Source organism: Schistocerca cancellata, chromosome 5, assembly GCF_023864275.1.
Source record: "Schistocerca cancellata isolate TAMUIC-IGC-003103 chromosome 5, iqSchCanc2.1, whole genome shotgun sequence".
Taxonomy (NCBI): domain Eukaryota; kingdom Metazoa; phylum Arthropoda; class Insecta; order Orthoptera; family Acrididae; genus Schistocerca; species Schistocerca cancellata.
The window spans coordinates 402,267,487-402,339,575 of record NC_064630.1 but is presented as its reverse complement, the minus strand read 5'-3'; positions in this window follow the sequence as shown (position 1 = coordinate 402,339,575).

Sequence of the window (72,089 nt, the reverse complement as noted above, 5' to 3'; positions counted from 1 at the left end):
ACTTTGATATCGAGCCTGATTGGAAGCAGAGGTGTGTGCAGGTGTGGGGCCCTAAATTCGGAATGCTGTTGTTGTATCTCGGAATATGTTTCGCGTGTGCTGTCTTTGCAGAAAGTGGGATGTTGCATCTAGAGATCCTTCTTGGTCTTGCATGGTGAATTTTCGCAATTCGCTTTGTTTGACCATTTGATATTGTTCTTCCAGCTCCTCGTAAATGTATGAACTTAGGAAAGAGAGACATGACTCTTTATCTCTTTTTATTTTTAGATACTGAATGTAAATCTTGCTTCAAGAATAGATCTTCACCAAAATTTTATCTAAAAATTAACGTTACAATGTTAATGTTTATATTTCCAGATTTCAACTACTTCTTAATAACAATGTTCAATGATAATGATGTCGGTACATTCATATCATCTAACTTATGCTAACGAATATAGACTTGAAGTGCTGGTAACCTTCAAATCACTCGACAATGAGCCTCCACTTTCCACTTGCTATCTTAAAGTTATGAAACAAAATACTTCGGACTCGCATTGCAGATCTGACTAACAATGTATCCAGCTACTGCGGAACACATGGATTTGCACATGGGCGGATTTATTTAAGTAATAGTGAAGTAGCGTGATTTATTTCAGCTTGTAGTTGTGGAATTCAATTACAAAGCGTAGCTCTGCTATCCGTTTTCGCCCATGTAGGCCAAAGTGATTTTTACGGTAAAAAGTAAATAGTGTTTTGTGGACTTAGGAAACAATGGTTGTCTTTCCAGATTACATTCAGAAACTAAAATTGGTTGGTCATACAGTCTGGTACTATTTAGTCCTAAATAAGAAGATTATTTACATGTGATAGATGAGTTGAGTCCATAGGGAATGAATGTAATGTACCACGGTACGTAGTTACTTTAAATACAGAAGTTTCATATGCAGTACAAGTAATGGCTACATACAGCAACTAGTAAGAAAAAAGTCACATCATGTACACATTCAGGTTAAAGTTTGAAAATTTCACTGAGAAGCAATAGTAATAACACTCGTTTTGAAATGTTGCACTTAGACATTCATTGACATGGAACTTTAAATACAACGCTTAAACAGTGATCTCACCGAATTTGTCTACCATGAAGATGCCTCTTACTAATTTACTTCACATAACACTCTCAAGTGCCAGATACATTATGTTTTTGAATTTTAGCTTGATTTGGTCGATGCTGGCGTAGTTAGTATGGACTGAAAGGGGACTGCATCTTAGGAAGGCGTCAAAAGACTATTAGTCTGTTTTCTTTACGTAAACATATTTCGGGTTAATTTTTGGTGCATTTATATCTTACGGTATTCAGTCTTGTGTCCACTAAATTCTGTATCTTTCATGACAAAATTTGTTCAAAATAATTTGTCACTAAGAGGTCTAGTGCGCTCTGGAAACAGTTACTCAAAATTATTTTTGGTGAAAATATATTTTATAAGTCCTGAGAGCTGTTTTAACAACTCCTGAGAGCAGTTTTGGACGGAAAATGTAAAAGCGCGAGTTAACTTTGCCCTGGTCTCTCTGGAGCAGCTGTTCATCGGTGTAGTCTACTCTAGGGGGTGGATGGCCCAGAGCGAGCGCGCTAGGCGGACCCCCGAGTGTCACACACGCGCCTGGTCGCCACGTGTCAACCCGGCGGCTACATTAATCTCTGTTTGCGTCAGGGCGCAACTAGGCTCAAACTCTGTACGGCGGGCTCAAACTTGTGGGTCGGTGCAGAACGCCCCACGCGACCGCTAGCTGCCTCGTACGGCGTCACTTGTTGCTTCTGGCAGTAATTTAGAATGATAGCCTAGAGTTAGGGACACATTACTTTTGCCTAGCTGTGCACCACTATCGTCCTTGTTAGGTGTGATATTCTGAATAGTTTGTATGGGCAATTCCGTGTTTGATAGTAACTAAGGTAACTGTACTGCTGATTGCTAACAGCTTGTCATACCTGTTTTACTTCGGGGGTTTCGTTATTCTTTTTGTTTTCTTATCACGATATTTGAATGCGTAGGGGAATGTAGCACCTTGCTACGGTTTTCGCACTTTTGCCTCTTGCCAGTCCTGTAACAAAAGTTTAATAAATTTTCTTACTTCATCAAATGATGGCGATCTACATCTACATCTACATCTACATGGATACTCTGCAAATCACATTTAAGTGCCTAGCAGAGGGTTCATTGAACCTTCTCCACAATAACTCATTATTATTCCAATCTCGTACAGCGCGCAAAAAAATTAACGCCTATAACTTTCTGTGCGAGCTCTGATTTCCCTTAGTTTATTATCATGATCATTTCTCGCTAAATCAACAAAATATTTTCGTATTCGGAGGAGAAAATTTGTGACTCAATTTCGTGACAAGATTTTGCCGCAACCAAAAACGGCTTTCTTTTAATGATGTCCACCCCAAATCCTGTTTCATGCCAATGGCATTCTCTCCCCTATTTCGCTATAATACAAAACGTGTTGCCTTTCTCTGAACTTTCTCGAGGTACACCTTCAATCATATCTGGTAAGGGCCCCACACAGAGCAGCAGTTTTCTAAAAGAGGACGGACAAGCGTAGTGTAGGCAGTCTCCTTAGTAGATCTGTTACATTTTCTAAGTGTCCTGCCAATAAAACGCTGTGTTTGGTTAGCCTTCTCCACAACATTGTCTGAGCGTTCCTTACAGTTTAAATTGTTCGTAATTGTCATTCCCAGATATTTAGTTGAATTTACGGTCTTTAGATTTGACTGATTTATTGCGTAACCGTAGTTTAACGGATTCCTTTTAGCATTATTAGGATAACATCACTTTTCGTTATTTAGGGTCAACTGCTACTTTCTGCATCGTAGAGGTATATTTTTTTGAATCGTTTTGCGATTTGTTTTGATCTTCTGATGACTATGTTAGTCGATAGACGGCAGCATCATCAGCAAACAACTAAGACGGCTGCTCAGATTGTATCCTAAATCGATTATATAGGTAAGGAGAAACAAAACTGCGGTTCTACGGATCGGAGATGGGAATGTCAGGTTCCTTAATCGGGCAGGAAGGTTAGAAAATTTAAAGAAGGGAAATGGATAGGTTAAAGTCATAGTGGTAATTAATGAAGATCGGTGGCAGGAGGATGAAGACTTCTGCTCAGGTGAATACAGAGTTATAAATACAAAATCAAATAGATATAATGAATAAGAAAATAGGAGCTCAGATAAGCCACTACGAACAGCATAATGAACGCATTGTTGTAGCGAAGATAGACACGAAGCCCACGCTTACCATAGCAGTACAAGTTTACATGTCAACTTGCTCCGCAAACGACGAAGAGATTGAAGAAATGTCTGATGACATAAAAGAAATTATTCAGATAGTGAAAGGAGACGGTAACTTAATAGTCATGGGGGACTGAAATTCGTTTGTAGGAATAGGAGGAGACAGAAAAGTATTAGGTGAATATGGAATGGGGATAAAGAATGAAAGAGGAAGCCGTCTGGTAGAATTTTGCGCAGAGGATAAGTTAATCATTGCTAACACTTGGTTTAAGAATCAAGAAAGAAGGTTATATACGTGGAAGGCGCCTGGAGACTCTGGAAGATAAGACATAGATTTGGGAACCAGGTTTTAAATTGAAAGTCATTTCCAGGGGCAGATGTGGATTCTGACCAAAATCTATTGCATACGAACTGTAGATTAAAACTGAAGAAACTGCAAAAAGGTAGAAATTTAAGGAGATGGGACCTGGGTAAACTGAAAGGACCAAAAGTTGTACAGAGTTTCAGAGAGAGCATTACGGAACGATTGGCAAGCACAGGGGAAAGAAATACAGTAGAAGAAGAAAGGGTAGCTTTGAGAGATGAAATAGTGAAGATAGATGAGGATCAAGTAGGTAAAAAGACGAGCTCTAGTAGAAATCCTTGGGTAACAGAATACATATTGAATTTAATTGATGAAAGGAGAAAATATAAAAATGCAGTAAAAAGAATCAAGCAAAAAGGATTACAAACGTCCAAAAAAATGAGATTGACAGGAAGTGCAAAATGGCTAAGCAGGGATGGATAGAGCACAAATGTAAGGATGTAGAGGCATATATCATTAGATGTATGACAGATACTGGCTACAGGAAAATTAAAGAGACCTTTGGAGAAAAGAGAACCAATTTTGATATTAATACAATTGGTTCTCTTTTCTGACTGAATAGATTCAGGTTGACTTACTTGGTATAGCTTCGCGACAGATGCCTGCAAACAGCAGTTGAAATTTCAAAGCTACCACTGCACCCCACTCAGGCGTGGCGTCGGCTCTCTTGCAATTGGTCTTTTCAGATCCAGGCACCAAGTATCTTCTCGTTCAAATTTTAGACGTTGAAACACTGGAAAATCCTCTGACTGGAGGAGTTGTGAGGCACAATTAAAAATTCGTGTTACTGATTGTTCAGCTGCTCCCTCCAAGTTTTTCCCTCCCTGCATTCGGAGGCGAGGCAGACTGGTTTTAGAGGTTACCGGCTCGGTTAGGAGTCAAGAAGTAGCAGAGTCGCTGTGGTGTCGGTTAGTATGTTATGTGTGCTCCTGTGCACATTTACACGAGTTTGGACGGGAGCTAGCTCAGACTTTTAGATTTAGGAACACTTTCTTACTGTAACGTCATTTGTCAGAACCGCTATGAGTCTCTCGCGTGTGTTAATTTTTCCATCATGTCACTAAATTCAGATGAGGCAGAGCTTGGTTTTTACCCAGTCACGATTCACCTCACGGACTGTGATCCTGATTATGTACGTATTTCCGTTCCATTGCGAGGCAAAAGCCGTGTGAGTGTGTGTGCGTCCATATTCCGCTCCTGACCCATCGAAATCAGTGCCGAATAATTATTATGAGTACATGTAAAAAAATGTGTGTGAAATCCTATGGGATTTAACTGCTAAGGTCATCAGTCCCTAAGCTTACACACTACTTAACCTGAATTATCCTAAGGACAAACACACACACTCACGCCCAAGGGAGGACTCGAACCTCCGCTGGGACCAGCCGCACAGTCCATGACTGCAGTGCCGCAGACCGCTCGGCTAATCCCTCGCGGCTATTATTAATACAGTTTGTCCTTCTGTAAGCGTAGTGTTAGAATTTTTAAACATGGTCCATGTACAAGTTCAGGAGTACACCCCCTTTTGTACATAAATGCGTTGTATTTGTTGTGTTAAGGAAATTACTTCGTTAACCATCTTCTCAACGTACATATCCGCACACCGCCCCTCTTTCTGTGATCACTAACATTACGCATCCTGTAACAAAAATTTACTAGGAAACAGCTAATGAAATTCAGTCTCTTATCTATTGATCTGAAATGCGATAGTCAGAATTTCGTTACGCGTTTTTTTGCGTGGTAGAAAGTAGGGCTGGCACTTCAGACGACTTGGCACTCATAGAGAGGCGGGAAATGTTGGGCACTGTACGAGCAGCATTGAATATATAAAATAACACTTTTTTTCTCAAAGCAGGTTGGTTTTATTCAGGATTCCAATACACCATATTATTCGCCACTATTTTGACTACAAAACTCTATTTCTCAACATAATCTCCGTTTAATGCTACGGTCTTACGCCACCGTACTGGGCGGGCCTCTATGCCCGTGCAGTACCACTCCAATCGTTAACGTCGGTGACAACGTCTTACTGTATCAGTAACCTCCCAATCATCCATGTACTGCTTCCCGCGGATTGCATCCTCCCTTAAGCCAAACAGATGGAATTCGGAAGGCTGCAAAGGAGGAACTTAGCTGACACACAACTTCGAGAATCCCAACTGATGGACGAGTGTGTCAGCACCGCTAACAAAGATGTCCAGGTGTTCAGCGAGGTGCCTGGTCGTGATCCGTCTATCGCCTAGAACGTTCCAACACTGCGGGCACTTTTATTAACAATTCAACCTTAAATTATTGTTATTTTGAAAAGTATTATTCTTTGTAAATGTTGTAGATAAAACAAAAGAAAACTGTAAAAAGGTGAAAAGTGAAAATTGTAAGATGTACGACCTGTTTTAAAACGTCAGGTAACAGGTGTATAATTTAGAAATAAATAAATAAATAAAAGATAAATATTCATAAGTCGTAGTGGCTGACGAGTGGTGGTGAGTCTGTCTCGGCAACACACGACTATGCGTTCTCAACGGGTGACATCTGGAGAATACGATGGCCAACGCAGGAGTCGTACATCTGCAACATCTACATAGATTATGAAGGCATGGACACCATGTGATGGTGCGTTATCACATTAGAAAATTTCGCACAGATAGCTGAGTGGTCAGCACGACGGACTGTCATGCGAAGGGTCCCGGGTTCGATTCCCGGCTGGGTCGGAGGTTTTCTCCGCTCAGGGACTGGTCGTTGTGTTTTCTTCATTATCATATCATCCCCCCTGACACACAAGTAGCCAACGTGGCGTCAACTCAAAAGACATGCACCAGGGGACACGTCTAGCCGACTGGAGGCCTTAGCCACACAACATTTCCATTTCCATGTCAGAAGATAACGTCACGGGATATCGAATATAGGGCACAGCTATCGACGTTAAGATAAAGTAAAATTACCGAATATGATGGCGAGGAGTGTAATTTGGCAGAATTCCTTTTCCTTGGAGCCTCCTGCTGTAGGCAGTATCGGAAGTCATCTAGGAGGGTGATGCGCTGTTATCGTTGGGCGCGCCAATGTCGGGGCGACTCTCGCTGCACTGACCTCGTGCTCCAGACGTCGTCATCATTTCCACGAGAATAACTGCCTTGTTGATAATAAGCCTACTTCGTGACTTAAGGCACGTGACGAATCTGCACGACCATGTACAGCCAAGTGAACAATATGCCGGTTCCCTAGGACGCTAGGCATTCTTGGCCACCGAGCGAGGGGGCGCAGTGGTTATCACACTGGACTCGCATTTGGGAGTACGACGGTTCAATCCCACGTCCTACCATCCTGATGTAGGTTTTCCGTGATTTCCCTAAAATCGCTCCAGGCAAATGCCGGTTCCTTCGAAATGGCACGGCCGACTTCCCTCCCCATCCTTCCCTAATCCTATGAGACCGATGACCCCGTCGTTTGGTCTCCACCCCCAAACAACCCAAATTCAACCCATCCTTGGCCATAGAGATTCTGACTCTCCTGAACCCATCTATTCCATATTCGTATGACAGTCTTGAGATCCCAACCAACGCGAGGAGCACTACAGTAAAATGGTAAACCACAGCCTCCACGGGCCGCGATTCTGCCTTGGTCAGAACCCGATACGTGCTGGAATACGACTCTTATTCTCAAGTGAGGCGTAACACGATCTAACAAACAAACACCTTTGAATTGCAATTCAGGAATGAAAAAACCGCTGAATAATTTTTCCTACAAGCAGTATGAGGATATCTTTGTGTGGTTGCATTGAAATGGTGATCATCTGGATATCAAAGCAAGTAAAGCAATACACTGATGTCAAATGGACATTAGCTGCAAGCTGCCTTCAAGGTGATACAGTTTTAATCGCCAGCAGTTCATATCATGAGAGGTGTGGATTATTTTGGGATTACTAATCACATCATAGTAGCAGTAACAGTTGTGAATGTACGTAAGTGAAATGATATACAGAAGAAGTATTAGTAGGATTGATGATCGTAGTAGTAATAGTATCATTGACCGTTTCTGCAACTATAGCTGCCCTGTTATTGTAACGATTGGTAATGTCTACGTACTGTAACGTTCCGGTCTATTCTGGGTAGTTACATATCAGGACGGTTAGGGAGAGGGCACATTTACGCCGGGGTGTACAGACGTTTATTCAAGCAGCCTTATACAGCTCTTTGGTCATTATCGCATCTGCACTGTGTGTTGTCAAACGTAACCGATCGCGGGATCCGCTGATGTCCGAATCGTGCGGTGATATCTGTTGTCCTGGATCATGGCTGGCCAGCCTGAGTAGCCGAGTGGTTTTAGGCGCTTCAGTCTGGAACCGCGCGACCGCTACCGTCGCAGGTTTGAATCCTGCCTGGGGCATGGATGTGTGTGATGTACTTAGGCTCCTTAGGTTTAAGTAGTTCTAAGTTCCAGGTGACTGATGACCTCAGAAGTTAAGTCCCATAGGGCTCAGAGCAATTACAACCATTTTATTTTATCATGGCCGGCAGATATCGCGAATCGGAGCAGCCAACCAGCGAAGGACGAGTGTCTACCCCGTGCTTACCCGTCGTGCCCATGTTGTAAGCTTGGTAGCAGTAGCCGACGCTAGATATCCGTTGCCTACCACATATGCCTCGGTCACCCCAAAGGGATCGACGAAGACGATGGCCGATAACGGCTGGGTTGCTAAGAGGCCTTGAGGGAACGCCGCCCTGAGACGGAGCGTCGACAGCTTGCAGTCCGGCGTCATGACTGAAAGCTTTGAGCCCCTAAGCTCGATTATTTATACCCTTACAGCTACGCTTATGACGTAGTCCTACTGGAGAGGGACGAATAAATTTGATTCTTATCACTGGTCCTCTCAAATTTTCGTAGCTCGCTCGGCCCTGAGCACAGGTTGCTCAGCCTGGTTAAATTTGCAATGTGTGGGTTTCCCGATTGTACACAAGTGCTCGAGTTACAAAATATTCAGTGAACTGTGTGAGCTGTTCCATGTGCTTGACCATTGACATGTTTTGCCGTCATGTCAACAATAGCGTCCAGTGGGTTATTTGAATAGCACATGGGCCGGGATGGCCTCTACTATCTGGCCGTGTAAGGAATAAAACTTTAAAAATTCACTGTTCGCGCGCATAACTTCTCCGGGGCACAGAAGTATAATCGTAGTGCTAAAACAATGTTTGGCGTAGAAAACAAATCCATAGGTTACAATGTAGAACAATCAAATAGTGTTTCTTTCCTTCTACTATACTGTTAACCTCCCTGTTCAGCAATGTACGTTCATGACAGATGACTGTAAACTGTGACACTTTCTCCAGTCGAGAGGAACTATCATCTCATTCTGTCAGGCCTAGTGGTGTAGCGATAAAGCGCTTTTCAAGAAATCGAGAGGTCATGGGATCGAATCCCAGACGGAGAACTGTTTTTCAAATCTACAATTTAACGACACCTTAATTTCTCAGAGGTAAGAGGAGTAGCCCGAAATTGTTCTTTGGTGCATTATGTATTCCCACTTCTCACCATACTAGAGTACGTCGAGAACGACTAGTCAGACTGAATCTGGTCACATACGGAAGGAACACACACCTCCTCTTCTCGGTGATCCAGTCCGTATGCTCTTGGCTTCATCGCAAATGCTGCCGCGATCGTGCGGTTGTTAACGGAACACAGTGTATTGGTCGTCGAGGAAAGACACCACCCCCATGTAGTCGCCATGCCGCTGTCGAAAGTGAGTTTGCGTGCCTTGCATTCCTGTTAAAAGTGTTTGCAATTGCACCCGCTGCATGACATGGGTCACTTGTAGCCTACTGCGCAATGTAACGGTCATCTGCTGCTGTAGTTGAACGTGGTCGACTGCTTCCTTTCCTTGGGGCAGCAGTGCCTGTGGTTCGGAACTCCCCCGACGCATGTGAAACAACGCTGTGAACAGTATTAAATTCCTGGAATACACTTATCACACTTCGTCATCCTAATTTTCTGACGATTCCTCCGAGTATGAAATCATCCAAGTACTGTCTCCGGACCATTTGTAATGAAAGACACCAGCGCAGTGCACCGAAACTACTCGCTGACACTGACTTCCCTCGTTTCTTCAAATGCCTGTGTTGCAGGGCCAGTCCCACTCGGCGCTAAAGTCATGCTGACCTCACGTCACGTAACGTTCAGTTTTCTGTGCATGACTGAGAGGTCTCTCGCAACATGCTCTCGCCGTTTATTCATTTCCGATTGGTTATTACTACGCTATTTTACTTTACTTCTCTTGTCCTTAAGTTTGGAAGAGCAATGTATTATAGCTATTTGGAAGACATTGTTGATTCTTGAGCAATGTTCCATGTATTTTTAAAACTCTTCGTGGACAATTAACCATCTTATACCTTGAAACGGAAGGAGATTTGCTGCGATGGAACATGCGAAGTTACCAAATTAACTGAATTCCTTTAATGTTTTAACAACTGTACCTCTATTAAACAGGAACGTTTTGTTAGATGGGACTAACCTCTGTTTAAAACATTTTTGTCATGTAAAGGGTTTTTGCAATATTTCTACGTGTTTCGGTTTCACTTACAGACTATTGATTTAGTAGAGTATTATTGAAACAGATGGATTATTAAATACAGTATGAGGAGTTTTTCGACACTGCAACGTCTTCAAATTTAAAAAGAATATTTGTTACTAGGTACATGGCCATGTTGGTCGTAGTAAATATTTTAACCTATGGAAGAACGTTACTTTCCCGAAGTAATTTTTGTACTATCGGAAAAAGACTGCATCCCACAAAAAGTGAATTGCAGCATTTAAAAATGCATTGACAAAGAGTTGGTAGCACACCGCTGTCCGTGGTGTCTCCAGGTACGTCCTCGCTGGTCATTGGGGTTCAGTTCGAAGTGGGACTCATCAATGCGACTATTCTGCTGCAGTCAATGAGATTCCAGGCGGAAGACGTGTCTGGAGAGTCCCCGGACACCAGTGGTATGCCAACCCGACTGTCGGTTGCCATATGTTTTTATGGGGCGCCATTTCTTTTCACAGAAGGACCTCTTTGCTTGTCATCAAGTGGCACCCATACAGCAAAGCGATGCGTCAACGATATTGCTCTCCCCGTTTCGTTGCCCTACATGACAAGTCATCGAGGACTTCCATTTCACGAACATAATGACCGATCGCACGTGGCGATAATTTCTACTATTTGTCTCTGTGCTTGCCAAACCCTACATTGGTCAGCAAGGTGGCCGAATCTCTCCCAAACTGAACGTTTGGAGCACTGTCGGGAGGGCCCTCGAACCATCTCGGGATTTCGACGATCAGACACATCAATTCCACAATATTTGGCACAATATCCCTCAAAAGGACATCCAAGAACACATTGATGGTTGGAGCGACAACATTGCGGGTACAGAGAAAACCAGTAGATATGTATGGATGAGGTCACTACTCTCGGCATCATCTAATGCCTGAAGGTGACGCTGAAGCACCGACGCTGGTAGCCATACAATAAATGATATCATGAGGACGCATGGAGGTATTTCATTTTCTTACATGAAGTGAATGGCCGACGTCCCCCAGACATCCAATCACGGATGGACTTACAGAAATTCTAAGAACTCTGTCAATGAATGCCAAGCTCAATAACTACTTGCATAAGAGCGAAGGGTGAACCAATGCGCTATTGAGTTGTTTAATTTGTGAAGCACTTTTTTTTGTAATCGTTTACTTGTCTGCACATGTACATTACATGTACCGATTTCCGTCCCATTAGGATTATTCGTTCGTGATGTAGCACGCTTTTTTTCACTTTTTGTCTTGCCGTGAATGTTAAAAGTCTCTTACAGGGCTGTCCAGAGTCGAACCTATGAATAGGGCTGCAAAGTACAGCACTCCCTCCTACTCGTATGTATCTTGTATTTCCAGTGTTTTTGTCAATGATCTTTCGTAGATTCTCTACTATTCACATCGTCGGAATGTCCACGACTTGGTCTTCATTTTGTCACAACTCCTAATGCTGTTTCACCATCAGCAGTGGTCGCTAGAATATGTTGTTCTGTACTACCTAATAAATTGTTCAGACTGAGCTATGGTTTATCCTTTTATCTGCTCGTTTCTCCTAGTGACGCTAACTTTTTATTTTCTCTCACGAAGTGTCCAATGCACTCCACGCTGTAGTCGGTGTCCCACCATCAGCGGTATCGCTAACAAAGGCAGTGAACGAGCCTTTGACCGGACAGCAGGAGATAGGCCGCAGAGCCTGCTGCGGGACGGGACAACGGGAGTGTCGCCGCCGGCCGGCGGTGTGGCTGCGGCTCGGCCCGGCCCTTCTTCGAAGCCTGCGCATGATGTACAGTGGGGTGGGTGGAGGAGGGAAGAGAAGAGAAGACCGGGGCACTGGTTCTGGCGCCGCTGCTGGCGGCGGCCATTACCGTAACTCGGGCTGCCCGCCGCAGCTCTTGCGGCCGGCCGGGGTTCCGCGGACCACTGCGCAGGCCGGCGCCGCACCGCCGCCGTGTCAACACAGGCACAGTGCTGGCCGCCCCAGCTGGGTGGGGGGGGGGGGGGGGCTCTCACAGTTGTGCGGCATCGCACCGTCTTTGCATGGTACGACGCCAGGACGATCAGCCATTTTCCTGCCAATGCCTTGATACTTGTTGCTTAAAAGGGCTTTTTAACCCATGCGGTACCAAGAAAGAGGGGGGGGGGAGGGGAGGAAGCAGTACCTTGTACTCACCTTCCGAAAATATTGTAATCAAGTGAGTTACCTTATATTTTAAAATATTGTAAAAAATATTTATCGGACATTATGAATTCTTCTACCTCCTACCATATATGATTTAAATTTTTCAGTTAAGCAAAAAATTTAAGTTTCAGTTGTAGATGTCATTTTCCCCAATGACATTCAATATTTACGGTTTCAGGCTCTTATTAACACATCAGTATCTCTTTGAAAAGTATATTGTGGGTCAAACTCAGCTGTTAATGAAATTTGCATTGTCAAATTTTTAAATTTTTTCTTATGGTGCCCATTTTGGTTCTACCTGATACTCCCAGTTGGTAGTAGACGTTGCTGAAAATGCGTTTCGACTGGGGTGGACCCTACTAACAAAACAGTACCAGATCAAATTTCAACACTGTGCATTATGCAGCGCAAGCAAAAAGCAAAGGCACGCAGATAGTACAAAAGGGCCAGACATTAACAAGTAAATGGAAATAAAAATTTCAACACCATTCGCAGGCCGGCCGCACTGGCCGAGCGGTTCTAGATGCTTCAGTCTGGAACCGCGTGACCGCCACGGTCGCAGGTTCGAATCCTGCTTCGGGCATGGATGTGTGTGATGTCCTTAGGTTAGTTATTTTTAAGAAGTTCTAAGGGACTGATGACCTCAGATGTTGAGTCCCATAGTGCTCGGAGCCATTTGAATCATTCGCAATTAAATTACAAAGGTCAATAAACAGTTGTTTTACAGGATTAGTTCATACGTCAACTGTTTAAATCTTGATTGTAAATCAGTCCTCAAAAGTTCAAAAATAGCGTTTTGAACAAGAATCTTTAGATAGGCGACTTTGGTGACAGTTACAGTCCGGCGGGCCCGGTCGCCGTGACAGGAACATCCACTACGATCCACAGACATGGGTAAAGGGGCAGTTACAATGAAATTATTGCAACAAACTAAAGACTAAAGCAGCATTTCAAATATAGAGAGAGCACCACCAAATTCCTTTTTTCGAACCAAAGCTAAAAGACCTTAAAAATCTGGCACTGTAGAAATATGACGTACATTAAAAAAGTTTGGATACTGAGCTCAGCTGAATGTGAACTGCCACAAATAATTTAAACCTCGAAATATTTAGTCTCTTTACGGAAATTCCGATATATAAGTCCTATGGTTTAAACGGTAATGATCATAAGAAATTTATTATAATTTATTAAAATGGGAAAACTTAAAAGCAACAGTGTTGACGTTTAACATAGAAATTTCAGGGCAGCAACGTCCAGGTGCGCAGAAAAAATTAAATTTATTTGGTTAACTACAATGAAATATAAAACAAACCTGCATATCAGCTTCAGCCGTTTCCAAATTAAAATACTTTAAGAAACAATGCACTGTGACTCCGAAATGTCAGAGTACGCAGCAGCCTTACACCATTAGAAGTACAAGGTATTTCAAAAAGGACTTTACAGCTTTGAAAATTCATATAAATTCATAGTACCTACAGAGGCGCTTGTAGTATCAATTTTTAGGGAAATACGTCACGTTTTGTCTCCCGTAGTTTGCTAGTGCCTAATCGCACCGTACGGAGCGCTAAAGATGGCTGCCTTCACTGGACTCGAGCATGCTAGCTGTGTATTTTTATTTCAAGAATCGAAATCGACAACTGCTCAGCGTAAATTCGGTACCATATACGCTGAAGATCCTCCTAGTAGACCTACAATTTATGAGTGGCATAAATGTTTTTTGTTCATGGAGGAAGAACAAAGTGTAAGGGCCCTTTTTTCTGTGAGGGCACCATCAACGGGATAGTGTAACTGGATATGTACAACAATTTTAGATAGCACAAATCGATGAGGATGACCAAGAACGATATATTTATTTCATGCAAGATGGTGAACTACACCACTACCTGGGTGACGTTCGGGATTTTCTCAGTGACCGCTTTCCATGTCAATGGATTGGCCGTGATGCGACAATTGCATGGCCCCCACATTCCCCGAACCTGACACAACTTGATTTTTTTAATGGGGTTTTATGAAGGATATCCTGTTTGTACCTCCAGTGCCGGCTTCTCTACCTGAACTTAGAGCAAGAATTTACGCATCACTGAGCCAACGTAAGCCACATACAACATCTTTAGCTTAAGGTAAAAAAACTTGAAACGTTTCCTTACGAAATAACACTAACCCCAGCTCTATATCTTCTTTCAATAAATTTATATGGATTTTTAAATTTGTAAAATCCTTTTTGAAACATCCTGTACACAAGCTTTTCTAGGTAACAAAGTGTCCTAGTCAATTTTCTCAATACGAGGAAGCTGTATAATACTTAAAAGAAAAATTGTCAGAAATTGAAAGACCTTGGTTCTCCAAAATGGTAAAGGAAACATGTTTTACTTGGTTTTATGAAGCGAAATCAAACCTGAAGGCGAACACTACGAACGTTCGCCCAGCAGCTTGGCCTCAGGTCACGCTGAAAACGTTAATTAGGAAATACCAAGCACACAAAGACTACCTCGCATGTGCTTTGTATTGCAGTCACTTAAACTGACAACTTTTGCCTGACCCAGATATCAGTGGAATCAGTCACCATTTAAATGCAACAGACGACCCTGCTACTGCAGGTTTCACAGTGAAACTAAAGTGGAGTCACATGCTGGCAACAACATAAGAACTGTACGAATGCATGCTTTCACGACGATATCCATTAATAAAACATTCTCGAGTTTCAAGCCGCGCCAAGTGGTGTACTGCCCACAAGCGTTCGGCAGAGATCTCCTCTGCTATTGTCAAGTGAATGACTGTCAATTGGTTGTCATTCCCGAGCTTATATAGACGTACCGTCGCTCGTGACGTCACTGGTGCTCGGTCCCGCAACATATATGGTAATGTTTTGTCCGCGCGAACACCGGGCCCGCTTCAACTCCCTCAGCACCGGATCCCACGCTGTACTCAGCTGCAATCCACCGTCTCTACTGAAGGTGTTTTCAGAAATTCTAATCTATATGCCCTCGTTTATCACGCTATCAAACATCAAATGGTTCAAATGTCTCTGAGCACTATGGGACTCAACATCGCAAGTCATCAGTCCCCTAGACTTAGAACTGCTTATACCTAACTAAACTAAGTACATCACACACATCCATGCCCGAGGCAGGATTCGAACCTGCGACAGTAGCAGTCGCGCGGTTCCGGACTGCGCGCCTAGAACCGCTAGACCACCCCGGCCGGCGAGCGTATTATAGATTTAGTCAATGAACTCCAGTGATGGACGTTACGAGAGAGGCGCTATGTGTCATGGAGAGGTTAATTGTTGAAATTCCGAGAGCGTAAATCCTCTGAACGGTCGGACAACGTATTATTTTCTCCTATTGGCGTTTCAGGAAATGGTGTCAACTAGAAAGTCAGAGAAACTAGAAGGTTTACCGACAATCGTTCTTCCCTCATGATATTCGCTAATGAAACACGAAAGGAGGAAAAGTGAGTGGTACCAATTAGCATGCTTTTGTGATGTACGCCCTTGCCCAAAAGTTTTGAGTACCCTAGGTAACTTTGAGTCTTGTGAAAAATAATAAAATTAAATAAACATGAACAATTTGTTCGTATTTATAATGTTTATTAGTCACACAAAATCAATATTTCGTGGTCCCACTTTTTGCCCTTATTACAGCATAAATTATTTTTGGTAGATAGTACACTACCTTTTTACAGTCTTCGGCGCTTATGGCGCTCCACTCAAGGTTCAGTCAGTCTTTTAATTCTGCTTTTGATTTAATTGTGTGTCATATGACTTTGAACTTCAATCAACCCCATAAATGCTCTATGGGATTCAGGCCCGGTGACTGGGCAGTCCAGTCCAGATGCTCAATGTCATTTTCCCGAAGCCAAGTCATTGTCCGGATAGGTTTATGGCAGGTTGCGTTATGGTGTTGGAATTTAATGCTGTTCGTGTTTGTATCGCCAAAAGGGGTAGTAAAAGCGGGCAGTAAAGCAGGTTCTAGGACATTGTGCACTTTGCAGAAACCATGCGGTCTTCATATGTGACCATTTCTCCCACTCCTGCAGCGTTCATGCAGCCCCAGATCATGATGCTCCCTCCGCCGTGTTTTGCGGCCATGGATATATTCCCCTCCCATCCGGCGAAAGACATATGTCATCCCCGCTGTACCAAAAATCTCAATTGTGAATAAATATTATATAGAATTCATTCATGGGTTTTTATATTAATACATTTACTTTTCAACTCAAACTGGTTGGTGTTGTTAGAGCATGAAGTTGACAAACCTTCGTGAATGTTTCCTACTCAGACCACACGATATTGGACAAATCTTGTTCGGTGAAAGTTTGGTGTTTTAAGAGTCCACTGCTAGCTTGCCTTTCTATTCTTGTCAGACAGCCACGGCTCCAGAATAAAATTTTCACTCTGCAGTGGAGTGTGCGCAATTATGAAACTTCCTGGCAAATTAAAACTGTGTGCCGAACCGAGACTCGAAATCGGGAACTTTGCCTTTCACGAGCAAGTGCTCTACCATCTGAGCTACCCAAGCAGGACCCACGCCCCGTCCTCAGAGCTTCACTTCTGCCAGTACCTCGCCTCCTACCTTCCAAACTTTACAGAAGCTCTCCTGCGAAACGTGCAGAACTATCACTCCTGAAAGAAAAGATATAGCGGAGACATGGCTTAGCCACAACCGAGGGTATGATTCCAGAATGAGATTTTCACTCTGCAGCGGAGTGTGCGCCACGGCTTCTTCTTGATTTTACAGCCTTTTAGATAAGCTTCTTTAAGTCGTCTGCGAATGATGCGAGCAAATACCGTTTTGCTAAAACTTGCAGACAACTCAGCAGTGAGGTCTAAAGAGATTATCTTCCTATTTTTTAACGACTCTATCATTCAGTCCTCACAGCCTGTTGTGATTCGCTTGTACACGGTTCTGGGCTCATTAACATGCAACGCTGTCATGGCGAATCGCTCAATAGCATATCTTGCAGATCGGCGTGAACATTACAGTTTTCGAAATCTCCGCCTGCAATTTTGCTTGCTCATGCAAAAGCTTTATCTGCACTCGTTTTTCTAAACCAAGTTCGTTTCTTTCATCCACAATGCGGCAGTATCACTGACGTCACAGATCTAAACAGGAAAAGAGCACTAGATTAGTGATGCGTGTCCACAGCGAACGACTGTAGCGAAATGGTTAGTAAACAAAAAAAAAAAAAAAAAAACATTCAATTGACAAATTTTATTACACCAAATGTTTAATTGATGGCTTTGCGGAGGATCATTGTTTTTGGCCGTTTTCGATGCAAACAAACTACTTTTTAAACCATAGGGTTTATTTATTGTTATATAAATCGAAAAAGTGAAATATATCTAGGGTTCTCAAGAGTGTAATACCTGAGAATGGCCACAGTACATTTTCCCAGCAAACATCAGACTCACGAACATTTCAATGTGCTCTGTCCACTTGGCTTACGCACGCATGGAGTGCAGCGTATGGGACGTGGATGGCGCGGTCAGCGGGGGTGGTAACGAGGTTGGTGGCAGCAATTAGGAGCGGCTCCCAACAAAGTAGGCACCGCCACAGGCGAGCCCGGCACACAGGACGCCCCGACGTAATTATCGACTCGAGTGGAGGCGGCAAGTTGCGTGGAGCGACTGGACACTCTGCCAAATTGGACGACCCGCAGAAGCCTAGGTGCGCGCCGGCGCCGGTACAGCCACGCCAAGAGCAACTAACTCGACGAGTACCACTGGCAGCGGAAGGTCTTGCGAATGCTCCAGGATTGAGTTTTGTTGATATCAGCATCATACACCATTTTCGCTCTTATTAGAAATCCGTTGAGCGTGGCAGGGATGTGGAGAAACCGGTAGTGTTTCTCTGGAGTGACACTCCTCGCAGTGGAAGAAACGTATTGCAACTTACTGAAATTGTTTAAACCACTTGACAAGACAACTTCATTTATGGTAAATCTTCTCAAGGATACTGTGGTTTCGTTCTTGTGTGATCCGATATGGTGCTGTAGCGCTCGCGGTAGTTGTAATACAAGACTACGATAAATCAGTTTACTTTTATGAACACAGGGTAGCCTAAGAAGAACAAGAGTAGGATCCAGAAATGAAACCGCAGCAGGTGTGGCGAGGTACGCCATCGGGTGACGACATACAAGGTGTTACAAAAAGGAACGGCCAAACTTTCAGGGAACATTCATCACACACAAATAAAGAAAAGATGTTATGTGGACTTGTGTCCGGAAACGCTTAATTTCCATGTTAGAGCTCATTTTACTTTCGTCAGTATGTACTGTACTTCCTTGATTCACCGCCAGTTGGCCCAATTGAAGGAAGGTAATGTTGACTTCAGTGCTTGTGTTGATATGCGACTCATTGCTCTACAGTACTAGCATCAAGCACATCAGTACGTAGCATCAACAGGTTAGTGTTCATCACGAACGTGGTTTTGCAGTCAGTGCAATTTTTACAAATGCGGAATTGGCAGATGCCCATTTGATGTATGGATTGGCACGGGGCAATAGCCGTGATGCGGTACGTTTGTATCGAGACAGATTTCCAGAACGAAGGTGCCCCGACAGGAAGACGTTGGAAGCAATTGATCGGCGTCTTAGGGAGCACGGAACATTCCAGCCTATGACTCGCGACTGGGGAAGACCTAGAACAACGAGGACACCTGCAATGGACGAGGCAATTCTTCGTGCAGTTGACGATAACCCTAATTTCAGCGTCAGAGAAGTTGCTGCTGTACAAGGTAACGTTGACCACGTCACTGTATGGAGAGTGCTACAGGAGAACCAGTTGTTTCCGTACCATGTATAGCGTGTTCAGGCACTATCAGCAGCTGATTGGCCTCCGCGGGTACACTTCTGCGATGGTTCATCCAACGATGTGTTAATCCTCATTTCAGTGCAAATGTTCTCTTTACGGATGAGGCTTCATTCCAACGTGATCAAATTGTAAATTTTCACAATCAACATGTGTGGGCTGACGAGAATCCGCACGCAATTGTGCAATCACGTCATCAACACAGATTTTCTGTGAACGTTTGGGCAGGCATTGTTGGTGATGTCTTGATTGGGCCCCATGTTCTTCCACCTACGCTCAATGGAGCACGTTTTCATGATTTCATACGGGATACTCTACCTGTGCTCCTAGAACATGTGCCTTTACAAGTACGACACAACATTTGGTTCTTGCACGATGGAGCTTCTGCACATTTCAGTCGAAGTGTTCGTACGCTTCTCAACAACAGATTCGGTGACCGATGGATTGGTAGAGGCGGACCAATTCCATGGCCTCCACGCTCTCCTGACCTCAACCCTCTTGACTTTCATTTATGGGGGCATTTGAAAGCTCTTGTCTAAGCAATCCCGGTACCAAATGTAGAGACTCTTCGTGGACGGCTGTGATACAATACGCCATTCTCCAGGGCTGCACCAGCGGATCAGGGATTCCATGCGACGGAGGGTGGATGCATGTATCCTCGCTAACGGAGGACATTTTGAACATTTCCTGTAACAAAGTGTTTGAAGTCACGCTGGTACGTTCTGTTGCTGTGTGTTTCCATTCCATGATTAATGTGATTTGAAGAGAAGTAATAAAATGAGCTCTAACATGGAAAGTAAGCGTTTCCGGACACATGTCCACATAACATATTTTCTTTCTTCGTGTGTGAGGAATGTTTTCTGAAAGTTTGGCCGTACCTTTTTGTAACACCCTGTATGTTCAACACTTGGCATCCACTTGTGGGGGATTTCCCCAACATTTCCGGTCCCAAGTGTCTAAATTAAATGACTTGTCACGGCCTCACCTACGTCACTGGGAGTTTTTGAACGTTAGTAAGTATCATCCAGTATAGCATCGCATCACAGAAGCTCAGTGTAAGAGACGGCAGTTTCACTGGAGATTCCTCTAGTTTGACATTTGTTTCACCCTGTTACCATCAAAATAGAAACTTTTCTGGTCATTAAAATAGCAATAGCATGCAATAATCATCAAATTTTCATGAATCCCTTGATTATGCAAGTAAGCAGCATTTTAGCGAGACTGTACACAATACGTATTGACAACACTATCTATTTTCTGTATAAAGGACGGTCAGAAACAGTCCGAAAAACTTGTAAGGGCGTTTCAGGATAGTCTGTACTGAGAAATAATCGTTAAGAAAAAAATTCGGTATGTTCCGTTCTTTTCGAGTTAACAACCTTTGAAGTTAGCCTATGAGGCTGTTGCGCTCTGATTGAAGTGGACCTCCAGTGACGACGTCGCAGAACGTGTTCTTCGTTTAGTTTCCTGAAACCGAGTAGGGAAGTGATAAAAAGAATTGGGCATGGAGCGTTAGTGAAGATCGAACGTGAGCTAAAGGCTGAGCTGCCTTGGGTGCTACCATCTAAGCTATGCGAGCAACTGACACTAATTGTACCTGCCAGGCCGCTTCAGTCTGCACGCGCAAAAGCCTGATTGACTAACTTCAATGATTATTGAGTCGGAAAGGGCGCAATGTATCGAATTTCTTTCTTAAGAATTATCTCTCAGCAAAAGCTCCCTTACAACATCCCTTACGAGCTTTTCAGACTGTTTCTGATGATCCTGTATAAGGAAAGAAAACCCAGGGGATTTCTCATTTGGGTGCGCATTTCAATTCTGGCTGTTCGCGAGAATATCGTGTTAAATCTCGTTTGGGGAAAAGACATGTCTACCACTATATGTCAGAATTCGACTTTAGTAGGGTTGTGAACTGCCCAGTCTGTGGTTTATTGTTCCGCTAGGTTGCTCTTCGTGTAGTTTGTAATGCCACGAGCTAATTTGAATGTGGAATCTGTGGGTTTAGGAGGGCCATATTCAACGCCATGTGGAGTTTCAACGGCCCCAAGCGACAGATATAATGTTCTCTCGACGGAGAAACGTCGTACAACTACCCACAAAAAATGCTCAAATGTGTTAAATGTTATGGGACTTAACTGCTAAGGTCATCAGTCCCTAAGCTTACACACTACTTAACCTAAATTATCCTAGGGACAAGCACACACACCCATGCCCAAGGGAGGATTCGAGCGTCCACCGGTACCAGCCTCACAGTCCATGACTGCAGCGCCTTAGACAACTACCCACATGGTCTGTATGATGTTGTCTGCAGCATCACAGACTGTCCAAATGGCAAAGTTGTTGCGGAGTCAATTGACGCGATTGCAGAGAGACGCGTGTGGACAATGCTGCCCCAAACGCCAAAACTGGGCACAATATTGGCATCAAGTCGTCTTTTCGGACGAGCCACGGTTCTGTGGACAGCATCACGATGGACGAATACGAATGTGCAGCCTCCGAGGAGAACGAATCATCATGGGTTGCTGAGACACTGGCACACCAGCGCTCGCAAGCCACTACGAATGATGAACTCCGATAGAGATGAAGAGGCTTGGGATGGTGTACCTGTACCTGTCATCAAATTTTAATTGGTCTCGATTCCCAGCTGGGTTGGAGTCATTCCTGCCGCCAGAAATGGCAGCTCTGTGTACTAAATTCAGCAGCCCGTACACCACCATATCAAGCATTCTTCGCACTACATATTTCTACGAACACTAAGTAAAATTTTGCTATTGGCCACCCTTCTTTCAGTTGCAGTTATAATATCTCGAAAAACAGGCATCGTTGAAAAGAATGTTCCAGAAGCAAAGGGGACATATGTGGGTGCTAAAACTGGTTACCCAGTAATCCCCAAACCCCACCCTCCCAAGAGGGTTATCAACCTTTTATTTTCATATGGGAACCCACTTCTTTAATGAAGATTCCGATTCTACGCTAAAAAATTCCAAAGGTTTGTCTGGAAGAACTTTTTCCATCCACGGTAGATGGTGCGATAGTTACGGCGGTCAGATTAACATACCGAATTTAATCACCCTGAAGGTGAGATTCTACATATCTCACCAAAATCAAGAATCCCGACGGTGTGGGACTCAACGAAATCAACATCGAAGTGAAAAGAAAACTACATTACGTTGAGCAGTAGCTTATTTGCCAGACTTTGGAATGACTAAATGCTAAATTTTTACTGTACGATTAAATTATCGAAATCCAATTAAAATTTTAACAACATTTTAACAACAATAACAACATCTGGGTAAAGAAATCTATATTTTTATCAAAATGTTATGTTGAGCCGAATGAGTAAGTTCTTACCTGGAAATAGCGTAGAAAATGGATTTTGTCTATTACAGCGCCATCCATCACGAATGGAATAAAGCGTCTGTGCTATCTTTCAGGTGTTTTCTGGCGTAGAACCGGAATCTGCAATAAGAATGGGTTTGAAGATAAAATGTTGACCGGCCCATGAGGTAGGGGGAGGGAGGGGGGCATTACGGGGAGGCCACTTCTAGCACAGAGAAATGTCCCCCTTGCAAATATTGACTTTTATCTAGAACCATTTTTTCGTACGATACATATTTTTCGAGATATTTAGTTGTTCCAAGTTAAAACAAACAGTCTGTGCAGTAGTTGACAAGAAAATTTGTTCCTTACAAATAGGGTACAGAACTTATGAACAGTTGCCATTCCAAATTTATAAATGATTTGCAAGAAAGGTGAACGAGATTAGTAGACAAATTCTGTGACGATGATCAGGTTATTACGTACAACATATTCTTGGATTATAACATATTGTATGAACAAATCCGCTTCGGGGAACCAGTGACAGAGGAGCGATTGTCCTGGATACACGTATCTGAGTCCGCTGATATTATGGCACATTAAAGATAAGTACAGTAAGTAATTAGATATTATATCAAGCTTTAATTTCATTCCATACTTGTGTTTCACTAGAGGGATTGGCGACATTTCTCATCAAATGCCGTCGTACTGCATTGTAGGCAGAAGGCGCCCTGCCGCAACAGGCGTAAGGCCTGATCCCTGAATGATGTTTACATAAATTTCACAATGTATACATTGAAAAAGATCACTGATACAGTTTATTTTTAATTTGCGAAACAACAGGCACTGTATACTACAAGCATAGCCACAGTCACTACATACACAACGTTACATACAACGATAATAAGTATATAAATTTCCGGCAGACCAATTTTATGTGTACACTATATAAAAAAAACAGCTGTTAGAAACTTTACTTAGCCCATAATGCTCATTGAGAATTACTATATAAATACGTATAACACTGTTACTTGTCTGTTGTAAAATTGGCCTAACATTACGTTCGCTGCTGTTTTAGGTCGAATAAAGTGTTAGAAATTCTATGACAAAGTACAAGTTAGTAAAGCAATGAAAAGACTGATAGATAACATTCTATGCTGCCCGAAAGGAAAACAGCTGCACAAGAATGGTCGACTCTAATTAAGTGTTTGCATAGCAAAAATTAGGAACAATGATGAACCATGGAAGAAGCGAAGCAGAACTATGAAAGCAATTTACTACTTGAAACTTCCAGGCAGATTAAAACTGTGTGCCGGACCGAGACTCGAACTCGGGACCTTTGCCTCTCGCGAGCAAGCGCTCTACCGACTGAGCTACCCAACCACGACTCACGCCCCGTCCTCACAGCTTTACTTCTGCCAGTACCTCATCTCCTACCTTCCAAACTTTACTGAAGCTCTCCTGCGAAACTCGCAGAACTAGCACTCCTGAAAGAAAGGATATTGCGGAGACATGGCTTAGCCTCGGCCTGGGGGATGTTTCCAGAATGAAATTTTCACTCTGCAGCGGAATGTGCGCTGATATGAAACTTCCTGGCAGATTAAAACTGTGTGCTGGACCGAGACTCGAACTCGGGACCTTTGTCTTTCGCGGGCAACCGCTCTACCGACTGAGCTCCCCAAGCACGACTCACGCCCCGTCCACACAGCTTCATATCAGCGCACACTCCGCTGTAGAGTGAAAATTTCATTCTAGAAATATCCCCCAGGCTGTGGCTAAGCCATGTCTCCGCAATATCCTTTCTTTCAGGAGTGCTAGTTCTGCAAGGTTCGCAGGAGAGCTTCTGTGAAGTTTGGAAGGTAGGAGACGAGCTACTGGCAGAAGTAAAGCTGTGAGGACGAGGCGTGAGTCGTGCTTGGGTAGCTCAGTCGGTAGAGCGCTTTCCCGCGAAAGGCAAAGGTCCTGAGTTCGTGTCTCGATCCGGCACACAGTTTAAATCTGCCAGAAAGTTTCATATCAGAGCACACTCCGCTGTAGAGTGAAAATTTCATTCTAATAATTTACTGCTTGTTGATGGTGTACGCTTGAAGGAAAACATTGAACCTTCAACATAAGCGGCATAAAGTGTACGAGAGTGGTGACATTTTACCGACTTGTTCATCGTGGTATATCAGTGCCCGACATTGGACGTACACGGTGAAAAGTTTCATCAATATCTATCATCTCAGTAATAGTGAACTACTCATTTATCGTAAATGTTTTCGTATGCTCCTCCTAGAAGTACAACAAAGGGTCATCTCGCAAGCAGCCTCACGGACCAAGACATGCAGAAATGTTTAGAGCATTGGAAAGATGAAATGTAGACGTCTGTGGACTCAATTGGGTCTTAGTTTGAAGGTAACCCCGATTAACTGAACCGATTTGATATTTACGCTAATTTACAACCACACTCTTGTTTCTTACACATCGTACACTATATTTTACAGTACCAGAAAATTAATAAGAGAGACTAAAACCAATTGACGGTGACGTGGACGCACATCTCAGGAAGATATGGCTGTAAGAGAAATGACCACGTAATATTGCTATTCTTATTCGTATTTTATAGTGATCGGTTTCAGAGATTCCAGCACAACATTTCTGATGATGAAAGCTTGATCTTCGAAACGCGTGAATTGTAGAGTTTTTTGATCAGTAAATAGATGGTAGGGCTGACATTTTGACAATAGTTTTAACAACCACTGCCTCATATCCATTGTAGATAAAGGCAGAGCTGATGTTGTCTTCAAATGTTTAACGAATTCATCTGTACAGAGTCAGACATCTGAACCTAGTATAAGCCATGAATTAGTGCGAACGTTTTCAAATGCCTGCGAGTCGTGTAACTGAGGTAGGACGTGGGGACCAGCCCGGTATTCACCTAGTGAGGTGAGGAAAACCGCCTAAAAACCACATCCAAGCTGGCCAGCACACCGACCCTCGTCGGTAATCTTCAGGGTGGATTCGATCTGGGGCCGGCGTGGCTACCCGAGTCCAGGAAGCAGCGCATTAGCGCTCTCGGCTAATCTGGTGGATCCAAACAAATAAAACTGTAGTTTTCAAAACACACTGTGTTCAACATTTTAACTATCGCAGTCAATCTTAAAGAACAGAGAACACGAAAATAAGCAATAAATACATTGACGAGGTCAGATGAGAAGTTTCGTAAACGAAGATTCAGTAACCATTTTTAAAAAGTTAGCTATGCGTTCCTCCGCTTTGAGGAGTATCTGTGCGTCATTTTTGCTGAGTTTTCGTTGATACCTAACACGAATTTCTCATCTGTATACTCTGTGAGATTTTTAATTTTCGATATTCCACTAACGTTATTGTAAACTGAAACTAAAAAAAGGTGAATAATTCTGTAAATGGCCTGAATTTAATTATGAGACTGATGGCTTTCCTATTCATGTCAATTATATAATGAGCTATACTTATTTAGGGGATCTACATTGATGATGATGATGATGATGATGAAGTCCCATATTCTTTGACAGAGCGTAGGGGACGATGCGGGAGACCCGCACTGCTGTACTTTAACAGTTTGAGATGTAATGTGTTATGCGTATTTGATGTCAAAGTTATCTCTTAGAGCACGATACATTCTCTGACTTAAAGAATCACTTACAAAAGGTGCGGTTTTATAATCTTGTACCCTCTAGGATAAATGTCTCTGGATATCCACGAATCCCAAATTTTCGATAGAGTAGCTGAATACCCATCGGCCGGTGACCACACGTTGAATGTGATTTTCTTTCGAAGGGAAAAGTTGGGATAACTTTTTCTCCAATCAATAGAGTACTTAATCATGAGATGAGGGCCTCTCTATTCTCAAGAGAAAAATCAAACATCTCCGTGAAGATTGATACTAAGATATCTGCGAGATTCTGCCCATGCTGAAACCTTCCCTGCCTATCGTTTTTACTCTTATTATATTTATCGTAACTGTGACACGCCCCGTGTGACGTAAATTACCAGTAACTAGCCATACAGCAGTCACACATATCCATGTAGGGAGCTGTTTACATGTGGTTAATCCTCATATTGCACTGTGCGCTGCCTCAATCACAAGGCCAACAGCACGCAACTGTTAGCTGCCAAAGCAGATCCTTGCACCACGTAGAGGCCACTCCTTTGCCTTCACTGGATTTATGTGTGTTGAAATCGTTCCACCAGTTTGTTGTCTACATGCCAGCCCCACCTGTGTTGATCATCGTCTCACCCGGCGACATCTACATGCTCACCAGCTTTTCTCAGGGCCCTTGCTCTCGCTCCTTCGTGTCACTCCAGAAACTGACCACGTGACCATCCATCCTCGCCTTCAGGCCCGCCACAGCAGCGCTGGTGGCAGTCATGCGCGCTCTAACGGCGCCAGAGTCACATACCGCTCACAGTGGTCTCTGTTGGCGAGGAAATAGCCGTGCCGCTCGACATGACATTCTTTTCCTGACCACCTGAAGAAGGAAAGAAACATGATACTGTAATACAACAAAATAATAACTAACAAATGGAAAAACCGAAGCCACCCATAAAGAATAACAATTATTTCTCATAGGCTTGTTTGAGGTGAGAGATGTGTGCCCTGAATTCTTTCATTGTTCACGCATACTTAATTAACACAATACAAATGTCAGAAATCGCACAATCTTGTAAGGCCTCTTAAAGCAGAGCAGGAGCTTTCCCATTAACCTGACCTCTGCCCTGCTCAGCTTACCTAAGTTTCTAAGATATACCCAATACCCAACCTTAAATGGATTCGAGCGACTCCCCTTATTGTAGACTTGAGTCCCTTGTTCATTGGTAGCCAAAATATTAAACCGGGCCTTACACCACCTCTTCCTCGTCTACCTGAGAGGTATCTTGGCTATTAACAGATCATCTATCAGCCACAAGTTAGCTTACAGGGAGTTAGTTTTGAAACCAAACATGAATGTCATTGGGGTTCTCTTGTGTGTGACACGTCCAGCTGTATTAAAAGCATACATTAGTCATCCCATAGTTTCATACCACCTACTATTGTAGGAGGGATGATAAGCAGTCAAGTCAGCTATTATATTATGCTTCGCTCTGTCAACAAACAACAGATTCCGGTAATAAGGTGTACTGGTAAATTTCTCCGCTCTTGGACTTGGTGTTGTGTTGTCTTCATTATCATTTCGTCCTCATCACTGGTGTGCAAGTCACCCAATGTGGCATCGCCTGAAATACGATTTGCACTCGGCGTCCGGACTTCCCCGGCTCAGCCGACAATACCATACACTCATTCCCATTTTTCCTTGAAACCCGTCTGCGATAACACCGTAGGTACTTTCCACATGTCTGCAAACTGAAAGACTGAAATATGCCTTAAGTACCTGTCAATACAGTCCATACTCGTTGGCTCTGTCAACAGAACGCAGTGCATGATTATCAGTCTCGAACAGAAAGGATCTACGTTTTACGTGGAAGCTTAATTTCTCCAGTGCAAACATAGCCAGTGACGCTTACACTTCATACACGGAGTAGTTATTTAGTAATTGAGCTAGTCCTGTGGAACCATATACACTGGCCTTCTTCCTTCAGGGTCTTCCTGAAGATGTACCACTAGCACACCAGCTACTGAGGCATCTCTTAGCACAAGGAATTGCTTATTAAAATAGGCATATCCCTTTCTGTATAGCTCAGTCAATGGTTTGCCAAATTTCATAAAAATTTAGAGCAAATTTTCTAAAGAAATTAACCGTCCAGAAAAAGGATGAAATTCTGTAATGGTCTTCGTACATTGCGAATCCGTCCTTTTTGCCCAATGTGGAACAGCAGACGTAAGAAATAACATGGCTGGGAACCCAACCCTTGCGCTTTCCTGTTTAACCATCATCCACACATTCCTCTGACGTTTAAACACTTCATTCAAGTGATCCATGTGTTCCTGGAAATCCTTCCTAAAACTTATATTATCCGGATGATGAAATGCAAATTTAAACTTAATATCAGAAAAAAATAAATCAGTTGCCAGCCCAAGACCGCCCTGTTGAACTCAAGCAAATTTGAGTCCGTAGCAAATGCCGAAGTACAATTTCATTCCTCATCTTGGGGATCCGATAATATGCCGCATAAAAGTCCGAGGTGGTAAAAACACGGGTGAGTGCAAAACAGATAACGGAATGGAACACAGGATTCAGGATTACCTTCTTATTAAGATCTCTGTAACTGATTATCATTCACGATCGGCCTGATGGTTTATGAACTAGAAATGTTGGAGCCAAATAAGGGGATTCGGAAGGGCGATTAACATCAACAACTTGCTACGATATCATGTGTGGTAGCATATCCATCATTTCCATGCCACATTTAATTGAGTCATCTATAACTCATCCGTTAGTACGTCGCTAAATTCACTGTGCAGTGGCAGTGGCTCGGTAGCATACGATCTAATGGAACATCATCTCCGCCACCTCTATGATGTACTGATGCTATAAGTTCTTCCAAATGCAGACAAAAGGGAAGTATTCTAATCATACAATACCGGAAGGTGAAGTGAACTTGAACCCATTTCGGAATCGTTTTAGTTTCCCTAATCACAAAGGACTACAGAATCATCTAAGTCGATAGCACCTCCGCTATCTTAATATTACACGTAAACTCATGTCTTCCCAGCTAAACCATAATCCATCCCACCATTTACAGTGCACCGGAACTTATGGATTCATACGGAATATTCTCTGGATTCTAACTCAGACAGGCACACGCTGTCTGGTGAGTCTGAAATGTACCCCTTGCGTATGATGTGACCTGTATCTAATAACCCAAGTGTCGGTTCGTCATGAATTTCACAGCAGACAAAAGGTGTGCCCTACTGGCACTTGTTTCAACAAGGGCAACCACACAACTGGTATACTTTGGTACACCCTGAGGACACCGTCAACTATAATTATTACTCGATCTCATCTGCTGTGGGCAATCTTTACGGAACTGTTCCACCACTCTACACGAGAAACAAATGTAACATTTGTCTCTCTTCTTTCACGAACCTCTTTAATCTACTGCACTCAATAAATGTTCGTATTCCCTACTTTGGTTCACGTCCCGAAATACCTCAGTCTGAAATACAAGTCTTCTAAATCACTGAAGGTCAATGGAGGCTGCATGAACATCACTCACGACCTACCCTCTGGCTTAATGCCTTCTACAACGCTAGTAACTACCTCAACCTCAGTGGCCGTGTTTCAAAATGAGCACGCAGCTGTGAGAATCCTGTTAAAGTATTCTCTGAACTGTTCATTTCTTGCTCGCACCAGTAATGCGATTCAGCTGTCTTTTTCATTCCATTGTCAGGCACTACCCCTACTCTTACCAAAGTATCCCCTTTCACTATCGATCTTGCTGTCCTACTTACCAAACTGCCTTAGTGCACAGGTGTATAACCTTCAAAATTTCTGTGTCCCACAATTTGAAAAGTATTTGGTTCTTTCAGTCGTACATAACATAAATGCATTTAATAGGGACCGCTATCGAATTTACAGAGAAATCCTTATCATTAAAGATCAATGCAATCCTCTGAGAAATCCTACTAAACAGCATTATGGTTCAAATGGCTCTGAGCTCTATGGGACCTAACTTCTGAGGTCATCAGTCCCCTAGAACTTAGAACTACTTAAACCCACCTAACCTAAGGACATCACACACATCCATGCCCGAGGTAGGATTCTAACCTGCGACCGTAGCGGTCGCGCGGTTCCAGACTGTAGCGCCTAGAACCGGCTGACTCTTATACTCTATAGCTTTTCCAACCAACAGCACGACGTTGGACCCTTGTATAATGTTAGCGTTCACTATTCTATTCAGATTTTCAGACATTATATATATATATATATGTATATATGTATATATATATATATATATATATATATATATATATATATATATATGAAAACACAGCTAGGCGGACAGCCTCAAGCCAAAAGTGGATAGAACACACAAACATATACAAGATGCAATAGAAACGGCTGATGGCCACAACTAAATTTCAAAAATTTTAAAATATATTACCACAGTCTTTCAAGGCAGAAGGCCGCAATGTTTTCACTTAAGGGTAAATCTTGAGAATAAGGCTTAAGCGGCTGAAGACCCACAGTTGATTTTCCACAATTTCAAAAATACCTTAACCTTTAATTTTCCAATGGCCGAACGCACACTTAATGAAAAAGCAATAACTAAATTTAAGAATATGGTTTTAAGCTGCTGAAGGCCCACAGTTGTGTTACATAAATTGTTTTACATAAAACACAATTTTTTTCTTCTAAAGCATTGTCTACAATTACCAACAGACCATTAAACACCCATGAAAAGGACAGTATAGACAACGGCACACCGGTGGGTGGGTGGGGGGGGGGGGCTGCCCTCGAAACATTAACGTTCACTTAGGTGAGACAAGTAGGGGGCCCAAATACAGCTGATCCGTCAGCAACCCAACCAAGAGACAGTGACTGACCGACCGACCCAACGACTTGCTAGCCACCAATAAAACTCAAGGGCCAAATTGTTACAGACGTGATTATCCACAGTGAAATATGTATTAAGCTGTCAAAACTACACACCACGCTGGCCAGTGACAACAGGTGAGGAAAGGACGCGGCCTGAAATTACGTTAGTGGCAAGGACAGGTAACCAGAACACTAACGGCTACAAGGCAGAAAATTTCGCTAGTACACTTGAATTTGAAATAAGGTAATATAGTTAATTTCACCAAAAAGGAACACTACCTGAATTTATGTTAGTGGCCCGGGCAGGTAACCAAACACTAACGGCCACAAGGCAGAAAATTCCGCTGGTGAACTTGAATTGTAGTGAACCAATATAGTTCATTCCACCGCATGGCGGCTCGATTTCACCACTACAAACACTCGGTGTTGGTCAGAGGAAAACATCCCCAAAAGCGAACCATTGAATCGAACGACACAACATGAAAGGACGTGGCATGGATACTTAACACACCACTCAACTTTTACGTCCAGGGTCGGTGAGCCACGAAGCTCGTAGTGATCAGACTGCTCCAGACATTCTGCGACACTGCACTGGAACCGCCAGTGGACCCAGCCGACTGCACCGCACGGAGATATCCTCCCTGGTCCGCACCAACCGACCGACTCCTCTCAGAATGCCGACATCTATAATTGTCGTCAGTGGAAATAACGCCAACCACACACACAACCTGACAAACACTTGCGCGAAGACCTGAACGATACCCGACAGTAACTAAGCATGCACGAAGACAAATCGGGATTCGATGCACACACACACACACACACAATCACACACACACACACACACACACACACAGCTTACTCATGAACGATAGGCGAGCCAAAACGAGTCGTCCGGTAGGAGGGCTGAACGACGCTCCACCAAGACTGTGGTCCGGCTCAAGTGATGCCTGGTGGCAATGGTCGGGCGAGATATATCGACGGAGACCTTACTGCTCCAACCCGAGTGCACTAGTGCCGCATTACAACTCCCCGACTGGCAGGTGTGGACTGCGCTCCAGACGCGTCCCAACTGACTGGCAGCCCGAACTCCCGACCCGAAGTCTCTTACTACAGACAACGACCGGGAAGTAATAGCAGTGGAGCAAAGATACTGCGAGAGGGGAGATATTGATACGCGCTGCTAGCGCCGCTCACGGTCAGGGAAAGCAGCAACTTAGTGACACCAGTAATTTAAATTAACGTAGTGAGGTAGAAGTACGTTAAAAACAGGGTGTAAAATACAAGATGGCGGGAACATGAGTCACACACGGCTCGCCAAGATTATCATTTCAACCCTTCTAAATCTCTCATACAACTCATTTAACACAGATCTATTCTTTTCGCCTACAATTTATAACACATCACCAATCCTATTCTTATAATGCATAGCTCTTCTTCTAGCCTACTCATCTGGTCCTGCGAAGGTGATTCATACTGGAAGTGCTCCACCACTGGTTCAAATTCCGAGAGGGCAAAACTAATAACACTGATAGCACTACTCACGTAATAAAGCTGTACTTCAGTCAACTGCATCAGCTCAGCCATGACCTGTTGATGTTTCTGGGACCGTTCTGTTATCGTACTGCCCGGAACCTTCTCATGCACCGTCACCTCATTTTTGAGCTACTCCTTCCCATGCCATGTCACTCCTGACATATCCCTCACCTCTACTACTGAAACAGCACACAGCAACGATAGATGAAATCTCTTATCGACGTCCCAGTCTGTGGTACCGAGCACCGCGGGTTTCGAATCCACACCAGACGTCGTGGACCTCGATTACCATCAGAGGTCTCTGCAGCCGTTGCGCCGTAAGCCGTGGCTGAGCGCGCTCCTGACGTGCGTATAATGTGAGGGCGCCACTGTGAAGCACGTGGTCCCAGAAGCCAATAGCGACGTACCATATCATGTATTTAAGTGCTTACCTCTCACTCAGCGAGCCCCCCCCCCCCCCAACAAATTCTATAAGTCCCTCCAGGTCCTTGAGCGTCATGCACTCCGCCTCGCCTTCCATATACGCCTCCCGTCCCCCACGCGGATCCTCTATGATCTCATTCCTTTCCCCCATCTGCTCCTATTCCTCGAACATATCCGCATCCTCTACACCTCCCGCCGCCTTGAACCCCCTCACCCCCTGGTTGCTCCTCTCCTCTCCCATCCCTGCCCCCTGCCACGTCTTCACTGTTGTGTCCCCCCTACCCTCCATCTCTACACCCTTCATCTCCTTTCTCAAGGTGGCTTCCATCACCTCCCCCTCCCAGATGATGCCCTCTCTCCCTCCATTTATCCCTCCTATCAACTCTGATCCTCACTCCCCCTCCTTTCCTCTGTCCTTTTCCCGGGCACCCTCTCCCCCCTTCCATCCTCTTTCTTCCCCACCTCCCCTCTCTTTGCCCCCTTTTCTCCACCGAGTCCTTTTACATTTCCCTCCTCTGCCTCCTCTCATTCCCTCTCGCGTCTGCCCTTCTCCCTCTTTATAAGTCCTCTCCCTCCTTGATCCCACCCCTTTTTGTTTTTTTTCCCTTCCTCCCTCCTTGTTCTTCCCCCTCCTCCAGGTCCCCCCCCCCCATCTGCCTTTGGCTCGGGAGTGTCATCTTTGTGCCGAAACTTTCGTGCAGTGTTCTACAGTGAGTGTTTTACAGTTAGTGTTCCGTGTTGTGTTTTTTGGGAAGTGTTGCGAACGGCCATCATACTGTCGCTGGGTGTGCCTTTTATCTCTTGCGAACAGAAACCAGAATGTCGCCGTGTTTTTTTTAATTGTGTGTGTACTATGTTACTTGTCTGATTCCTGTGTCTTTTATTAACGTTGCCAACTCCTTTTGCTTTCTGTTTTAACTTTCCGCATTTTTCCGCCATTTTACACTTGACGTCACCGTTTTATCGCCTGTTTTTCTTGTTTCTTTTCTTCTTCCGTTTTTTAAAATAAAAGTCTGTAGGCTGTAGAGCAGCGTACTAAGCTGCTGCGAGCCCACCCCCTTCGGAGGGAATTGAAAACCAATAAAGGAAAAAAAAAGGACTCTGCGAGGCAGTCTGATATTCGCGTGGTGAGTCTCTCGATATCTCGCTTACAGACATCGTGTTTACTCTGCTTGTTTCCGTGTCCGAGTGGACGTTTCTGATTTCGTGAGGTTTTCACTTGTGACCCCGTTACTTCTTGTGTGTTGCTGTTCTTGGTGTCTTACTCGGTCGTCTGTCGTTGTGTGTGTCCAACCTTTCCCATTCGTCTGTCTTGTCTGTTCGCGGGCCGCTCCCATCCGGTCCCACCACTCTTTCGTTCACGGCCACCCCGCGATCGTTCCGGTCTGGGTTACAACACAATTCTCTCAGATTACGTCCCCCACCGCAAAACGAACAACCAAATGTAGTTTGAGATTTGAGTGGTATGGGGTTTGGGCTCGGGGTTGTACAGATGTGGAACTCAATTTTACGGCTTTTTTTATTAAGCACCCAGTCTTCAGTTAACAGCACAGAGAAACATTTACAATAAAACTAAGGACATATTTCTGTAGCTCAAAATAACTTTAAGTAGAGCTAAAATGACTAATATTACAGTTATCTTTAGAACAGTAACACAACAAATACACTTACAGAAAAATTTAAATTTGGCCCAACAACAGATAACTGGACAACAACAAAAACAGTTTAGACTGTTTGGCACATGGTCACAACGAGAAATAATAACGGTAAAACTTATTACGTCGATAAATGCTTAAACTCATATTTAATCACTTGTATAACCCATAATTAAAACTTGACCTACACTAACACCTTCACTGGCAAACTAAGACGCCAGCTACACAGAACACCACTGAACTACACGCACTTAAGTCCGAATAACTTCTTATACCATAACACATGTGACAACATTCATGTAATAGCAACATCAAAAAATTCTTAATGAAGAAGGAGTGAACGACTGGCCCTGTCGCATGAAGCCAATTGCACAATAAACTCGTAAACACACTGAAGAAAAAAATGGTTCAAATGGCTCTGAGCACTATGGGACTCAACATCTTAGGTCATAAGTCCCCTAGAACTTAGAACTTCTTAAACCTAACTAACCTAAGGACATCACACACACCCATGCCCGAGGCAGGATTCGAACCTGCGACCGTAGCAGCCCCGCGGTTCGGACTGCAGCGCCAGAACCGCACGGCCACCGCGGCCGGCCACACTGAAGAAGACTACAGATTTACAGTCCTGTCAATAAACGGAAAATTTCTGTTTGATGCACTAATCACAGTCAAAACGTGTAATACACTCCTGAAAATGGAAAAAAGAACAGTGTCAGCCACCATACTTGCTCCGGACACTGCGAGAGGGCTGTACAAGCAATGATCACTCGCACGGCACAGCGGACACACCAGGAACCGCGGTGTTGGCCGTCGAATGGCGCTAGCTGCGCAGCATTTGTGCACCGCCGCCGTCAGTGTCAGCCAGTTTGCCGTGGCATACGGAGCTCCACCGCAGTCTTTAACACTGGTAGCATGCCGCGACAGCGTGGACGTGAACCGTATGTGCAGTTGACGGACTTCGAGCGAGGGCGTATAGTGGGCATGCGGGAGGCTGGGTGGACGTACCGCCGAATTGCTCAACACGTGGGGCGTGAGGTCTCCACAGTACATCGATGTTGTCGCCAGTGGTCGGCGGAAGGTGCACGTGCCCGTCGACCTGGGACCGGACCGCAGCGACGCACGGATGCACGCCAAGACCGTAGGATCCTACGCGGTGCCGTAGGGGACCGCACCGCCACTTCCCAGCAACTTAGGGACACTGTTGCTCCTGGGGTATCGGCGGGGACCATTCGCAACCGTCTCCATGAAGCTGGGCTACGGTCCCGCACACCGTTAGGCCGTCTTCCGCTCACGCCCCAACATCGTGCAGCCCGCCTCCAGTGGTGTCGTGACAGGCGTGAATGGAGGGACGAATGGAGACGTGTCGTCTTCAGCGATGAGAGTCGCTTCTGCCTTGGTGCCAATGATGGTCGTATGCGTGTCTGGCGCCTTGCAGGTGAGCGCCACAATCAGGACTGCATACGACCGAGGCACACAGGGCCAACACCCGGCATCATGGTGTGGGGAGCGATCTCCTACACTGGCCGTACACCACTGGTGATCGTCGAGGGGACACTGAATAGTGCACGGTACATCCAAACCGTCATCGAACCCATCGTTCTACCATTCCTAGACCGGCAAGGGAACTTGCTGTTCCAACAGGACAATGCACGTCCGCATGTATCCCGTGCCACCCAACGTGCTCTAGAAGGTGTAAGTCAACTACCCTGGCCAGCAAGATCTCCGGATCTGTCCCCCATTGAGCATGTTTGGGACTGGATGAAGCGTCGTCTCACGCGGTCTGCACGTCCAGCACGAACGCTGGTCCAACTGAGGCGCCAGGTGGAAATGGCATGGCAAGCCGTTCCACAGGACTACATCCAGCATCTCTACGATCGTCTCCATGGGAGAATAGCAGCCTGCATTGCTGCGAAAGGTGGATATACACTGTACTAGTGCCGACATTGTGCATGCTCTGTTGCCTGTGTCTATGTGCCTGGGGTTCTGTCAGTGTGATCATGTGATGTATCTGACCCCAGGAATGTGTCAATAAAGTTTCCCCTTCCTGGGACAATGAATTCACGGTGTTCTTATTTCAATTTCCAGGAGTGTAACACAGTTATATCCAATCTGTCTCGCAGCAGAGCCGGCGGGAGCAGCCGAGCGGTTCTAGGCGCTACAGTCTGGAACCGAACGATCGCTACGGTCGCAGGTTCGAATCCTGCCTCAGGCATGGATATGTGTGATATCCTTAGGTTAGTTAGGTTTAAGTAGTTCGAAGTTCTAGGGGACTGATGACCTTAGATGTTAAGTCCAATAGCGTTCAGAGCCATTTGTCTCGCAGCAGATACTGTCATATATTCCATGTGCCGTAAATAGCAAGTAATTACTTACACAGGATCCACACACTTATGTGCAAGAAGGTGTTTACAAATGGATGCTGTCAATGAATTAACCCTGACGGGATACAAGCCACCAGCTGCAAAAGCACTCAAGCGGTGCTGTATACGTCAAGCAGAAACCGTTGCTTCGCCTCCACTGGGATTGCTGTGCGTCCAAGCGCAAAAGACAGCAACCGCTTCACCAGGTTGTTGGCCACACACAAGTCCCGCTTGTGCAGACGGTCGTCTCGTCCGACCGCCATCCCGCGCACATCAGCTTCTTGAGGCCACTGCTCTTGGCTGCGTCCAGGACTCGCTCCTTCCTGTCAATCCAACAACTGACCACATGCTGTCCACATCTCCAGCTCCGCTACAGCAGCGCTCGCAGCAGCCACGTGCCCACCACGTCCGTCTTCTGGCGGCGCCAGCCTGACCCACCGCTCGCAATCATATCTGGCACCACGGAATTTGCCGTACCATTGGATGGAATTACTTTTCTAGTCCGTTTGTTGAACGCAAACTGACGACAAAAGTAGCACTTTTACGATACTCACTCTCCACAGATACGATGAAAAGCCAGCAATTGCATCACATGTTCCACTGGAATTATATTTTTTCGTGTTTGGTATTCTAAGGAGCTCCAACCTATGGAGTCAGATAAAAGGGAGCAACTTCTTGTGGCATCGTGCATGGGTGTCGCGTTAATGTTACCATTTGTCAAAAGTATGAATAACCTCATTTTGTAACACAGACATGCAGGAAGAGAATCTACGAGGTTCTTGAAGATACCGACAGAGATATGGGGACACGTCGATTCCAGTCCCTTGGCCAGCGGCACTAAGGTTCACGCACATACACTGCGAGCTATGTGGGGAGCAAGGTAAACTCATCCTGGTGCTGTATGAACCAGCACGTACGCTGCGATCTGTGTGACACATTGCATTGGCCTGCTGGTGGATGCCATCGTGTCGAGGGCAGACTGCATGAGTGGGTGGACATGATGCCCAGAGATAGATGCACACATGTGTTGATCCATTGCTACTTCCAGAATGACGGGATCACCTATGGAATGCCTCGAAAACATTCCCCAGAGCATAATGCTTCTCTTCTCCTGCCTGGACCCTTACGATGACTGTCTCAGGGCCGTACACGGCAAACGCCGCCTGTCCTATGGAGCATAAGGCCACTCTTGTTACTCAGTAGACGCCTAGTTTGGCCGAGAGGTTCTAGGCACTTCAGTCCAGAACCGCGCTGCTGTTACGGTCGCAGGTTCGAATCATGTCTCGGGCATGGATGTGTGTGATGTTCGTAGGTTATTAGGTTTAAGTAGTTCTAAGTCTATGGAACTGATGACCTCAGATGATAAGTCCCATAGTGCTTAGAGCCATTTGAACCATTCTGAACGCCCAGTTGCGGTATTGAAGAGCAAATTCCGGTCTTCGTCACCGATGAGCAGCAGTCAGCTTCGGTGCATGAATCAGGTGCCTGCTTCATAGACCATACGCAGCAACGTTCGCTGAACGGTTGTTGAGGACACTGTGGTAGCCCCTTCATTCATCTGGGCGGTCAATTCCTCAACACTTGCACCGTGTATTCGCCCGTTTTGGATAGCACCACTTTGCCATGCATGTTATACTTTAATCACGCGAACAGTTTATAAATTTAACCGTTGCCTCAACACTACATCCGAAAGCCAATGATCAATTTTATTTCGACGTCAGATAAGCCTCTCCGTTTCCGCATTATGACGACTGCACTGTTTTCCGCGTGCCCCTGACACTCTTTATATGCCACCCACTGCTAGTACTGCCAGCTGCTGCCTGTGAGTGGTTATTTCACGTTGACATCGAACACAGGTGGTGATCATGTCCATATGACTAGACCATATATTTGATGGTATGCAGGTTGCAAGTGCTATAAAAATATACTTACTGAAAATCACTTAATGTTTGTGATTCATTGAGTTCTCTGGAACATTATGAATCCACAGTTGTGCGCAAAATATAAAAACAACACAGACATGGCCACGCTAGTTTCCAGCCTAAGACGTTCATTGAATATTTATCCTTTCCTGGTCATAGAATAAAGCAAAGGAAAATAATTTGACGGCACGGGAGGTGGCGAGAAGTCTGTTCATACCTTTTTGTCAGAGGAGTCTTCACTGGTTCCAGATGTTTTCACAAAACTTTAACTTTCTCGAGGGCTCCCCATTGAGTGCTGTACTTGTAAATTATTGGGTCCATACTTGGCACCAGTTTAGGTGGCAAGTAATAACAATTCACTCAAAACTCCCGCCTTGTTTGAGGTCTTTTAAGATATCTGTGCTGGAGAAATGACATACGTTTTATCGAAAATCATGAACTTTTCCATTCCCTCGAAAACAATCTTACGGTAAGTGACGGTGAAATCTATTGTTCATAAATTATTTTCATGTGCGTATTATTAACACCTTTAATACCTGAAGTTTTATATCCGCTTCATGTCAAACTAAAAGATTCCTGCGAACTACAAATAATTCTGCATGTAGCGTTAGATTAACAACATTCGCTTAACGTGGACTTTTTACTAACTGCAAAGTAAAAGATCTCTGACCAAGTGAGAGTACCCAAATAAAATTTTATTAATATTTTTGATTACAGATTCAGCTTTGTCTTGAAATTACTAGTCAACTGATACATCTCACGGATGAATCGAAACAGTAGTTTAAGAGTCAGTTTAATTATATGCCGATGAAATCGTATCAAATAAATTTTCTTCGGCAACTAGGTTTGCGTAAACCACAGAAGTCCCAGTTCGTGAAGCGATTATAATTTTTTCTGGCGACTAGTTAATTAATATAGAATTTTTACAATATGCCGTACTCCTGGAAGGCCAAGGTAGCCATTGTTTGAATTTCAGTCCTTCTCGACCAGCGGTGGACCGACACAGACCACTCGTTCTTTCCATAGATGACCCACCAGGTCTCCCAATCTGTGCGCCACAGGCACTGCCTTCACGGGCCGAAACAAATTCACAAGAGGCTCACCAGTTATTCTGGTCACACGGCTCCTCTTGCTGTCGGTGGAGGCGTACAGTGTCATTGGGTCTTCGGGCACAAAAGTGACATCGACGACCCAGTTGAAGTCATTTCTCAGTTGGAGCATTGGAGCAGATTCGTGACATCGTCAGTTAGTGATTTGTCGCCATTATGCAAGGGTGGGCATGCTTCCTGCATCTTGCATCTGTAACGGCCATTGATCGCACGACTCGCTACAATATGCTCAGTAATCAGTTTCCACCGCGAAGCAATACCGCACAAACTAAGACGTAGGCACCGGAATATATATATATATATATATATATGGAATATCAAACTAAATCTCCCCTGACTGAGCCAGTCTCCTCAGTCATCATAGCTATTTGCTCTTCAAGTACCTCACGGGGCATTGTCTCTTAATTCAGGAATTAGACTGTTCATCAAAATGTAATATGTTTCCTTTTCAATTGTTTCTGTGTCTTGAACGGCAGCAATCCTATTTCTCCTAGTTTCTTAGCTTGTGTGTTAATTTCTGTGCAGTAACCCTTATCCACTCGTAACACGCTACCTCTCATATAATTTTTTCTTATGGGACAATATACGCCACATTTGACCAGATCTGTCTGTTATTACTACCCTTGTTTCCTCGTCTTACTATAAATACGAACACAGAAATCTCATCTAGACGTGAGGAATCCTGATGCCGCCTGCGGTCGGGTCAACAGCAGAGCCATAGGTGAGATTCAACAACGCCAGCTTATCAGGTGAAAAAAGCCAACTGACGGCCAGTTTAATTGCTATCACACTTTCAATTAATCTCATATCTCAAGAAGCACCAGCCACAACGTTAACATAAAACGCGTTCTAAAATTGTACAAAACAGTGTCGTCAGTGAAATAGGTCTACAGTTGTGTGCGTCTGTTGTTCGAAGACTCGTTTCCAAAACGTGACTGACCTGTGCTTTTTTTCCAATCCCTAGGAATGCTTCGTTCTTCCTATGGCGAGTGGCAGACTCTTGTTAGAAGAGAGGAAGTGCTTTTCCATACTCTATATAGAATCGTATAGGTATGCTGCCAGATGGTGGCGCCTTTCCTCTCTTCATCTGTTTAAGTGCTTTTTTTTTTTTTTTGTATCCCTCGATACATTTTGACGTTCATGCAGTCATAGAACGGATAAAGTGCAGTGCAGTCTTCCTCAGTGAAGCAATTTGGGAAAAATAAAGCTTGTCTGTCGGTCCTCTCTCGGCTTTTGTCCTTTCCGATGGCCTTAATGGTCCCAGTGTGTCAGCATGCAGCTGCTCGGAAACCGTGTGGTGGGGGAAAGCGAAATCACTGCCAGCATAAAGCCGCAACTGACGCAACAATCCGCGTTCAGTGATAGCGATGGTTTGTTGCAGAAGTCCTGTGCCTCAATTGGTGGATAAATTTCTATTTATTGAGATGTACTGACGTCCTCAGTGCCTTGTATGTCATAAAGTGTGCAGTCCTGCTAAGAAGTACAACATACAGCGCCATTAGACACATCTTTACGTAGTGCACCACAAGCAGGTAGAAGGCGGAGCACACAGAGAACCAAGTTTAAGAACCATATCCCAAGAGAAGTAAGTTTACAAAAGGATTCTTACTACCGAAGTTAAAGACATATGCAGCATAGTTCATTCATGTTTTGTAATGCGTTTATACTTTCCAGGTGAGCGACAGTAAAGAAAACGCAACTAAAGCAGCATTTAGAGCAAGCTACAAAGTTACTCACATTATAGTGACGGGTGGCAAGCTATTTTCGGTGAGACCTCTCGGAAAACCGTAGATGGTAGCAGTTACACAATGTTTGTTTCCAAGGGAGTTGCAGGCAACTGAAGGTGATTTCATTTCGAAGAAACCAGTGTCTTGTCGAATCCCTGACATGGTAACGAGTTGAGAGACACAGCTCACGAAAGAAGACGACAGAATTTTTGGAAGCACTTGACGAAAACACAGGTATCTCTGACTGGACTCTTCTTTCAATATTTATGCGTGGCGTCGATATGAAGCAGCAAATAACTGAGGAACTCTTGGATGTGGTACAGCTCTGTTAGACTAGAACAGAACTTCATATTTTTTAAGCTGTTTGTGAATCAGTGGATAATATAAATTTGCCGTTGGATAAGCTCCAGTCTGTAGCCACAGACGGTGCACCACAAATATTTATGAGTCATCTATTTTAAAAACAGTTAACAGAAGAGCGAATCTGGGCAAGACATTTCGATTGTTCATCGTTTCGTCCACCAAGAGACACTGTGTGCTGAAAGAGTAGAACTAGGTGACGTAATAAAACTGTGTAAATCACCGCCAAACTAATGGTTTATTGGAAGACATGGAACAGGGGTATGGGGACATACTTTACCGCAGCACAGTTACGTTGTCTTAGTCGAGAATAAGTTTCTTGATGTTACCTGTGCCATTCGTGAAGGAATATCTCTCTTGCTCGAGACGAAAGGGGAAGAAATACATTGTCTGAAAGATTTAAAATGGATGTCAGACCTAGCGTTCCTAGCTGACGTAACTATGCATATGAATCATTTAAACCTTACACGGCAGAGCAAAGAGCAGCTAATAATCGGCGTACACGACCAAATCAGGGCATTCATGGAAAAGTTCCGTTTGTTTGAGAGGTAACTGAGCAGTGAAACTCTAACATTCTTCAATCACCTGCCTTTTTTAAAAAGTACTTGAAAGTACCAGTTTCGTCGATTTCAAAGCCAGGAGAAAGCAGCCCATCACGTCGTTTGAAACAAGATTCCACCCACTTTGGAAATGGAAATGAAAGTCTTCGACACTACTTTCTTGGTTTCGCCCCATTATTTGTCTTCGTCATTCCAACTGCATTGCAAAATTAAACTGTACTGAAAGACAGATGTTACTAAACATCGAATTTGCACAAAAATGTCTCACGACTCATGACCTTGTTTCTATCTAAATATTATTGTAAGCTGCTTTTATCAACCATTAAAACAATAAAATCCAAGGAAGAACGTTCTCTGCATGACACGACAATGAAGGGCATTCGCCACGTTAACGCTACCAGAACTTTGCGCCTGATAATTACAGTCTTGTTCTCAAAAGGAAATCTCGCGTCTCAGAGGTCTAATGAACATATCGAGTTTCCTTTGAAACAGCTGTTTCGCCTTCCCTTAACTTCCTATTTCTCTGGGGGAGCGCAGAATCAGATCAGATCAAAAGACTCGCCGTGTCACGCGCCCGTCCATTTTATTGTACTCAGTAGAGTACGCAAATCAGCTTTTTTATAACTGGCTCGCTTATAATAGTTTACCTGGCACATGACTTATTTAGGTGAGATCTGATATTATGGCTTTTTTCACAATCATTTGACTTGTTTTCTAACTTTTCTTCTCTTGACTAACGGAAACCATTAAACTGCATGACGATTAACGGACTATTACTTCCACCGAACTAAAATTTCAAACCACGTTTTAATATTCCTTGATAATGTGTTATTAGTCTGAATTGAAAAGTACTTCAAAGCAACTCAAAGCAGTGCCACATCAGCATAGTATCGGAAAATCAAAATGATGGAGGAAGCGGTTCCAAGAAAATCAGACTTTTATTTACACAGGATTATTCAGATGTTGTACTCCTCACAGTTCAGATAAACAATGTGCCAGCGACTGAACCGAGGAGACAAACAGTGATCTATTGATGCAGTAGTTTACTGTCAGCCTCACTAGAATTCACAGATGATTTGGGTGAAGCAATGCTGCGCTCGTGTTCAGAAGAAAACAGAACACGTTGAACGACTAGAGACAGAACGTTCATATTCACAGAAGATGTACATTAATATGTTCTGCAGAAATGATTAGCATATGAACCGTTTCAGGCCACGGGTTCAGGGTGAACACCGATATCGCAGGGCAACGCCGCCTACCAGTAAAATGTCGCTGCCGCTCTCGTTGTCGCTGTGAACCTAAGTTAATGGATCAGTGTCACTCGAGCAGACGTGCAGAATGCTTCGCAGATGTATTCGCGAACCGTACCGTCAAATCAGTAAGTATGAAAGAGGGCGTGTTACCGGCATGAGAGAATGTGGTGAGTCCTCCCGGAAACTGTTGCTCATGTGGGACGAAGTGTTTCGGCAGTGCAACGGGTGTGTGCAGAATGGTTCAAGGAAGGCCGTAGAACAGGACGAGATGGGCCAGGTCACACCACCCAGACCACCACCGAGAAGATCGACACCTCTTCGGAATAGCATTGCAGGACAGATCTGCGCCCTCTTCGGCTCTGGCGCAACAGTGGAACGTGGAACACATCGTACACTATTAGGGATGAAAGTCCGTCGCCGTTTATTACTGCATGAGTTACTCGCGCGTTGTACAATTCTCCTCCTACCTTTGACGAATGGGCAGAAACGTGGTAGAAAGCAATGGTGTGTGGAACGGCGTCACTGGGGACAGAAAAGGCGTCATGTAGTGCATACGGACGAATGCAGATTCTATTTGTTTGAAAATGATGGCCGCATTTCTGTTCACCGCAGGCAATGGGAGTAGCGCCACAGTGATTGCATTCGCACAAGATGTACAGCGCCAGCTCAGGGCCTTATGGTGTGGGGTGCTATTGAGTACAATCACAAATTACAGTTGGTGCGTGTCAAGTGCACTATGACCGGTATGACCTAAGTGAAGGACATCCTGCGTCGCCGGCCGGAGTGGCCGTCGGTTCTAGGCGCTACAGTCTGGAGCCGGGCGACCGCTACGGTCGCAGGTTCCAATCCTGCTTCGGGCATGGATGTGTGTGATGTCCTTAGGTTAGTTAGGATTAATTAATTCTAAGTTCTAGGCGACTGATGACCTCAGAAGTTAAGTCGCATAGTGCTCAGAGGCATTTGAACATCCTGCGACCCGTAGCCACACCCGTTCTGCACAACAACCCAAACGCCATTTTTCAGTAAGATAATGAACGACCACATGTCGCTGTACGAACACATGCCTTCTTGGTGTCACAGAATGTCGGCCTTTTGCTCTGGTCCACCAGATCACCAGACTTGTTGACAGTCAAACATGTTTGGGATGTGGTGAAACGACGATTGCAGCGCTGTGAGCCTTTGCCAGCCACTCCAGATGAACTTTGGAACCAACTGAATGCAGCATGGATGGCTATACCACAGTACCCTATTCACGCCTTATACGCGTCGATGCCATCAAGCATGGAACAAGTCATCAGGCACCCTGTGACTGCTAGACAGTAGGACACATCCTGAACCGAGGTGATAGAAATGCTCATCATTTCTTCAGAACGTACTAAATTACATGTCCTGTGAATATGAATGCCCTATGCCTGGACGTTCAAGGTGTTCTGTCTTTTTCTGAATATGAGTTTATATAGATAATTTTGATAGATACAAATAAATGGTTAAATGAACATGTGATACTGATGAATATCATCCGCTCTGAACTTTTAAACATGCGGGTGATAGTTTCCGTATTATCAGGGATATGTAATTCAAATAACGCTATACACTCACAGCTGTCGAACCACGCCGCTTATTAACCAGCCCTCCCAACTTGCAGTATATATGACAGTCTAATACTGTTGAAGCTTTCCATTACACTCAACAAGTTTGGTGTTAACCTCTGGTATGTTTACATCATGAAATTTGCCGAGAAATTTTGTCAACTGCTATAATTAAAGTGTGTTGTAAGGCAAGTGGCAAAGATACGGAAACATTTGGTCAGAAAACTGCGGTCTCAGTGGTGAGCGAACAATCCTGGCTGGCACCTGGCGCAGGAGGCGTTTGTCTGGCCAGAGAAAGCCGCCCTGCAGGCCAGCACATTACAGCAGGGATGAAGAGGTTTCTTCCTTCCTCGAAGGAGGTGTTACTCAACGGCCGTCATTCTTCCCCTCTCTCCATACTTAAGGGGAGCGAGATTTTTAATGAATAGAAAAATTGTAGGAAGAGACTATAGCACGAAATAGCGAGTCCTAAATAACGAATAATTAACGCAGTGAGTCGTGTGACATACTACGTAGTTTAAAAGAAAGACTCTTATTGAAGGGAGATATACAGCGAGATTCAGCTGCCCCTACCCCTAGGTGTTATGCAGCTCACAACGTTTTCAAATACGGTTCGCAAGATTTTCATATTCTCTCGCCCGCTAAGAGCAAACTGTTATTCATCAAGAAAAAATGAGCAGGACCTCTTTGTAAGTTATTTGAAGTACGTAACATCTGTACTGGGATACGTTTTCGCTGGAGCCAACAGTTTTCGAATTTTTGGAAAAAATCGTTTGTAGCTCGCTTTTGTATGTTTTTCTTCAATAATTCGAAACTAAGGCACCTAGCGGAAATGCATCCCACTAAAAACCTTAAACTACATTAAATTTCGCACAAGTAGTCCTATTCATTATTTCTGTAGGGCTAATAGTTTGCATGAAGCGGGCGAGAGAATATGTAGGTTTTGAACATGGCACTTAAAGGCTTAGTGGGTTGCATAAAACCTAGCGGCAGGGGCAACTGAATCACACTGCATGTTATACGAGGACTGTTCGGAATGTAAGGTTCGATCGGTCGTGTAATGGAAACCACAGCGAAAATCAAATCTGTTTTATTTGCAGCAGTAAGCTACACCATCCAGCTACTTCTGACCACTGTCGGCACTCCGACTGAGACATTTGTCGTAGCGTTACACCAACTTTCCAACACCGTCGTGTGCGGCTGGTCCCGGCGGAGGTTCGAGTCCTCCCTCGGTCATGGGTGTGTGTGTTTGTCCTTAGGATAGTTTAGGTTAAGTAGTGTGTAAGCTTAGGGACTGATGACCTTAGCAGTTAAGTCCCATAAGGTTTCACACACATTTGAACATTTTTTAACACCGTCGTCTTAGAAGGCACCCGCCTGTGCTTTCCGCCAATTCTCTAAGCTGGTCTGCAGTTCTTTGTCTACGTCAAAACGTTTTTTTTCAAACGCAGCGTTTCATGTGAGTAAAGACAGAACTCAGGACAAGCCAATTACGGCCTGTGTTGGAGGTGACCGAACACTTCCTATCTAAAACGTTGCAATGGCGTCTTCGTTTTCCCTGCAGAGTGCGTCCGAGGACAACCATGAAGAATGAAACGCATTGCAATTATGTTATGTGGGCTGCAGAGCTTGAGGCGTAATCTCTCAGCCAGCCCCCAGTCTTGGAGGGAAACACTGTTCTTGTAGGCACCTTTATTCGCTGACTGTGCGCTTAGAACTGAGAGAGCGACGTGGCGCGATCGACGGGTGTACTGGAGACACTACCCAACTCATCTGTGCAAAAGTTTCATAGCATTTTCTCAGTGATTTCCATTTCGCGCCCGATTACTTTACCAATTGCCCTCTTATAACAGTATTGGTTAAAAACAGTCTTGGTTGCAATTTCAGTTTTTTTATTTTTCAACGACGCGTTTCGCCTTATTTAAGCATATTCAGGTTACGTTTTCTAGATGGACGCGAGAGGCACCAAGACCTGCATAGCGCGTTTCCGTTCACAGCAGTTGGTGCCTCTCGCGTCCATCTAGAAAAGATAACCTGAAGATGCCTAAATAAGGCGAAACGCGTCGTTGAAAAATAAAAAAATAATAATAAAACTGCAACCAAGACTGTTTTTAACCAATACTGTTAAGCACTGGTTTTCTGTTATGCCACATATGGGTTGGAAGAATTCCTCTTATAACAGTCATTATTTTGCCACATGCGGTAGTGGTCTGCTACCTATTGGGGGTTCTGTCGGACGGTAGTTGGCTCCATTCAGTCGAGAATGAATAAAACTTGAATCGAATTGTAGCAGCACGGTTGTGTACCTAGGCTTGGATGTGTAGATGTTCTGCTGACCAGACTTTTCTTCAGTGCTTTGTAAGAAATTTATTTAATTTCACTGTCAGTGAGTGTTCACTGCAATTACAGATAGTTAAGTTAAAAAAAAGGTGCTGGTAATGTGAAAAACAATACGTAACAGACCACCAAAATTCACTAAAGCCCACAGAACACTTTAGCTAGATGTCTCCCAAAAATTCCGACTTCCTCTCCAGAAGACATTGACAGGGAATCACGGCCGCGGAAGGCTGCACGTTTGCCGAGGGCGACCGTAACAAAGTGGGGATGTCGCAGCGGAGCGAGCGAACAGTTTTTAAAGTAGGAAGGGCTTTAGAACTTGCTCTGACTTCTTAATTATGGGCTCTGACCGGCGCAGGGCGCCAGCGGCGCGGCAAGGCGGCCCCGGACGCGAGGCAAGTGCGCCCGCCTTCGTCTCCAATACTTGGCCAAGTTCCGTAATCTCTAACAGGGACGTCCGCGTCAATAAGGCACTACTGGCTGGTCCCCCGAGGTGGCGGCGGCGGCGGTGGCGGCGTCGGCGGCGTGGTTTCTGCTCGATATTCGAGTGCGGGCGGCGCCACTACCTCGCGTGACATCGTTAAGGCTTAATAAAAAGTTCGTCTTTTTCCGCTCTCCGTACGCGCCCCGTGCATCTAGCAAAGCGGATTAAATTTTTCGGGTCGTGCGATGGCACAGAGCGCCCCTCGCAGCACTCCGCCGTCTCGAAGCGAAATTCTCGATTCTGGGTCGCAGTACCGCCTCCTTCTTTTTATTTTGTGCTTCACTATGCGGACCCGGAGGGACTTGAAAAGCGGGTTCTTTTCGCTGGAGATACTAAAACGTGAGCTACTCAGATCTACACCGGATCACTGGGATCTTATGAAGCTGTCATGAAACTCACAACTTCTCGTTTGTACAAAACGCTTTTATTTGAACCGTCTCTTTTCTGTTTCATATGGGAGTCACTCCATGAGCTGTAGAAAGCGTCTCATCTTTGTTTCCACAATACGCTTGGCTGTACACTGGGTTCACTTCATTTTAACGCTACGTCATGAAACGGCGCTATCATGACAGAATGCACGGTGCTAAACTATTGAGACAGTACCTTGGCGGTGGTGCTACAACAAGCTTTAACGGAACAATGTTACTTTAAATGGTTCGTGGCGTGTTATAAAAATAAGATTTGATTGTTTCATGGATAGGTAAGTATGCTCATACACTGAAGAGCCGAAGAAACTGGTAAGCCTGCCTAATATCGTATAGGGCCCCCGCGAGCACGCAAAAAATGCCGCAACACGACGTGGCATGGACTCGACTAATGTCTGAAGTAGTGCTGGAGGGAATTGACATCATCGATCCTGCAGGGCATTCGATAAATCAGAAAGAGAACGAGGCGGTGGACGTCTCTTCTGAACAGAACGTTGCAAGGCATCCCAGACATGCTCTATAATATTCATGTTTGGAGAATTTGGTGGCCAGCGGAAGGGTTTAAACCCAATATAGAGTTTCCGGAGTGACTCTGTAACAATTCTGAATGTGCAGTGTGTCACATTGCCCTGCTGGAACGCACAATGTTGAGGAATGGATGCAGGTGATCAGAAAGGATGCTTACGTATGTGTCACCTGTCAGAGTCGTATGTAGACGTATCAGGAGTCCCATATTACTCCAACCGCACGCGCTCCACACATTACAGAGCCTCCACCATATTGAATAGTCCGCTGCTGACATGCAGAGTCCATGGATTCAAGAGGTTGTCTCCACACCCGTACACGTACAGTCATGCTCAAAAGTATCCGAACGACCTGATTTGCATTTCGCCTGATTCGCATGCAACCCACATATCGCAGCTGTCTATCAGGTCCTCTAATCGCTCCTTGGTACAGTTGTTTGACTATTGAAAATGGTTCAAACAAGTCACCACTAGAAAACACAGCTCTGTATCGCAATAACTCAAGATGTAAAGTAATACTACGATACTACAAATACCAGGAAACACATTATCACAGGTAAGACTGTCCTTAAGGCTTGTAAGCTCACATTTATTACGTCAGATAGGTAATGCACGTTGTAAGTTCGTCGTATTCAAGAGTTCCTCTTCAAAGTAACGTACCGTACTTATGATTTAACACAAAATGACATTAAAAATTTAAGTTATTCAAGAGCAGCTAGTTGAGAATATGAATGAACATCAAATGACACGACGAACCGTCTCGCTCTGCATATGGATTCAAACCCAGGTCATGCAGACTAAGCAAAGATTTCGTCACTCACGGAAACTAACAGTCATTCCTGATTAGGCATATAGAGAGTGATATACCTCGATTTTAGACAGTATCAGTTAGAAAATAACAACTTTAAATTACATAACGCAAACATTTTTAACGGACGCGAACTCCTACACAGCACCTATTGTCCCTGTTAACGAACTACGAGAGATGTTAAATGTTGCTTCATAACAAGTAACTTATTTGAGATGCCGTGGATAAGGCTTTGTGTTGGACAGGGATTCGAACCCAGAACCTAATAAGATAGATATCGAAGCACAATCCACTGTTACATATAGGATTTTCTCGGCAGTAGCTAGATGTTTTAACTGAAATGACGAGACGAAACAACCCGGCACCTATCGCTGCTATATTCTAGAGGAAACGAACGTAAAATATGGGTTTGTTGCACCAGCAGCGACATGTGGGCATGTTTGAACTAGAAATAATATGACGAAGAGTTCAGTGCTGACTGGGAATACAGCTCCACAGATATCGTTGTTGACTACACACAAAGAGACGTCAGCTACCGAATTTTTCTCCACCAGCTGCTCAGAATAGCATCTTGAACTTACAGTGATCTCGCAAATAGTTCTGTGTCTCACTGGGAGTCAAAAACGTCAAATATCGTTAGTGTTGACAACGAATGAAAATACATTAAAAATCGAAATTGTTATCCACCAGCAGATAGGTGTTCTCATACTAGAGCTTGATAATACATAATGAAATCTTTAGTGCCGGGCCACGATTCGAACCCATTCACGCGCAATATATGGAGATGTTGAGGAATCTACAGTTTTGAACAAACAAAAAACTGTAGCCGAGCTGTATTGTCACGAAGGGATCAAATTCCGCGTTAAGGGCGGTCTGAGTTGCATACCCAGTTCAGAACCAATTTTATCGACATACAGAAGCTCAGATAAGAGATGGAATATGTGTTGTTAGTCTACATAGCGTTTGTTTCGTCACTATAAATAAATAACTAGTATAAGAAAGGTTACTGGTGATATAGTTTCTACATGTCGCCACTCCAGACTTCATTGTGGCTCAACCTAACGTCTACTTGGTAGCGAAGAAATATCATTTTTAATGTGAATTTCAGACCACAATGCCATTATATCTTCTTCACTTGGTGCAGCCAGAAGAGAATGGAATCTGTCTCTCCCTATCTAAAATCACTGACCAAAGTTTGAATCGAACCCAGAACATAGATATATAAACCTATCATCAGCCCAACACACCACCAAATCCTCTTCTCAGGGGGTTCATTTTTCTATATAACGCCGTTGTACCACACTGGCTGAGAATTCTGACACAGAGGTTCCCTGTATCTATTTGCAGCATGTTCAGTAAATTCATTTACTTGGTTGACCGAATCATCATGAACTAGCCGCCTTGGCTACCCAGTGCGTGCATTCATCTTTATTTTGTAATCACCAAATTAAAATCACGTAACTGCCACCAACACAGAACTGCCAACAGTGTACGATGCAGAAATTAAAATAGGAAGTTTTCCTTTCCACTTGAGCTGCTCTATTGCGCTATCGGTTTGCTGAAAACGTCGTGCAGTGCAAAGGAAATGGTATAACTATTTGTCTCTCAAAAGGATTGACCTGGCGATATGCATTATCCCACAGCGCTGAGGAATGCAAAAGTTCTGGAGGAATTGCTCTTGACTTCCGGAGCTGTTATAGCTACGTGTCAGCTAGTGCCGTAATGGTAAGTATCGCGCACGCTAGATAAGATGTCGCGAGTTCGAGTACCTTCACTGCTATATATTTTAAAACGCAATCCTGATGTCTGCTAAAATTATCAATCTAATGGAACTTGTAACATAATTTCCTTCACTTCTCAACCCAAAATAGTCGTATGTGGAAAAAGGGCTAACTTCTGCGCCATTTTGTTCATTTCAGCTTTAATAGACAGCCAGACAGAAGATGCATCTCGAAACCTTTGTATTATGTATGCGTAGAGCGCATCGTGCCAAAATACGTCGGAAAAATATTTTCTACATTAGCTGTCGTCTGGTAGTGGCATTTTATTCTTCTTCAAACCCTGTTTGATAGCTTTAACTCAGAACAAGTTTTATACATGCATGTAACCAATAAACTGCATGTGCATTTTCACACTGTTACAGATGACATCAGAGAATTCGCATATATCGTTGATGATTAATTTCTCTCTCATCTTTACTATTTTTTTAACAACATTAAAGGAAACCTTACGAAAATTGTGAACTGCATTATAAAAAATGAAATAAAACTACCCACGATAACCTTACGACGAAAGTCTGTTTTAATAAAACTGAGTATCTGTACACAAGCGTGCCTCTATCGTCACGAATTGGTAAAATACTACTCACTTAGATTTTTATTGGGTCTGTGTTTAATTGGTATACTGTGACATACTCAAGAGTTATGCAAATGTGGCATTTCATAAATAAAGTTATGTATTCCTAGAAACCCAAAATTTGCTTGTCAGCAGCGGAAAGAGGCGTTACCTGTTGTGCAGCATTGTAAGTTTTTCGCCATTGCACTATGAGCCGAAAGTATTTTCTTGCGATTTCCTTATCGATGTTTGATCTGACTGTTTGTGGCTCTCTCACAGAAGGGATAAAAACGCTACACTCAGTGAGACTGGAACCGCGAACCATATCAGACGCCTTTTGACAGGTCAGCACATTACCACAGAGCTGGCGAAGAAGTATGTGTCTTAGTTTCCTCTTACGAAACCAATAGTCGCTAGAACGCGTAAACCGCTATTTGAAGGACGAGATTAGTAGCGATTTCCACGTGCAACGACTTTCCTGGGCTGAAAACCGTAAATTTACACTCTTTTGTTACACCTCAAGCGATAATAACTCAGATTATTCAATGGAAATGACAGGTAAAATCAAGTGAACTTTGAGGCCAAATTCCGTGCACACCAGGAAGTAACTCGTCGATTACAGAGTTGCAAACATTACATTGCCTTGTTGGCAAATCTCAGTTACAATACCAGCAGGAAGGAGACTAAACGATGTGATCTTACAGCGGGCTGGAAAGTGACCACAGCTGGTGTCTCCAAGTCGCGGCTGCTACGGCCTGGAATACGTAATGCGTCTGATTCGCATTTCTGTAATTAGGTTTAGGAACTGGACCGTAGTTACTAATAATACTCAGAACTGACTGCAAACTAAGCATCATAATGCAGTAACTCTCATAGCTGTTTTTATATTTCATTCGTAAGTGTACTCAAAACTAAGAAATTCATTCACATTGACGTTATTGACTCCCTGTGAGACACAGAACTATTTTCGAGATCACTGTAAGTTCAAGATGTTATTCCGAGCTGCTGGTGGAGAAAAATTCGGTAGCTGATATCTCTTTGTGTGTAGTCAACAACGATATGCGTGGAGCTCTATTCCCAGTCAGCACTGAACACTTCGTCATATTATTTCTAGTTCAAACATGCTCACATGTCGCTGCTAGTGCAACAAACCCATATTTTACGTTCGTTTCCTCTAGAATATAACAGCGAAAGGTGCCGGGAGGGAGTCCTGAAAAGGAAAAAATTAATGTTTCGTCTCGTCATTTCAGTTAAAACATCTAGCTACTGCCGAGAAAATCCGATATGTCACAGTGGATTGTGCTTCGATATCTATCTTATTAGATTCTGGGTTCGAATACCTGTCCAACACAAAGCTTTATCTCACGGCATTTCAAATAATTTACTTGTTAAGAAGCATCATTTAACATCTCTCGTAGTTCGTTAACAGGGACAATAGGTGCTGTGTAGGAGTTCGCGTCCGTTAAAAATGTTTGCGTTATGTAATTTAAAGTTGGTATTTGCTAACTGGTACTGTCTAAAATCGAGGTATATCACTCTCTGTACGCCTAATCAGGAATGACTGTTAGTTTCCGTGAGTGACGAAATCTTTGCTTAGTCTGCATGACCTGGGTTTGAATCCATATGCAGAGCGAGACGGTTCGTCGTGTCATTTGAAGTTCATTCATATTCTCAACTAGCTGCTCGTGAATAACTTAAATTTTTAATGTCATTTTGTGTTAAATAATAAGTACGGTACGTTACTTTGAAGAGGAAATCTAGAATACGACGAACTTACAACGTGCATTATCTATCTGACGTAATAATGAGAGTGGTAATATTTCGGGTATGTCATTTATTGTAATAAATGTGACCTTACAAGTCTTATGGACAGTCTTACCTGTGATAAGGGGCTGATATTTGTAGTATCGTAGTATTACTTTACATCTTGAGTTATTGCGATACAGAGCAGTGTTTTCTAGTGGTGACTTGTTGGAACCATTTTCAATAGTCAAACGACTGTACCAAGGAGCGATTAGAGGACCTGATAGGCAGCTGCGTTATGTGGGTTGCATGCGAATCAGGCGAAATGCAATTCAGGTCGTTCGGATACTTCTGAGCACGACTGTACATCCGCTCGATAGAATTTGAAACGAGACTCGTTCGACCATGCAACATGCTCAAAGTCATCAAAAGTACAACGTAAGTCTTGACTGGTGCAGGCGGGGCGTAAAGCTCTATGTCATGCAGTCATGAAGGGTACCCGAGTGGGCCTTCGGCTCCGAAAGCCCATATCGATTATGTTTCGTTGAATTGTTCGCACGTTGACACTTGTTGATGGCCCAGCATTCATATATGCAGCACTTTGCAGAAATGTTGCACTTTTGTCACGTTGAACTATTCTCTTCAGTCGTTGTTGGCCCCGTTCTTGCAGGATCTTTCCATCCGCAGCGATGTCGGAGATTCGATGTTTTACAGAATCCCTGATATTCACGGTACACTTTTGAAATGGTCGTACGGAAAAATCGTTACTTCATCGCCACGTCGGAGATGCTGTGTCCGATCGCCCGTGCGCCGATTACAACACTACGGTCAAACTCACGTAAATCTTGATAACCCGCAGCAGCAGTGACCGATCTAACAGCTGCGCCAGACGCTTGTTGTCTTGTATAGGCGTTGCCGATATATAGGCGTTGCCGACTGCAGCGCCGTATTCTGCCTGTTCATAAATCTCTGTATATGATTACGCATGTCTTTGGTGCTTCAGTGTATAATGACGCTCATATAAAAAGTGATATGTAATCAATACCTTGTGAAATAATTTGATTGTTTGCTATTGGGCATTTAACTATTGTTCTAGCATTACAAATGTAAATGAACACAAAGTGTAAGTCGTCCGAGCTTATCCTGAGGTTAGTTTCAATGCTTGTTACGCAAGGCATAGCATTCTGCATTGTAACTATGGCAGCCGTGAGGCCAGAGTCCAACCAAGACGTTCACCTTCAGTTTCCGGTCAGTAAACACCTAGTCTACAAGGGGAACAACGCAGCAGGTTATCCCAGCAGACAGACTGAGCTGGGTAGAGTAGTTTGCTGGCAGAGACAGTGAGAGGTCATGTTGTCCTGTGATCTGCAAGACGCAGATAGTTTTCCTAACTTTACGACAGTTGGTGCCATCAAGTAGTATCTAGCTCTTCTGCATATAAAAGTCCTCTCTGTCATATTGTTGCCGTGGAAGCCAGACTTTTTCCCTGAATTCTCGGGTGTGGAAAATGTAGCACCATATTGATACGAGTATGCTGGTCAAGGATGCCGTTATGGTACTTCGTCCTATCCAAGTGATGAGAGACGTGAAGAATATGCAGGAGCATCTTAGAATCACGTCCTCACCTGCTATGCATCAGCCAAGGCAAGCTAAAGAAAATTTATACCTTTAGTGTTGTGTAGGAGAGCCAGACTCATATTAATTCAATAAGTATGAGAAGTATTTTGATATTAAACATGAAATGTGAAAATTAACATGTCTTCTCATTTCTTTTCAAGCATCCGCTTCATTTGTCTTAGGCGTTATCTTAAAATTTATTGTTTATGGTTGCAAGGTTTCACCTGTTAAAGAAATGGTGTTTTTGTGTGTTAACGTAAGGAAAGGGCGTCACAAATTTGACGCGTCACATGGTTTCACTCTTCGCTTCATTTCTTTTCATATGAGTTCATTCACTCGAAGGTCAAGATGAACGTAACTGTTGACAAAATACTAGTATTAAATTCAGTTGGGTTTATAAATTTCTTAAAGTAATAGTTGAGTACGAAGTAATTTAAACGCTGTAAATTTCATTCTGCTACAACAAACATTAAAAATATTCGTGAAGTATGACCGTTAACAGCCAGTAGTAAATTATTTTTCCTACTGTTTTTCCACAAGGTAATTCAATATTGGCGTTGACTTAGTGGTGTATGCGGTCACTGCATTTCAGTGAAAAACATTATCAATCAGAATGATCGTCGTTTAGTAACGTCCTCTGGTTTGTGTACGAAACGATCGGACAACGCACGATTGCCTAGTTAATTTTCAAATAGGTACAAACACGGCTCACCGTAAGAGCGTCCAGGTTATAAAAATGCAATGTGCGAAGTGTTTATATTGTTCCCAGAATGCAATTCTTTAGCTTCGAGTCGAAAGTTATAAGTTACGAAAGATTGACAAGTGATGGTAAGGGTACGCTGCCTTGCTGATGTGACCAAAAATCTCGTAACATAATACGGTCATAGAATACCTTATTGTACGAAAGGGAAATCGTGTGATATGATCGTTACGAGATGTCGCCCAGTTTGGTGATTCCTGAATGAAGATTGTGTGGCATTCCTACTGCATTTCCATGTACCATACCATCACTCTTCTCTTTATTACATTCTTTGTAACAACTCGCTCTCTTCATTCAGTACTAAATAATAGAAAATATAAATCTCAGTACCACACACTGCGCTGCATCCAAGCTCAAGGCAGTGGCTTCTCTCATTTGGTATGTACACTATGTGATCAAAAGTATCGAGGCACCCCCAAAAACATACGTTTCCCATATTAGGTGCATTGTGCTGCGACCTGCTGCCATGTACTTCATATCGGCGACCTTAGTAGTCATTAGACACCGTGAGAGAGCATATTGGGGCGCTCCGTAAAACTCACGGACTTCGAACGTGGTCAGGTGATTGGGTGTCACTTGTGACATACGTCTGTACATGAGATTTTCACACTCTTAAACATCCCTAGGTCTACTGTTTCCGATGTGATAGTGAAGTGGAAACGTGAAGAGACACGTACAGCACAAAAGCGAACAGGAACCTAACCTCGTCTGTTAACTGGCAGATACCGCCGACAGTTGAAGAGTAATGTGTAATAGGCAGATATCTATCCACACCATCAGACAGGAATTCCAAACTGCATCAGGATCCACTGAAAGTACTACGATAGTTTGGCGGGAGGTGATAAGACTTTGATTTCATGGTCGAGCGGCTCCTCATGAGCCACACATCACGCCGGTAAATGCCAAACGACGCCTCACTTGGTGAAAGGAGCGTAAACATTGTACGATTGAAGAGTGGAAAAACGTTATGTGGAGCGATGTGGCGATCGGATGGCAGGGTGTGGATATGGCGAATGCCCGATGAACGCCTTCTGCCAGAGTGTGTACTGCCAACAGTTAACTTCGAAGGCGAGGATATTATGTTGTGGTGGTGTTTTTCATGGAAGGAGCTTGCACCCCTTGATGTTTTTCCTGGCACTATCACAGCACAAGCCTACATTGATGTTTGAAGCACTTTCTGGCTTCCCACTGTTGAAAAGAAATTCGGGGATGGCGATTGTATCTTTCAATACGATCTAGCACCTGTTCATAGTACACGGCCTTTGGCGAAGTGGTTACACGACGATTATATGCCTGTAAAGGACTAGCCTGCACAGAGTCCAGACCTGAATTCTATAGAACATCTTTGTGATGTTTTGGAAAGCCGACTTCGTGCCAAGCCTCACTGAACAACATCGAAACCTCTCCTCAGTGCAGCACTCCGTGAAGAATGGCCTGCGATTCCCCAAGAAACCTTCCAGCACCTGATTGAACGTATGCCTGCGAGAGTGGAAGCTCTCATCAGTGCTAAGGGTGGGCCAACACCATATTGAATTCCAGCATTACCGATGGAGGGCTCCACGAACTTGTAAGTCATTTTCAACCAGGTGTCCCGATACTTTTGATCACATAGTGTATGATACACATTGGCTACACAGCTACCCGTTAACGTCTTCGAATTACAAGGCATAAAATAAAGAGCGCACGCCAGACTGTAGACACTAGCTATATTAAAAGGTGGGTTTATGTTCCTCTGTCTTGTTCTAGACCTGCAAAGGGTTGATCTTAGTGACTCGTTCCTTTGAAAATATTATTTGCGTCCTACAACCCGCCTCTCCACCCCCCCCCCCCCCCCTCCACACGGTTCCTCGCCCCAAATATCAGATATTGCCTCTTGCCATGACAACACAGTATCCGACGGCCGTCACATAACGATCGAGAACATCGGCGTTGGCCAAGAGTTGTTAGTGCTAACAGACCAGCAACACTTCTTTAAACTACAGCATAAATGAGTGTAGATGTACAAGTAACTTATCCGTTAGCAAAAGCGCTGCGAAATTTGGCGTTAAGGGGTTACGGCAGCAGACGCTTTTGCTAACAGCCCGACATAGCCTGCAGCGCTTCTCCTGCGCTCGTGACCATATCGATTGGGCGAGTGGAAAACTGTGACCAGGTCAGATGAGTCCCGATTTCAGTTGATAAGAGCTGACGGTAGCCTTCGAGTGTTGTGAAGTCCTCACGAAGCCATCGACGCAAGTTGTCAACAAGGCACTGTGTAAGCTGGTGGAGGCTGTATTTATATGGAATGTATTGTGTACTCAGCTCAAACCGAACTGATAATTGACTGGAAATGCTACTTGGAGGTCATTTGTAGCCATTCATGGGCTTAGTTTTTCCAAACAACGAAGGGATTTTCATGGATGGCAGTGCGCCATGTCATCGAGCTACAACTGTTTGGGACTGATTTGAAGAACATTCTGGACAATTCGAGCTAGTGATTTGGCCAACCTTATCACCCGATATTAATCCGATCGTACGTTTACGGGAAATAATTGAAAGGTCAGTTCGCTGCAACGCTAACATATTTGCAATTATGGACGGCTATAAAGGAAGCATGGCTCCTTATTTCTGCAAGGGACCTCGAACGGCTTGTTGAGTCCATGTCGCTTGGAGTTACTGCTCTAGGCCGAGAAAAGGAGGTCCAACACGATATTAGGTGTTTTACCATTACTTTTGTCACCTAAGCGTAATGTGTCAGCGAATTAACTGATAACATGAGACTAGACACGAAAAATGAATTGTTTACACTCGGGAGACAAAACATTATGACTACTGTCCACCGTCAGCCTGAATGACGCCTAATATCGCTGCGGGCACTTCACGCAGTAAGAGGGGTATGCAAGTGAAGAGAAGACGAATAATACCCATACCGCGCGGTAGGGCCCCTTGACTATCCTTGTTGACGTGGAATCTTCTACTGAATCCACACAATAACCAAGCTACTATCTCTCATCGCTCCACTCTACATTATCATTGTGCAGAGTTCCATTTCCCATCTGCAACCAACCCGTCCCTCCGTCTAGCACATTAAAGCGGTTAGACCTAACCCTCGACAGAAACCTAATACACACCTCTTAGCATCCAACACAAAGCACTTCGTGGATTTCAGAGGACGACTGCAAGAAAACTGCAACACATACAGAGAAATGTATCATATCATGGGACAGAACTTCTTTCCAAATTTTGGTTCGTAGCAGGTGATGTGGCGTGGCTGCAGTTGCACTCCTAGGGAGAAGGCGTGTCAGAACATCGCGGCGTGTAAGGGAGCGATGCGTGCGCTTTGTGTCTCTGAATTCGCTAAATATGAGCCGAATGCGACAGTTCAGTGAGTTTCTTAACCAACACCGGGTAGAAAAAGAAAAGAAAGATCAGCCCACGGATTGTACAACACATTCCGTGACACTGGCTGCTTATGTGGTGCGAGGAAAAGTAGGCTGGCCGGTACAGTGAACAGAGAAGGTGAAGGATGTGCGAGAAGTCTCAGGATGCCAAAAAATCTATGTCACAGGAGAGCACAGATCTGCTGATATGGCTTTCTGCTTTCTGGCGAATTCTACGAAAACGCCTGTGTATCAAACCGCAAAGGCTCAGTTGTTAAATTCGCCGATTACTCAAGATAATAAGCTTTATTCACACTTTTGCAATGACTTGCTGCATCTGCTCGAGGAAGACGGTTTTTCACAGAAGTTGGTTCTTAGCGATGAAACTACGTTCCACAAGTCTGGAAAATGAATCGTCGTAAAGTTCGTATTAGGGGCACTGAAAATCTACACGAGATTCTTGACCATATTCTTGATACACATCAAGTTAAAAACTTACTTTGTGACAGCTTCTCTGTACCTGGCGATGCTGCAAGATTGGCTTATCTCGAAGTTGCAGCAAGGGAGTGGAGACTTCATTTTTCCACCAGCTCCACCAGACTTTACCGAGCGACGTGGCGCAGTGGTTAGTACACTGGACTCGACTTCGGGAGGTCGACGGTTCAAACCTGCGTCCAGCCATTCCACATTTAGGTTTTCCGTGATTTCCCTCAATCGCGCCGGCCGCGGTGGTCTAGCGGTTCAGGCGCTCAGTCCGGAACCGCGCGACTGCTACGGTCGCAGGTTCGAATCCTGCCTCGGGCATGGATGTGTGTGATGTCCTTAGGTTAGTTAGGTTTAAGTAGTTCTAAGTTCTAGGGGACTGATGACCACAGATGTTAAGTCCCATAGTGCTCAGAGCCATTTTGAACCCTCAATCGCTCCAGGCAAAGGCCGGGGACGTTCCTTTGAAAGGGTATGGCCGATTTCCTTCTCCATCTTTGACAGAAACCGAGTTTTTGCTCTGTCTCTAATGACCTCGATGTCGATGGGACGTTAAACCCCACCTTTCTTCCTTCCTTCCTTCCACCAGACTTTCTTCCAAAAGTTCGTGTCGACCTCTATGTTGACCACCCCCAGCGTTTGATTGGATGTGCTGTACATCTTGATTCTTCCTTTCTTCAGCAGCCAATATGGTCACCTGACTTAAATCAATGTCATGTTCTTACGTCAAATACTGCGTGTTCCTGCTTCCACTGGCTCTTAATTTGGAGGAGTTGCTAGGAGGACAATTAATGCCATCACTGATATCTAACATGATGAGGTGGTATTGCGCTATGGGGAACATTCACCTGGGCTTCTAAGGACTCCGTGGGAACAATTGATGCTATCGTGACCGCTGTCGACTTCCTAAACATTATTAGGACTACCTGCATCCCTACACGGCTGACGTCTTCTCTGAGACCAGTGGCATGTTACAGCAGGTTAACAGCTCGTGCCATAGGATCACATTGGTACTTCAGGAATTTGTGGAGCATCATAGTGAACTGAGGTAGATGTCAATATGATGGAACAAATGTGGGACGCTATAGGGCTGCAGCTTTCCTGTCACAAACCACCGTCCCATAATTTACAAGGCATGAAATCTGGTTCCATCTACCTCTGATCGAGAGAGATGGTGCAGTGGTTAGCACACTGGACTAGACGACTCAAACGAGCGTACGTCCATCCAGATTTAGGTTTTCCGTGATTTCCCTAAATCGCTCCAGGCAAACGACTGGATGATTCCTTTGCGATGGTCTTCCTCATACTTATCACGATCCGAGCGTGTGCTCCGTCTCTTACGACGTCGATGCTGACGAGACATTAAACCGAATCTTCCTTCCTTCCTCCCATCTCCTTCCAGAACCTAAAAGCTTCTTGTCGGATTCATGTCACGCAGAATCGCTGCTGCACTGCGTTCCAAAGGTGTGCCTACATGCTGTTAAGCGGGTGGCCATAATGATTTGGCCCATCATAGTGTATATTACCTCATTCAAAACTCATCGCCAAAAAAAGTGAAGAAGTAAGAAAAAGGAAATAATTGGTATATACGTTGGCTTACTTTTTACAATTTTACTTAGAAAATGTTGACTAGCTTCATTCCTTTTCGTCGGCCGCGGTGGTCTAACGGTTCTGGGCGCGCAGTCCAGAACCGCGCGACTGCTACGGTCGCAGGTTCGAATCCTGCCTTGGGCATGGATGTGTGTGATGTCCTTAGGTTAGTTAGGTTTAAGTAGTTCTAAGTTCTAGGGGACTGATGACCACAGATGTTAAGTCCCATAGTGCTCAGAGCCCTTTGAACCATTCTTTTTCATCTTATAGTGAGGTAGAGTCGCCATGGTGCTGCACGACAGTGCGAGGAAAACAGCTGCTCCAGTTACAAAATTTCGGGCAGCCACTCAAACTGGGTTGCCTCATTACCACGTTGTCATGAAGAAGCTGACCATTCGAGCCCAGTACCAACCTCATGTTTGTTAGCACTTACTTTGTACGCATAGAACCCCACCAACACTTAAATTCTGAATAAAAATCATCAGGAATCGCAAACGAAGACTTCCGGCATAAGAAGTCACCATCATTTCAGCCAACGGCCTTGTCAAAGAGGTCGAAAGAGCGGAAAGAGGTTAAGGGCACTCTCTTGTCCTAGGGATGGGAAACTGCTCCTAAATGCGGAAGAATGAGCAATCGTGAACCCTATGAAGATGCAGAAAGTAATGGGAACCACTGAATTAAAGACACATCATATGCATCCACAGAACATGTGGCCTGTAATTGAATAAGTGTCACGATGATCTCTCAATTGGCAAAATGTTCCGAACTAGTCCACCTTTCCGATCTCCGGGTGGGAACTGACAAGGGGTAAGTGGCCATGAGAAAAAGATTGAATAACCAACGATAAGGTAACATTTTACGTGTCAGGACGTGGAATATCGGAAGTTTGAACGTGCCACGGAAGCTTTAAAATCCAAGAATGGAAATGCTAATGCCCAACCTAGGTACAGTGGGTGTCAGTGAAGTAAAATGAAGAGAAGACACGGATTTCTGGTCAGATGACTATTGGATAATACCAACAGCAGCAGGAAATGGTATAACGGGTATAGGATTCGTTATTGTCATGTTGATTCATCGGGTTTCTGTCGGTTATTCGCGTCTTTCCTGCACGATATTTCAACTGCGTGACTCGCGGTCTTCTTCAGGTGCTGTCCGATACTGATTCCAGCGTGAATGGGTGCGGTATTTATGTCTACGATGTGCTACGCGTTCCCTCTGCGGTCCGCGCCGCGTCTGGCGCCCTGTCCACAGTGTCCGCCGACCAATAGCAGCGGCTGTAGCGATTCCTTCCAGCCGCGGTTGTTCCGAACGCTGTGCGCGTACTTTGTGGTTATCATCCGTTGTCATTGTAGCTGAATTAAATTCTGAATAGCATCCAAAGTGTGCTAGACGTTTTATCTTCCGATTGCCGTCATTTGAGTCCTTCTGTGAATTAGTACGCTGTGTTACCGTAGTGTGCCGTGTTAGGCGTTCCGTCCGAAGTTCTTGCCCACCAGGAGCGGCTGCAGCGTTATTTTCAGACCGATTCTGTTGAAACTGTCATTCGAGGCTAGGAAGAGCGTCTACAGGTATTGTGTCTGTTGTCTGAGGTACCATCTCACGTACGTCCATTGTTACATGTACTGGGCTGTTATCTCTAATTCCGTCTTAATACAAAGATAAAGATAATATATCATCCACACAATTCCGATGACTGAAAGAGCTGACAAGTTCGAGAATTAACACACAATCTGATTAAGAATTAATGGATCCAGGTTGCTGACAAGAATAATATGCAGAAGAATGGAAATTGATAGTGAGGATTTGTTAAATGACAATCATTCTGGCTTTAGAAAAGGTAAAATCATCAGAGAGACATTTGAGGGTTACAGTTGATAATGGGAGCAAGACTGAAGTAAGATGAAGACACTTTCATAGGATATGCCGACCTGGAAAAAAACGTTCGGCAATATGAAATGGTGCAGGGTGTTCGAAAGTCTGAGAAAAATAGGGAGAAGTCATAGGAAAAGACAGGTAGTATACAATATGTACAAGAAGTAAGAGGGAAAAATAAGAGTGAAGGAGATACACAGAGTGCTCGGATTAAAAATGGTGTGAGACAGGGATGCAGTCTTTCGCTCCTACTGTCCAATCTATACATCGATAAAGCAATGGCGGAAATAAAAGAAAGATTCAAGAGTGGAATTAAATTCAAGGTAAAGGATATCAATGATTAGATTCGCTGATGACGTTGCTATCCTCAATGAAAGAGAGGAAGAACTACAGGATGTATTGAATAGAATGAACAATGTAATGAGCACAGAATACGGATTGACATCAACTGAAGAAAGGCGAAAGTAATGAGAAGTAGCAAAAGTGAGAACAACCATAAATTTTAACGTCAGGATTAGTAGTCACGAAGTAGATGAGGTTAAGGAATTCTGTTACCTAGACAGCAAAATAACTTATGACGAACGGAGGAAGGAGGATATAAAAAGCAGACTAGCACTGGTAAAAGTGCATTCCTGGCCAAGAGAATTCTATTAGTGTCAAACATTAAGGAGGAATTTTTTGAGAATGAACGTTTGGAGCACTGCATTGGATGACAGTGAAATATGGACTGAGGGATAACCGGCAAAGAAGAGAATCGAAGCATTTGAAATAAGGTGCTATAGAAGACTGTTGAAGATTAAGTGGACTATCAAGATAAGGATAGAGGAGGTTCTCTAGAGAATAAGCGAAGAAAGGAATATATGGAAAACATTGACAAGAAGAAGGTACCGGGTAGCAGGATATCTTTTAGGCATCAGGTACTACCTTCAATGGTATCAGTATGAGCTGTAGAGGGTAACAACTGTAGGGGAAAACAGATATTGGAATACATGCAGCTTATAATTGTGGACATAGTGCTACTCTGACATAAAGAGGTTGGTACAGGATAGATATTCATTGCCCGAAGCTTAGAGTGGTAAGTTTCAGCTACATTTCGATGTTTATTTCATGAAACAAGTGATAATCTCATCTGTCATGTTTGCAATGACAGTGGTTCATCCCCTCCATATGGTATTTTGAGGAAGATGGGGCAGCAGAGGGTCTCGAGCAGAGATTCTGACTGTTCAGCTTTCGGCCACGATGCTGGACGTTTCCTCTGTCAGCTACCATCTGGTGCTGACCGGCGCACACCAGCTGTAGCTGATGGAATGTAAACATCGCAAGTGTGGTAACACGATCCGTATTCCGGGCGGACCGATAATTGCTTATTTTGGCAGACAAATTGTGTTGCTTAATTTGGTTGTAATTTGTGTCTTCTTGTAGCGCTTTTTCCGTAGACCTGTACACGCACTTGTTCCTTCCACAGTGATAGTGTCATTTTGTAATTTCAATTCAGTTTCACAGAACTTTTTTCTATGGCAATTTTAATGTGATTTTTTTCTACTATTAGAGGAAATAAATATCTGTAAATGTCATTCTTGAGTTGGAGTTCAATATCTTTTAAATAGTTCTACAGTTGTTCCATGGTAATGTGACCCATTAAGAATAAATGGAACCCTGTACACAGATAATTTTGTTCCTCTCACTGTGATGGCATTATCAATGTTTACCGAGAGCTAATGTAGCGGTCATTGTTTTATTATCCAGTCACGGCAACGAACATATCGCTCGCACGTCTTGTTTGATAAAAATATTTTTATTGTATTTGAAGATCTTTGTCTAATTCCCCTGGGATTATAAGTTTTCTGTGTATTATTTCATCACTATTTCTCTAAGACTCTTGTAGTCTTCAGATGCAGCAAACAGTAACATTGCATACCATCAAACATTAATAAAATTTCAACGTAATGTGTGAAATGAAGGCTTAATCCGTTGAATAAAACCAACTGGTCTGCAGAAAACGATTATCATTAAAAAATTACGTATGCAGGGCACATTTATAGCTAATTAGACTTATAACTGTCACGTAACGACTAAATGTATAAAAAATACACTTCAGGCCATAAGTGCAACAGTTACAGTGGCGTTTTTGAAATTCGTATTAGATAGAATCACATACCTGCTACTGATTTACGAGGTATAGTTGTAGATGTCAACAGACATGCAGAAACACGTTAGTAAACTGACTATAGTACCGATTAAGTATTATGGACCATGTTTTACGTCAGTAAACTGAAGTATTGGAATTAACAAAAATTGCAAAGTGTTTTGTTGGAAAACGTGGAGTACAACAGGCCCACGTACGAAAACGGTAAGTTAATTCTCATTATAAGAGTCGTACTGTACGAGTAAATGCTCGTTAGTCTGCATGGAAGCGGACTTTGGCAGGTAGGTGGTACTCGGTATGAAATGTAGCCGCAGCTTTTCCCGAAACAGCATATGACTTTGAGCTCATACAAGCGAATAAATGTTTAAGTGGCCAATACTTTTGTTTGTTCTACATGTTGATTTGAAACATAACTTTCTATGAAGTTTTCGAACAAAATATTTATTGAATTATGCCGACCCACTTCTGAGTAATAAGCGATGTTAGACGCTGCAATGTGGTTTATCTGGACAGAGTGAGGTTGTAAATTGTTGTAACTATAACTGTAACACAGTATTTCGTATTACTGCGATCTTTATCAAACAGAAAACTACGTACAAGTTGCATTAAATGTATTATTTTCACTGTTATTTAATCAACAGGACAAGAGGTTATAAAAGGAAATGTTAAAAATGTCGGTGAGTACACAGTTGCATGCAGAAACCAGTCAGCTTCATTTCAGTAAAGGAACGTACCTGCATTCCAAGTGTGATACTTTAGTTCCGTTAATAATTATACACTTTAGTGCCTAGATGATCTGTGGGTGAAGGATACTCCACAGTTTGTACCCAGAAGGCCAAAACAGACAGAAATCCTTTTGGCCTGGTATCATAGAATTTACCTACCAACGGACAACTGTAGGAATGCATATTCTATTGAGGTTCTGTAACTTACGGTTCTCAATCACAAGTCCAGTTAGGTCCATATTTATTTGCTAATAAGTTAATACCAAATAAAAAGTATCACAGAAAATAAACCGTGTTTGAAAGTCCTTGCGACAAAGGTGTTGGGCTGCTGTATCATGTAATGAGGAACAGGTCGTATTGTTAATTGGCACTTCCCAGCAACGCCAAGCTTTGCTTAAAGCTGGTTATGCCCATCAGACTTGACAGAGCGTAGGCATTCGATGGCACTCATTCGCAATGTGTGCTGTCTGTCGTCCAGTTGTCTTCTCCGAGTTACAGGCAGTGGGCCCAGCAAAACTAAAGTTCCTGCTTCACTTTTAAAATATAGTTCCCCGCTTAGAGACACTCATTCTTATGGCTTCCTTGTTGAAAATAACTCTATCAATTTACTTGGGTAGGTATTGTGTTCCATACCTCTTTAACAACACTAGGTTACCTTTCTACTGTTCTAAACTGAATCTACTGACGCCAGTCTCGTCTAATTCCAGTTTTGGTTGTTTTCGCTCGATTCGCCGTTTTTGCAGGCGAGCTTAGTATTCCGCTATATTTATCATTTATTATTATTATTTACTTGGCCTTTTCTATATTTGTGGGGACAATTGGTATGTTTTTAAGGAAAAATATCTACTTTAGAAGTAGGTCATACTGGCACCTTCTTTTACTTCGAGTTACGATTAAAATATGTAAGGCATTTTCTTTCTAAAATAGAATTACCGAAATCAATACAGATTCAGAGATAATATTTATAGCGTTACGAATACTTAAATTTTCATCTTTGCAATAACATCTTCTTTGGGTTCCTAATCGAGTCAAAATGGCGTATTTCTGAGAGTAATTGGCTGTTGTTCCACTGTTCCGGAACTTGGCAGCTGCGAAGTATTAAAAGCTACATTTATACAACACTTTTACGAATGCATTTAAAAGACTTTGAACATTGTGCTCGATGACTATAATAAATTGATACGCTGTCGTGTGTTACGAGGTTTCTTGTAGAAATAAAACCAAAAGTGGGCTAACGGAAAGGTTCTTCAGTGATACAGCGTACCTTACAACCTAGACTTCACTACTAGAGAATTTTTTGCAAGAAGATTGCAATTCATAGACGCTGATGCCTCAAATCGAGACAAATACCACCTGCCTAAATATCACCACTACAATTTAACCGTGACTACAGCTACACAAAAGTGATTTTACACTTAGATTACAATTTACGAAATTATTGTTGTTTTCAGTTCGTCATGCCATATTACTGTGGTAGGCGGTTATGCCTGTTCAGTAGATCTTGCTGGTTCGGTGAGGACTTGTCACCCCAAGACTGGTGAATACTAAAGGACGCCTACCGCCGCCAGACAGCGTTAGAGAACACTTTGTCTCCATCAGAAGTTATTCTCCATGAAGTTTGTCACAAAGACTTCGAAACAACCTGTGTATTGGAAAGACAGAGTTATGAAGAAACTGTAATATTTAAATTTTCTATCCATACAACAGTTTCTGCTGGTAGCTTTCTAAAATTATTTTATCTTTTCCCATAAAGCATTAGGCTCTAATCTCATGTTAAGCTACTTCATAAATATGATAATATCCTATTTCCAATTGGTGTAGGTTCGCTGTTTCCAGATGATTTTTCATCGTACATTGAGACATTCGTTTCTCCCAGACTGCCAACTGAGCAGTGGACTATAACAACATGATAGGAGTTTGTTTCTGTTATGATAAGAAGTAATTTTTTTTTAATTTTTTTTTTTTTTTTTTTTTTTTTTTTTTTTTTTTGAGGGGGGCAGTGAGTGGGGTTGGGCGGGGACGTTGGGAGGGCGACAGGAGCAGCCAGGCGAGAATTAGTAATATACATAAAAATTCTTATGAAACTTTCTCGGCCTCGTTGTAACAGGTTTTTGTCATAAATTATTTGTATTATACTACGAGATGGAAATTCATGATTTTTTTTTTAAATATTCTTCACACTCATTCTAACAGCGCGAAGAATCGGTAACAGAATACTCATGAATTTGGACAGTAGACTACAGTCCGCAAGGTTACTATTTTGACTGGTCTCTCATGCAAATTCAATTTGTTCGCAGTGATAAAACATTACAGACATTTTAAACTAGACTTTTTATAACCACTGCCCTTAAGGGGGCTGTTCTCTCACTACATTCCATTCAGCTACTTGCTTCGAAGGTAATTCGAAACGTAGTTTGTGGTATCAACGTTACTTATCAGGAAGATAGAAATAAAACCATTTTTTATGTTCAAAAGCCCATCGGATTTTATTGTTATTGAGAGGTTTAATTCTTTATCTGTCTCTCTCTTGCTGAGAGTCCCAAGAACACTCATTTTACATACCTCACTTATGTGAAGTGCTTCTTTCACTAATCAAGGCAGCATTAAAGACTGCATAGAGTGAAGATCGATTGTTGGATTCTGAGAACTTTGTGAACCGTGTGCTACAGACACAATGGTCAACAGCGGTTAAATCGAACAGTCACTGGTGTACTGCCGGTTAATATTGTGCCTGTCAGACATTATGAACCGGTAGTACACTGCTGCACAGTTCTATCAAAATATACCGGGCCATAACTGAAGAATCGTAACAATAATTTAGTTTGAACTATACTTAAATCCAAAGTCAATTGTGTGAAACACAGATAAGATATAATAATAATTATTTATCTTGTGTAACCGATAATATTGAGCTTTTTAAAGTTATCCTTGCAGTCCCAACAAAAAGTAGAAACGGTGTGGTGTAAAGTACTTCACAGTCATTAGTTTTTATACAGATTTTAATTATTGACTACTAACCCGAGCCGGCCGCTTTGGCCGAGCGGTTCTAGGCTCTTCAGTCCGGAACCGCGCGACCGCTTCGGTCGCAGGTTCGAATCCTGCCCCGGACATGGATGTGTGTGATGTCCTTAGGTTTGTTAGGTTTAAGTACTTCTAAGTTCCAGTGGATTGATGAACTCAGATGTTAAGTCCCATAGTGCTCAGAGCCAAATGAACCATTTTTACTAACCCGCGAATCAGTGTCTACATAGTAATTCCAGTTATTCGATTTCTAGACCCCTAAACTTGTAAAGATGTGTTGCTGAGATCACATACTACGTTTTACTTAGCGTCTTTTGACATTACGCCAATTAATATTCCGGTGGTTTATGCTGAGTGCAGGACCATCACAAGGAAGAGTTATTTACGGCAACCTAATTTTGAGAGTCGAAATGAGACTCGAACCCAGACGTTTCTCTTCATTGGGATTTCTCTAGTAGGAGCGACTTGAGCTCACTTCCACCACCGACTGAAATCAGGAACATTTCTCTAACTTCTTCCTATCCTTTCCAACCGTCTGTGCATATGCCTATTCCACATTACTGCGTGACTACCACCCGTGATGCCAATGCATGCAGAGAGCGTTTAAGAAGATATAACTGAGATTAATATATTCTGACGCTGAGGTCTCTTTGACTACTGAAATAAGCTCTACGCTTTGCACATTCGAGGAATCTATTGTTACAAATGGTAACGGAACTTCCGTAGGCAGAAAACTGAAAAATTGGGAAATTTGTGGTAAGTCCCTATGGGACCGAACTGATGAGGTCATCGGTCCCTGGACCTACACATTACTTAATCTGACTTAAACTAACTTACATTAACGACAACACACACACACACACATGCCCGAGGGAGGACTCGATCCTCCGAAGGGGGAAGCCGCGCGAACCGTGGCAAGGCGCCCCTGACGGCTCGGCTACCCCGCGCGGCACAGAAAGCTCAGCAAGTATAAAGATTAGAATTAATCTGCGAAGAAGATAGGCTGGCTGAGCTGTCAGAGCAGAGTCTAAATAAAAGAGATGCTTTTGTCCGAGAGCAGTTCCTGGCTGCAGTTTCAGCATGACACACAATGATCAACGTAACGTAAAAACAGAGGAGAAAATGATCCCATCGGTATCTTGGGCGTCTCCAGACACATCTTCTCACGTCATCGGGGGTCAGCTGGAAGCGGAATTCATCACTGAAGACAATTCTACTCTAGTCAATGAGATTCCAGGCCGATGACGTGTCTGGAAGCGCCACAGACAGCGGTTGTATAACCCCCCGATTGTGGCCTAACATACACCCCGACGACCAGTGATAGTGGCCAGCGTTGCCATTTCATTTCATAGCCGCAGCATCCTTAGAGCACAGCGGTATGTGAGCCGGCCGCTATTGCTGAGCTCGATGTTGAGTCCCATAGTCCTCAGAGCCATTTGAACCATTTGGTATGTCGACTACACTCTACGCTCCGTTGCCCTTCATTACAACCCATCCTGGGTTGCTGTTTCATCAAGATAATGCCCGCCCGCTGCTTGTGTTCGTGCTTGACGAACCCTACATTTGCCAGGAATGTCGCTAAAACTCTCCCCAATTGAGAACACTTGAAGCATTACGTGCAGGGCCCTTCAACGCGCTCAGCATTTTGATGATCTAAACTACTACATCGATTTGGCATCATATCTCTCAGTAGGACCTCCAGCAACTCTGTCAGTCGGTACCGAGCCGAACAGTTATTTGAGAGAGAGAGAGAGAGAGAGAGAGAGAGAGAGAGAGAGAGAGAGAGAGAGAGAGAGGCACTTTATTGCGGACACAACTTTAACACCAGCTAATTATCTGTTGTACTTATCAATGTAGCCAGCTAAGTCACTAATTTGTTACCTGAGCAACAAGGTGTTCCTTGGGACACTACTAGAGTTACTCCTGTCGATGACTCGCCATCCATGCTGCGTCCTCCCTACGAAAAAATGTGTACAGTTACACTGTATATACATCCAGTAATAGGAAAACAGATCGAGCGAGGTGGCGCAGTGATTAGCACACTCGACTCGCTTTCGGGAGGACGACAGTTCAGTCCCGTGTCCGGCCATCCTGATATAGGTTTTCCGTGATTTCTCTAAACTCTCTTCAGGCAGGTGACGGGATGGTTCCATTGAAAAAGGGCACAGCCGACTTCTTTACCCATCCTTCCCTAATCCGATGAGACCGATGACCTCGCAGTTTGGTCTCCTCCCCCAAAACAACACAAACCAACCCAATAGGAAAACAACAAAAATTTTGTGTCTCGCCTATAATCCTTTTTCAAAATAAGCTCGGTAGCTATTTCGCAGTGATAAATAAGATACAGCTAAGATGTGGCGATATT